A 72,089-nucleotide genomic window follows, 5' to 3' on the forward strand; every position below is an offset into this window, starting at 1 on the left:
AAGTCAACAATAATAGTGTTTCCACAATAAATAGCCCATGGCTAGACCACATTATGCACATGAGTCTCAACAATAGCAACCGAAGTGAATAACTCCACAAGAATGGTATTTTATCAATTTATAACTTTACTTCAATGTGAATTACGGCCTTTATAACTCAATACCTAATTCAACAATAAGATATTCCAAGAAATTGCAACTTCAAGTAAGGGACTCATTGGTTAACTAATGAATAAGGAATAGAGAGGACAAGAACTTCAACTAAACATGTAAAGACAATTAGCAAGTAGAGGTTAAGACAAGTATAAACGATGACAAGTAAAGCATATGAAGATAAACTAAAGATGCTGAATATAACATATTATGGAAACTCAATTAAAGGCCTGAAAGGAATCTACATAGCTAAAACCGGTCAATTACCACATTTACCCCATGTACACACTCGTCACCTTGCGTACACGACTTCCACATATCACAATTAACAAAAAACAACACCCATCCAATAGGGTAATTCCCCCACACAAAGTTAGGCAAGACACTTACCTCAAACCATGCTAACTCAACCCACTAGTAAGCCTTTCCCGGGATTATCCAACTTCGAACGGCTCGAATCTAGCCATAAAAACTTCATCCCATAAATTCAAACTATAGGAAGCTATTCCGAACAATAAATTTGCAATATACAAAAAGATACACAAAGTCAACTCAAAAAGTCAACCCCGCACTCGCATCTTGGAACCCGACCAAACTTAAAAAACCCAAACACAGATTCGATAATGAGTCCAACCATACAAGAATTACTCAAAAGGGGAAACAAGACTCAATTACACGAAATGACCAGTCGGGTCATTACATTCTCCCCCTCTTAAAACAAACGTTCATCCTCAAACATGCATAGAGACATACCTGAAGTGCCATAAAGCTGAGGATAACGGCTCTGCATGTTATGCTCGGTCACCTAAGTCACCTCCTCGATCGGTTGACGTCTCCATTGTACTTTCACTTAAGCAATGTTCTTTGACCTCAACTTCTTTCTGTCAAGGATAGCCACCGACTCCTCAACATAAGTCAAATCTTTGTCCAATTAGACTGAGCTAAAATCTAATAAATGTGATGGATCACCATATTACTTCCGGGGCATGGAAACATAGAACACAAGGTGAACTGCTGATAAGCTAAGTGGAACTGCATGTCTATAGGCCACCTCATCTACTCTCAACTCTCTCAAGGATCTCAAAAGGGCTGATACAGCAAGGGCTCAACTTGCCCTTCTTTCCGATCCTCATCACACCCTTCATGGGTGAAACTCTGAGTAAAGCCCTCTCACCCACCATTAATTCTACATTACGAGCCCTCTTATCAGAATAACTCTTCTGCTTGGACCGCGTCGTGCGAAGCCAATCCTGAATCATCTTCACCTTCTCCAAAGCATCTCAAATCAAATTCGTGCCTAACAACCTAGCCTTCCCAGGTTCAAACCATCCAATCGGAGAACGCCATTTCCTCCCATATAAGGCCTCATAAGGAGCCATCTAGGTGCTCGACTGATAACTATTGTTGCAGGCGAACTCTACGAGCGGTACAACTGATCACATGTACCCCCAAAATCAATAACATATGCACGTAGCATGTCCTCCAAGATTTGAATAGTGCGCATGGACCGCCCGTTCTTCTGGGGATGAAATGTCGTGCTCAACTTGATCCGTATGTCTAACTCACACTACACGGCTCTCCAGAAGTGCGATGTGAAATGTGTGTGTCGATCGGAGATAATAGACGTCACCACACCATGAAGATGAACAATCTTCCGAATATAAATTCGAACCAGCTGCTCTGAAAAGTAGGTAGTCATAACCGGAATGAGGTGTGCAAACTTGGACAGTTTGGCCACAATAACCCATACTGCATCATATTTCTTCATGGTCCGTGGAAAGCCTAGCCCAAAATTCATAGTAATGTGCTCCCACTTCCACTCCGGTATCTCTAATCTCTTAGTCAACCCTCCCGATTTCTGATGCTCATACTTTACCTTTTGACAATTCAAACACTGAGAGACATAAGCAACAATATCTTTCTATATTCTCCACCACCAATAGTGCTATTTCAAGTCCCGATACATCTTAGTGACGCTTGGGTGAATAGAATAGCACGAGATGTGACCCTCCTCAAGGATCAAATCTCTCAACCCATCAACATTTGAAACAAAAATCCAACCTTGAAGTCACATAACACCATCATTACCAATCTTAACCTCCTTAGAACCACCCTGATGCACCGTGTCCCTGAACACCATCAAGTGAGGGTCATTAAGCTGGCGAGCCTTGATACACTCTGACAATGATGATTGTGCCACAACACAAGCAAAAACTCGGCTAGGCTCCGAAACATCCAATCTCACAAACCGATTGACCAAAGCCTGAATATCCATGACTAGTAGCCTCTCTACTACATGTAAATATGCCAAATTGCCCATGCTCTTAGCCTTCCTACTCAATGCATCGGCCAGCATATTGGACTTCCCCGGTTGATAAAATATGGTAATATCATAGTCTTTCAGCAACTCTAACCATCTCTGTTGCCGCAAATTAAGGTCTTTCTACTTGAACAACTATTGGAGACTCCGATGGTCGGTATAAACCTCACATAGAACGTCGTATAGATAGTGCCTCCAAATCTTCAGTGCATGAACAGTGGCTGTCAACTCTAAATCATGCATATGGTAATTCTTCTCATGAACCTTCAGCTGCCTAAACGGGTAGGCAATCACCTGACTGTCTTCCATCAACATCGTGCGATGGCCAATACACGGTGTAAGATCCCGAACATATAGGCTACACCAACATTGGGGCTGTAACTAATGCAGTATAGAGCTTCTGAAAGCTCGCATCACACTCATTGGACCATATTAAAGGAGCACCCGTTTGGGTCAATCTTGTTAAAGGAGTTGCGAGGGATGAAAACCCCTCCACGAAACGGCGATAATAACCTGCCAAACCCAAGAAGCTCCGAATTTTTCTAGCTGAAGACGGTTTGGTCCAACTCTAAACTACCTCAATATTCTTTGGATCCACCTTGATCCTCTCACTAGATTACACGTGACCCGAGAATGCCAACTAATCAAGCCAAAACTCACACTAGGAAGAATTTAGCATATAGATTCTTCTCCCTCAAACTATGGAGCACGATCCTCAAGGGTTGCTCATGATCCTCATGACTGCGAGAATACACCAACATATCATTAATGAACACGATGATGAAAAAATCAAGATATGCTTGGAATACACAGTTCATCAAGTACATTAAAGCTGCTAGGGCATTAGTCAGCCCAAATGACATCACCAAAAACACATAGTGACCATATCGAGTTCCGAAAGTCGTCTTCAGAATGTCTGAATCCCGCATATTCAGCTGCTGATATCCCGACCTCAAGTCAATCTTCGAGAATACTCGAGCACCCTAAAACGGATCAAACAAATCATCAATGAGCGGTAGTTGCTACTTTTTCTTGACTGTAACTTTGTTCAGCTGCCTGTAATCAATACACATCCTCATAGAGTCGTCCTTCTTCTTCACAAATAGAACTCGAACACCCTAAGGCGAGACACTAGATTGGATGAAACCCATATCAAGCAACTCATGAAGTTATTCCTTTAATTCATTCAACTCTACTGGTGCCATGTGATATGGTAGAATAGAGATGGGATGAGCGCCCGACACCAAGTCAATACCAAAATCGATGCCCCTATCGGGTGGCATGCCTGACAGGTTTGCTGGAAACACATCTAGGAAATCTCTCACTATTTGAACTAACTCAACGGTAGGAGTATCAACACTAACATCCCTAACAAAGGCCAGATATGCGAAGCACCCCTTCTCAACCATCAGTTGTGCTTTCAGGAAAGATACCACCCTACTAAGAACATAATCCAATGTACATCTCCACTCTAACTATGGCAAACCCGACATAGCCAATATCACAGTCTTGGCATGACAATCCAGAATAACATGATAGGGAGACAACCAATCCATGCCGAATATCATGTCAAAGTCCATCATATTGAGTAGTGAAGGTCAGCCCTGGTCTTACAACCTCTGATAGTGACCAAAAACGATCGATACACACGATCTACCACAACAGAATCTCCCACATGCATAGACACTTAACCACGCGTACTAAAGGAATCACGAGATACATCCAAATATGAAGCAAAGTAACATGACACATACGAATACATGGAACTCGGATCAAATTAAATTGAAGTATCTCTATGATAGACTGGAATAATACCTGTAATGTTACATCCCGCATTTTCGTATGTTAAAGTTTCGTCCTACGTTAATCAACGTAAAGTTCGGAAATGAGATTATTTTGAGATTATAAGCATTATGCTATTTCAACAAGTGATCAGTAAATTCATGAAGGTAAGAGGTAAGAAAATCGAAGAAAAGGGATTTCGTCAAAGTTTGACATTTTGGGATAAAATACGGCCCGAGCTAAAATACCCGGTATTTATGGACTAGTACCATACAAGGTACCACATGACCATGATAGTAAGGTGTATAAAGTGTGTTAAAAGTGAGTAGTATTTTAAGTAATTTAAGATAATTCTTAATTATGCGGGTAATTGGTTAATTACCGGGTAACGGGACATTACCTAATTACTTAATAAGTGAATAAAGGTTAACATTTCCCACCCCACCCCCACGTGGCAGCAAGCCACTTATTAAGCAAATGACTCTTAGTAATTTCTTATTAGGTGGCATCCTAATACATTAATTACAAGACACCTCAAACTTTAAGACTTTCAAAACAAACCATACTACAATCAGATGCAAAACTCATTCCTAATATTTTCAATACCAAAACATTACAATCATAAGAGAGAAATGTTAGCAATTCTTCTTGCAACCAAACGATTCCAACAAGATTTAGCAACGTAAAATTTTGCGGTTCTAAAGGAGTACGATGCAACCTTTTCCAAGAACATCATACGGATTTTTTTCCCCTACTCCAGGTATGTTAAGGCTAAGCTCTTTCTTCATTTTGGTATGATCTCATAATTACACGAGTTTGATATAACGAGGCATAAAAAAAAATTCATAACCCAGAATTTACGTATATTTTCCTAGTCTTGTAAGTTACAGTATTCTCCTTATCGGGACTTCATATCCAATTGTGTATTTCCTTTTTTCCAGTCATGAGAGCAGAGAATCTATATATATAGTATTACAGTATTTTCATTACCATCTAGCTATAATCGATGGGCAGGCCCCTATTGGGCAACCTCTGATCAGATGGTAAGTTATATACCGAGCCTACTGTGGCCAAGCGCCTATGAGCGAGCCCAGTTGGCCGAGATACAGAGCCTAGTATGGCCGAGCGCCTATGAGCGAGCCTACTACGGCAGAGCAGTTATATATATACCGAGCCTTATAGGGCCGGACAACTATTTTACTTACTATTTTGAGAGAATTGAGTCACTATCAGCATGTAAGCATATCTTCAGATTATCTTTGACTCCCAGTTACTTTCAGTTATTATATTATCAGTTTAGTTTCAGTTTCAGTATATTGCCTTACATACTCAGTACATTATTTGTACTAACGTCCCTTTTGTTTGGGGACGCTGCATTTCATGCCCGCAGGTCTCGATAGACAGGTCGAGAGTCCTCCAAGTAGGCGATCAGCTCAGCGGAAGATATTGGTGCACTCCATTTGCTCCGGAGTTACTTGTTTGGTTAGTATGATTTAGATGTGTATTGTTTGGTATGGCGAGGCTTTGTCCCTACCTTTATGACAATTATGTATTCTTAGAGGCTTGTAGACAGATGTTATGTACGTAAAAGATTGTATGGCCTTGTCGGCCTATGTTCAGTATATGAGTGGTTATTTTGGTCTTATAGGCTCATATATCTTATGTATAAGTTGGTGTTACATGTTGTATTCTACCTAGCTCACGGCAGCCTCTCCGGCTCAGTTATCTATGATAGTATGATACAAAAAGATACATTATGTTGGTACTCGGTTGAGTAAGGTACCGGGTGCTCGTCACGGTCTATCGGTTTGGGTCGTCACAAAAGTGGTATCAGAGCAGTTCTATCCTAGGGAGTCTACAAGTCGTGTCTAGTAGAGTCTTGTTTATGGGTGTGTCGTTTAACACACTTATAGGCATGAGGCTACAGGGCATTTAGGACTGTCACTCTTTCTTCTTACTCTAGATCATGTGGTAGAGCTCATTTATAAGAATTGAAACTCCTAGATTTTATTTTATCCGTAATATGACGATACCTCCAGTTGGTAAGAGATTGAATGCGGATATGGAAGAGTTGAGTCAGAGGAACTCAATTTTTCATGATGCTTATGATGAGGAAATGTAAGGTCCTCTGTAGATCATGTGTGTACTAAGACATGTAAGCCTCTTGATAAGGAGCCTTAAGGCAAGGATATCTATCCACCCCTATGGTGAAAGGCAATCAGAGATTCAGAAGATAGTACAAGTCTCAACAAGTAAAAGAAGCAAGGTGAAGAAGGGTACGAGGCGCCCAGTTAATAAAGACTATCATTATTTACCATTCAGGACGGGAGATATAAGCATTTTGAGTTACCTTCAACGGTAGCAGGGGTATGTACAAATGGACACACCCATCTCATTTATGTCCTATGGAAGTTAACAAAAGTAGTATAACAGAAGGATGGATATCAGGATCTGGCTGGGGTTAGAGTGACCCAAAATGGGGGATGGAATGTTTGCATTAGTTGACATTTCCGAAGGATAGTGCAAATATGCTAATAGATCTCCTTGTAAGGCACCCATATGGTGCACTCTAAAATAGTACGGTTAGATGTGAGTATTACAAAGATAGGCACTGGAAGCCTTGAAAGGGATAAATATTATCTTAGTATGGCTCCCGTCCCTAGTAGAGAAAGAATGTTAAGTGTTACATAGTCTATAATTGAGGGAAGGAAAAGATGTGAGGTGCCAGGCCAGGAGACAACAAAAGAGTATAGACCATAAGGTTGTATCCTCATTTTGAGAAATAAGTTCGTGACTCCAACGCGGTTGTCAGGAGGAAAAGTTAGACCCCAAAGTAATAGAAATCCATATGGGCTGGCGAACAAGATAAACTAAACATGGATTATGGAGTCAGTGATTTGATAATGGTCGACATCATGAGAATTTCATATTTCGTTCCAACAATAATAGAATAGACAACATAAGAAGATTCATGAAAGATTCAGATAATGGTCATTCAGGAAGACACTTCCCTAAAGCAAGAAATGTGAGCAAAGTTAAGCTTAAGGGACTGTATGTACCAGTTATACTAAGTGCCACCTTCACGAGTAAGGGAAGTTGCTATCCTTGGTACAGAAGGATCACCGCAAAGTGAGTAAGGGTCATTAATGATGTAAGAAAATGCCAAAAATAAAGAGGTAAAACATCTATAGGTAGATCGTCGTAGCGCTAAATATTAGTACTCCTCTAAGGGGGGGAATATGGAGTGATATGGCGTTAAGTCAGAATTATATGGTTATAGTAATTATGGAATTGTAAAGGAAGAATGCGATAAAATGAAAAAGGGATGAGATTGCACTTATTCAAAGCCTACAGATATGCTACGATTCCAAAACATTATGCAAACACAGCGTCAAGGAGAGGAAGTGAGGGTTCTTGCCCATGATGTTATTGATGAATAAGGAGCCAGTGCGAGAGGTAAGTTAAGGCAAAGGAAATAACCCAAGAAAGATTACGCGGAATATTGATATGATAATGGGCCAACGACTAGTTAGCAGTTGATTCAGGAAGAGCCTAGTTATGGCTAGACAAGAGGTTACAGACAAATCATCAGATCGTGCAAGATAAACGTAGTGAACCCCAACATGGGAAATTCAGTCTCGTAGAAATGACATCGTGATCCTTGAGAAATATTCAGATAGAAGTTGGGGTAGTTAAAGGCACCGTATGAGTGCTACGGAAATAAAAGAGAGTCTCACTGGGAAGACAGTCAAAACTTCAATTCAGAAGTAACAATACGAGCATATAAGTGTGAAGGTAAGTAACCACGGATAATTATAGGCAAGGAAGGACATCAAAAAGAATTTCGTCGAGTATACGATATAATAAGCTCGCAGCTTTACAAGAGTCAGAGGGTCCTCCCTAAGTACGAAAACGAAAGACTAGCTGAGGAAATAAGGAAAAAGGCTTCAACATAAGCATAGTAACTTGAAGAAGAAATGGCCGTGTAATAGTAGTCTCACTACAACTTTGTATGCACTCCATACGAAAGTGGCACCTATCGGATCTAATGAGCGGGAAATGGAACCAAAAGTAATATTCGAGACCATGTGAGTTGCACAAAAATTCCGGCATGCGTGGGAACTAAGATAAGCTAAGTATACACGCAACAGAGGGGCAGAAAGACCAGGAAAAGTAATAGCTTACGTTTAATGAAGCTTGGAAGGAACAAAAGGGATTATGCACTTAAGACTTCAGAGTGATATCCATGCAGCATATATGTTGACATTCATACAGCCGTAGAAGATTCCGGTATAAGTTAAAAGAAAGAATTGAGCCTAGGGAATAGACAAAGGATTGAATTGTCAGAAGATTGTATGATGGATATTCCATAGCGCCCATGAAAGGCTAAAGTAATAACTAATACCAGGAGCCGTAAATCGGAAGATAGCTTAAGCCTACATAAAGGCTAATCAGAAGGAAGAGGAAACTAAAGAGTTACATCAACCAAGTAAATCAGGAGTCTGATTATTGGACCCAGAAAATTATGGACATCGTGATTGAGAACATTGCAGAATCACTCTTAATATTAGAGGAGCAAGAGAGATAGTACAACAACCATATTCTATAACGGCCTTACGATAAAGCCGGTTAGAAAAGTACTAGCCTCATAAGAAGTCAGTACGAAGCTCCAACCGGATTGTGTAAGCACCAGAGGTGCAAGTATTATAATATAGCTTCAAGTTATGGACGTGAGTTATACCTATGTGGAAGGGAGGTCATGAAAGAGATAGAAGATACGATGCGAGGTTTTAAGGTAGTAAGGTAAATGTGAACAACGTACGAGATACTCAAAGGCAGAAGATCATGAATAGTACATACTCCGGATAAAAGGTTAGAAGTGTTGGGATTCAGTATCCAGGAATGATAGCGGCGGCGTCAGTGGTGTACCTTCCAGCCTATGGTTTCTAAGTACCGAAAGATTTAGCCAAGAGAGTGAAGAGGAGTTATAGACTGTGTGATGTCTCACTTGATGTTACAGAATAACATAAGGAAATCTATGGTGCAAGCAAGTTGAAAGAAGGTTGCGAATAGTATAACCAGGTATAGGTCGCAAGCTAAAGTATGGTAGAGCGACAAGGTTTTAGGAAGACAGGGGTAAGGATAAGAAAAGGCGAGTGAGAAGGTGACGAGAATGGATAAGTCCTTGGGATTAAGCCCATGAAAACAAGAAGAACTGATGGTTTCTCTAAGTTATACAAAGCTCAGTATAGCCTGAATGAACTCAAAGGAGTCTAAGAGTAATGACATTTAGAAGAAATGGAATGCTGCCCTGGTAATAGAATGAAGGTGTAATTGTGATAGATAAAGGATGACGTTTGGGCCTTCGATTGAGTAATGACTTGAAGAGGATTTCACTAATTGTACGAGATTAAATTACCCATGTAAGGTGAATCACATTGGGATTCTATGAAATATGGTTATTGAAGTATACTATCGCCCCTAGGTGGATCAGTCTAATCACTTCATATGCTTCCCCAATGAGACGTGAGCCCTAGTGACAATATATTATGTAAAAAATTTCAAGTTATCAGTGGTAAATTGTAGATCAATATTGAGGTGAATCAACAATGGATGGAGAAAAGTCACAAATTATGAGATGAGATTAGGCCACCATTCTTAAGATGAACAGTAATGACGAAGCATTAAAGGACTTAGATTTATACATATAGGATAAGCACGAGAGTAACCTGGAGTTTGGTAGCAGACCTCAGTAATGATAAATCAAAGTAAGAGTTATGGCAGTAAATTCATACGGATGGATAAACGGACCTATGAAATAAGGTATAACGATATTCGTAAGTTCAACAAAGTCCGAGCAAAGAACTTCAGTATACTCTTAGATGCCCAGAGGGAGTATTTTCCTAATGCATCATGTGTTGCTAGTTTCTACATTCCTAATGTATTTCTTAATATTTTTTTGTGTTTGTCTTTCATATTTCTTATAATGTACTTTTTGATTTTTTTTATGAAGAATATGAAAATTTCCCAGCCTTCAGTAAGACTCAAGATTAATAAAGATGATATATATCTTCTGGATAGTGCTACAACACACACTATTTTAAGAGATAAGAAATATTTCTCTTATTTGGTAATAAAAGAATCCAATGTTAATACAATATCCGGTAGTACAAGATTAATTGAAGGTTCTGGAAGAGCCAATTTATTACTACCAGGAAGAACAAATTTGGCTATTGATAAAGCACTATATTGTAGTAAATCTCGAAGAAACTTATTAAGTTTCAAAGATATTCGCCAAAATAGCTACCATATTGAGACTACAAATGATGAAAAGATTGAATATCTTTATATTACTACAATAATGTCTGGTAAGAAATATGTGCTTGAAATGTTATCTGCGCTTTCCTCCGGCTTATACTACACAAGTATTAGTAGGATTGAAACGCATACCATAGTAAATGAAAAGTTTACTAATCAAGATAATTTTATTATTTGGCATGGCCGGTTGGGTCATCCTGATTCTACTATGATGCGTAAAATAATTGAGAATTCACATAGACATTCAATGAAGAACCAAAAGATTCTTCAATTTAAGGAATTCTCTTGTGCTCCATGTTCTCAAGGCAAATTAATTATTAGACCATCAGCTATTAAAGTTAGGATGTAATCCCCTACATTTCTGGAATGTATACAGGGTGATATATGTGGGTCCATTCACCCTCCATGTGGACCATTCAGATATTATATGGTTTTGGTAGATGCATCTACAAGATGGTCACATGTGTGCTTACTATCAACTCGCAATATGGCATTTGCGAGATTGTTGGCTCAAATAATAAAGCTAAGAGCACAATTTCCAGATTATGCAATTAAGACAATTCGTCTTGATAATGCTGGTAAGTTTACATCCCAAGCCTTTAATGATTATTGTATATCAACTGGGATAACAACTGAGCATCCGGTTGCTCATATTCATACATAAAATGGTTTAGCGGAATCATTGATCAAACGCCTCCAATTAATTGCTAGACCAATGTTTATTTTACATGCAGCAGCACTTGTGCGGATAAGGCCCACAAGTTATCATAAAGTCTCCCCATTGCAATTGGCTTTTGGTCAGGAACCAAATATTTCTCATCTTAGAATCTTTGGTTATGCGATATACGTTCCAATTGCTCCACCACAACACACAAAGATGGGTCCCCAAAGAAGGTTTGGAGTATATGTTGGGTATGAATCTCCTTCTATTATAAAATATTTGGAGCCTATGACTGGAGATTTATTTACGGCAAGATTTTCTGATTGTCATTTTGATGAATCAGTATGCCCAACATTAGGGGGAGAAAATAAGCAGCTGAGAAAGGAGATAGATTGGAATGTATTATCACTATCTCATTTAGATCCTCGAATAAATCAATGTGAACAAGAGGTTCAAAAGATAATTCATTTGCAAAATATTACAAATCAACTGCCAGATGCATTCACTGACCTACCAAGGGTGACTAAGTCACATATTCCAGCTGCTAATGCTCCAATTCGAGTGGATATCCCGGTAGGACAATTAATTAAAGCAAATGAGTTTAAATCGCACTTGAAACGTGGTAGACCAATCGGTTCTAAGGATAAGAATCCTTGAAAAATAAAAGGAGCAAATGATCAAAGTGGTTATAATACATAAGTAGTGACTCAAGAATAGCACAGAGACATAACAAATGATAAAACCTCAAGGGAGGTTCAGGTACCTAAAAATGATGAGAATGGAGAGATCTCAATAAGTTATGTCTTAACGGGAAAAAGATGGAACTGAAATAATATTGTTATCGATAACGTTTTTGCTTATAATGTCGCGGTTGAAATAATACAACAAGATGAGGATCTTGAACCAAAACCTGTTGATATATGTAGATAGAGAAATGATTGGCCAAAATGGGAAGATGCTATCCAGGCAGAATTAACTTCACTTGCGAAACATGAAGTTTTTGGGTCTGTAGTCCAAACACCAAATGGTGTTAAGCCTGTTGGCTATAAATGAGTTTTTGCACGTAAAAGAAATGAGAAAAATGAGGTACAAAAATATAAGGCATGCCTTGTTGCACAGGGATTTTCACAAAGGCCCGGTATCGATTATGAAGAGAAGTATTCTCCTGTTATGGATGCTATAATGTTCCTTTATCTCATTAGTTTTGATGTCTATGAAAAGCTTGACATGCATTTAATGGATGCGGTTACAGCCTACCTTTACAGCTCACTTGATAATGAGATATACATGAAAATTTCCTAGGGATTTAAAATGCCTGACGCACATAATTCGAAGTCCTGGGAAATGTTTTTAATCAAATTGCAAAGATCTTTGTATGGTCTAAAGCAATCAGGTAGAATGTGGTATAACCGCCTTAATGAGTATTTATTAAAGGAAGTTTATATAAATTATACCATTTGTCCATATGTTTTTATAAAGAAAACAACATCGGAGTTTGTTGTACTTGCTGTATATGTTGATGACATAAACCTTATTGGAATTCCTACAAAACTCCAAAATGCAATTGATTATTTAAAGAAGGAATTTGAGATGAAAGATCTCGGAAAGACAAAGTTATGTCTTGGTTTGCAAATTGAATATTTGGCAAACTAGACTTTTGTTCATCAATCTGCCTACATAGAAAAGGTATTGAAATGGTTTTACATGGATGGAGCACATCCATTAAGTACTCCGATGATTGTTCGATCACTTGATGCGAATAAGGACCCGTTCCGACCTCAAAAAAAGAATGAAGAGCTTCTTGGTCCTGAAGTACCATATCTTAGTGCAATTGGTGCACTTATGTATCTTGCTAACACTACAAGGCCTAACATAACTTTTCCAGTTAATGTCTTAGCAAGATATAGCTCTGCTCCTACAAGGAGACATTGGAATGGAATCAAACACATATTGCGGTATCTAAAAGGGACTACCGATATGGAATTATTTTATGGAAATAATTGCAGTCCCGATCTTGTTGGTTATGCCGATGCTGGGTATTTATCTGACCCACACAAGGCTCGATCTCAAACAGGCTATGTGTTTACATATGGAGGCACTGCCATATCTTGGCGATCGACTAAGCAATCAATCATGGCTAATTCATCTAATCATGCTGAGATAATTGCTATTCATGAAGCAAGTCGAGAATGTGTATGGTTGAGGTCTATAATACACCTTATTCGAGACAAATGTGGTTTGAAATGTGATAAACTACCCATAATTTTGTATGAAGACAATGCAGCATGCATAGCCCGATTGAAAGGAGGATTCATAAAAGGGGATAGGACAAATCACATTTCACCAATGTTATTTTTCACACATGATCTTTAAAAGAATAGTGATATTAATGTGCAAAAGATCCGTTCAAGTGATAATATGGCTGATTTGTTCACCAAATTTGTCACGACCCAAAATCTAACCATGGTCGTGATGGCGCCTATCGTGTTACAAGGCAAGCCTATTTCCCAAAATATTACTACTTAATCGATTATAAGAATTTAATAAAACATTTCCAATATTTGAATTTTTCATAAACTAAATCAACTCTAAATATAATTATAGAAAATACGGAAACGAGCCCCAAACATCGGGGTGTCACTAAGTCATGAGCGTCTAAATCTAGGAACTAAGAAATAAAACTGTCTAATGTCAATGCAGTCCAAAAGAAGAAATGATAAAAGGAGTAACAAGGTCCTGCAAATGCTAGCAGCTACCTTGCAGTCTCCAATGATAGCCGGCCCGAACTCAACGATCGCTGCGCTCTAACTCACCTGGATCTACACATAAAGTGCAGAGTGTAGTATGAGTACAACCGACTCAGTAGTAACAGAAATAACTAAGGAACTGAGTAGTAGTGACGAGCTAAGTAGAACAATTCAATTATTTCTTTATCACAATTTAAAATAAACATGAATTAACATGTAAATTCCATCAACTCAATAAATGCTACAAAGAAATTAATGGGTGAAATGCAGCAACAACAAAAGCAATGAATCCTCATAGCAATGTCACTCCATCACTCAGCACTCGGCTCTCGGCACTCGCACTCAGCACTTAACACTCAACACTCAATAGGTACCTGTGCTCACTGGGGGTGTGTACAGACTCCGGAGGGGCTCCCAAAGCCCAAGCGCTAAGCACGGACAACTCACGTGTTGCACGGACAACTCACGTGCCATAATATCAATCCATGGATCTGCACGGTCAACTCACGTGCTACGTGGACAACTCACGCGCTATGATATCAATACCTGGATCCGCATGGATAACTCACGTGCTGCACGGACAACTCACGTGTTGCACGGACAACTCACGTGCCTCAATCAAATACCTCACAACAGGCCTCAGCCTCACTCAGTCATGTACCTCTATAGCCTCACCATCATCAACAAATAAGGGAAACACAGCCCACGTCAAGTATCACAGCATATCAGCAAAATAATAGGGACTGAGGTAAACATGTACAATTATATCTATGACTGAATGCAAATAATGTGAGCATGAATAAAGCCCAAGCATGATCTCTAATATGAAGGCAAACAAGTTCAACAACAAATAAACACATAACCACAGATAATAGCCATTAGGCCTCACAGCCTCACGGGACGGACCAAGTCTCAATCCCTCGCGGTGCACACCCACACGCCCGTTACCTAGCGTGGGTATCACTTCCAAACAATCACGTGATGTCAAATCTCCGGGTTTATACCCTCAAAACCAGAGTTAAAACTGTTACTTACCTTAACAACGTAAAATCCTACTTCGGGATACCCTCGTCTCTGGACTCTGTCTCCAAAAGCTCTAAATCTAACCAAAATCAGAATACTACTATCAACATAGGCTAAAGAATCGAATTCCACAATAAGAACTACATAAATAGGCCAAAATCCAAAATCGTCCAAAAACCGGCCCTCGGGTCCACGTCTCAAAATCTGACGGAATTCACAAAACTAGGAAACTCATTCACTCACGAGTCCAACCATACTAGTTTCACTCGAATCCGACTCCAATTCGATGTTCAAATCCCAAAAAATTATTTTTTGAAGTTTCTACAATTTTCTCCAAATTTATACCTCAAAGTACTAATCAAATGATAAAATCATTGATATATTCATGAACATTAACCAAATTCGAGTTAGAATCACTTACCCAATAAATTTCTTGAAAAACCCTCGAAAAATCGCCACAAACCGAGCTCCCTAGGTCCAAAATGTGAAATAATGCCCTAAACCCCATTTATTTAGTGCACTCTCTGATCTCCACTATGCTGACCGTGAAAATCCAGGCGCGGCCGCGAAATCCAACCCCTGCGGTCGCGAAAAAGTAGCGATGTTTGCGCTTCTGGTGGTTGTAGTGATAGGCTTTAGTATTTTGGCCATAACTTTCTCTACAGTTGTCCAAATGATAATTTCTTAAGCTTTATGGAAACTAGACACGAAGGGCTATAATTTTCGTTTTTGAATCATCTCAAAATTCTTTGTAGATCAAAAGATATAGGCTTCCGAAGTCAGACCAACGAATCTACAGATCTGCCCTGGAGCGCCTCCGCGACCAAATTTATGCGGTCCACGCCCCCTCCTCCGCCCTTATCGTAATTTTGCCGCCGTCCGCGAAAATTAAGCACCAGAACCATGCATGAGTTCCGGTAATGCCCGAACTCGCTCAAAACTCATCCGAAATACACCCGAGGCCTTCGGAACCTCAACCAAATGTGCCATCAAGTCCTAAAATACCATACCAACTCAATCGAGCTCTCGAATCACCTCAAACAATAACAAAAACATGAATCGCACACCAATTCAAGCTTAATGGACTTGAAACCCCAAACTTTCACAACCGATGCCGAAACCTATCAAACCTCGTCCGAATGACCTCAAATTTTGCACACACTTCACAAATGACACTACGAACCTACTCCAACTCTCGGAATTCCATTCCGACTCCGATATCAAATTTTTCACTGCCGACCAAAATTGCCAAATTTCTAACTTTCGCCAATTCAAGCCTAATTCTACCACGGGCCTCCAAATTATATTTCGGACACACTCCTAAGTCTAAAATCACTCAACGAAGCTAACCAAATCATAAAAATTTAAGTCCGAACTCGTTTACTCATAAGTCAACTTCCGGTTGACTTTTCTAACTTAGCTTTCTAACTAAGAGACTAAGTGTCTCATTTCACTCCAAAACTACTCTGAACCCAAACCTATCAACTCGATACAACTCAACACAGTTGAACAACACATAAATAAGCAGAAATGGGAAAAACGGGACTACAACTCTCGGAACGACCGACCCGGTCGTTACAAAATCTCTACCAACGTCAACCTTCAAGAAACTAGTGTACAAGATTGGGATGCGAAGGCTCAAGGATGTGAATTGATACTCTCATCAAGGGGAGTTAATACACGTTGTACTCTTTCTCCCTTACAAGATTTTGTCCTACTAGGTTTTCCTTGCAAGATTTTTAACGAGGCAACCAAAATGCGTATTTCTAAACATGTGTACTCTTTTTCCTTCACTAGGATTTTTTTCCCGTAGTTTTTTTTCCTAATAAGGTTTTAACGAGGCACATTATCTATAGACATCCAAGGGGGAGCGTTATAAGAGAAAACAAATTATGGTGGATGTCTATTCTTCCTCCATGATCTTCTCAAATGCTTAATGATATATTCAATGACATATTTTTATTCATTTTTCATGCATATATAAAGGCCTTGTAATAGATAGAAAAATACACACAATTGAAGAAGAAATAAGAATCTCTCTTCCTCTCTTTCTCTCTATATCTCTTAGTTTGTTTTTCCTTGTTCGATATTGTTACTTTGGGTTATATTTCATAATAGAAACTTAATTATGATTTTATCAACCTTCCATATTCCTTATCAATATGTGTAATGTCGTCATATTGTAATGTTGCATGTATTGTATTGTATTTTATTGTATTTGAAAAGTTATAAATTGTAAACATTGTATATCCAACATAGGTACAAGAGTAAAATTAAAATTGATCTATCAAATAGTTGTGGATGTTCGTCATTTTTATTTAAAATGTCATTTCACCTTTTATGGCATTCTTAACTCGTAAAAATTCAGTATATTAGCTGAGTGATGTATTCAAATTAAACGGTGAAATGAATTAAGGAAATCATTTTATCCCAGGGAAAATCTTGGCTATGCTGCTACGCTGAATTATTAACCGTGTTTTGTCAAACACAAATGGAATAAAAGAAGACTAAACAAATAATTTTATTGGTAGACAATAAATCACTTCACAATAATAGTTGCTAGTAATTCAATTTTATGAATAGAAATTACAGAAACAAGAGTAACAACACGACAAAGGAGGGAAAAGGCCAAAGGAGCGTCTCAAACTCCAATAAACCAGCAGACTAATCAGTGATGAAGCTCAGCATAGATTCCCTACTGCCTGTTCAATCAGTTGCTCTCCTGAAAACCAGAGATTATTAGGTAAAAAAGAATATGTGGAGACAATTACGAAAATTTAGCAGCAGCTCCAGTGCGAAAGAGAAGAAATGGGATGCTCTGATAATCGGCGGTGGCCACAACGGCCTTACATCAGCCGCATATCTCGCTCGCTCCGGTCTCTCCGTTGCCGTTCTCGAGAGGCGCCACATCATAGGCGGTGCTGCTGTCACTGAAGAACTCATTCCTGGCTTCAAGTTTTCTCGTTGTAGTTACCTCCAAAGCCTCCTTAGACCCTGCGTTATTAAGTGAGACACCAAATTATTCAGTACTAAAATCATTTACTTATGATAGTCGTTTATTTATCGGGAATGCGTTATGATTAATAGAGAATTGGAGCTGAAGAGACATGGATTGAAGCTATTAAAGAGGAATCCTTCATCATTCACGCCTTGTCGTGACGGACGTTATCTTCTGCTTGGTCCTGATAAGGAGCTCAACTATTCTGAGATTTCAAAGTTTTCTAAATCTGATGCAGATGCTTACTCAAGGTTCTGTATCTTTTTATACTCATCAATTAAGGTGGTTTACTTTAACTTCAATGATAATTTCTTTAACAGCTTGTTTGGATCGTTGTTACCCATTGTATCGTATTGTATTGTTTTACCAAAACAATATTTGTTTTGATTATTTAGTTAAAATTGATTGTATTGTATTGTTAAATTCATTGTTCTTGAACAATGAAAAGTCCCATTTTTTGAAACAACTGATTTGGTGTGGTGGGATCGTTTACTATTTTTCTTTCTAATTATGTCCTAAGTTATTACTTTATAGTTCTATTTTACCCTTTACCTTTTTTTATTTTAAATAATAGCAAAGTCTCTTTCTCATATAATGTTATAATAGAATTCTACGTGAAGTCTAATAACCTATATAAATTCTCAAAGACAGCATCCCAAATATAAGCTATATACGTGAAGTCTAATAACGTAAAAATCTCGTTGCTTCTGCCGCTTCCAAACTCTTCAGGTATAGGTTTTCCCTAACTTTTGTTTTATTCTTTCTTCTACTTTGATTTGTAATTCCAATTCTAATTTCTTTATCTCCAATTAGCTTTATGATATTGGTTGTTAGGAAATATTACTTATGATCTAAATTCTAAATGGAGTCTACTTAACATTTTATTTTATTTTTTTATTATTATGATCTAATTATGAACATAGTGTACTTATTATTATTTTTAATATTATTAACTTGTTCCACTAATTTCGATAGGATTTGCATGAATTTAATTACTTAACTTATATATAAGACATAATTGATGATAAATTAGTAGAAAGTGATTTTCTTAAATAATTTGTATGTGTAATTCTTGATAAATTAAATATTTAAAATAATGGAGGGTATTTTAGTAAACTTATCAGTTACTGTACAGTACGATACAGTCAAACCAATCAGCAAAATGTTATTTAACAACAATAAACAATACAGTCTATCCAAACATTGTATTCATAAAACGATACGATACAATACAATACAGTACAATACGATACATTAGAAAACGATGGGTAACAATGATCCAAACAGAGTGTTAATTGTTTGCTGCAACAAAAAAAAAAAAAAGAGGCAGAGCTTGTGCCTTTTTAAGAGTTTGCTTGTTAAATAACCATGTTTACTACAATGGGGGTTAAACTTTAAGCTATTCATTCAGACGAAAAAGCAGTTAATTTAGGCGATTTAAATGCTACAGGGCTAGTGTGAATCTGACTATAAGATGGAGATAGATAGACGTACAACCATTTATGATCGATTAACTCATAATACATCACTGAGAATGCTTTGGTGAAGCTCGGATTATGACTATGATTGGAAAATGGATATCGGGGGTAGCTTAAGTCCAAGTAATTTGAATCAAGTTCACAGTTCTTTTATAATGAAGTTTGTGTACACGCATGGAACTAGAGGATAATTTAGGAATTTGATGATTGAGCTTGCTTAGCATTCTAAAGTTTTGTACAAGAATTTATATGTTAGTTTGTAGCTGCTTACCATTTTATCTATTATAATCATATTCTAAATTTTGAGTTACCAAGTGTCACCTAATTATAGGTATGAGAGTCAACTAGACAAGTTCTGCGAGTTTTTGGACCCACTTCTGGATTCATCTACACCGGAAACTTTACAAGGCTCTTCACATCTCAATACTCGTATGAAGCACAGATTACAAAATTCAGCCTTTTGGGCTAATTGTCTACGCCGAGCACTCCACTTGGGACAAAAGGACCTAGTGTAAGATGTTCTAGATGATCATGTTTGTGGAATTTCGCTAAACTTATAGTATCATCATTTAGACAGTCTAGGACAACATGTAGTGTAAAATAGTATGAAGTCTTGCCTTCATTTGTCATAGTCCATCCTTGTTAACTTGTTTCAGCTGAACTTTTCAGGGATTTGATGGACCTTTTACTCGCCCCAGCTTCGAAGGTTTTGAATAACTGGTTTGAGGTTGTTACATCTATAACTGGTTTGAGGTTGTTACAACTGTTTAGTTTTTTCTGTTATTTTTCTTTTACTCGTTCTATCAGCCTGCTTAAAATCTATTATGTTTGATATGTGAATTTGTCTATCGGAAACGGCCTCTCTGCCCTTCCCAGGGTAGGGGTAAGGTCTTTGTACACACTAGTCTCCTTAGACCCCACTTGTGGGAATTCACTGGGTTTGTTGTTGTTGTTATTGTTGATATGTGCATTTGTCCAGTCCTGGACAGCTAAATGTAACATTTAGCTATGGTTTGTAATTATTTACTTTGGTGATTAATAAAGTTGTTTAATTACCAAAAACAACTATGTAAATTTGTCTAAAGGTTCAAGATTGTGACCCAATCTATGCTTTCTATCATTAATTTTGTCGAGTATTCTTTTGTCCTTAAATAGTGTAGGAACCTTTGATGAGTGTTTTCCAAATTCGGATTCTAATTTTAAAGGCTAGTTGTTATTGTAGTATAACCTTTTCTCTTGGTTTCTCCAAGCTTTTCCATTTCAATTGTATCCTTTATCATTTTGGCTTTTGGCACACTTGTCTTACACTAGATCAGAAGTAGCGCAATTTGTCCTTAATGGAGTTGGAGAGGATGTTTGTTATTTTGTCCAGGGCAATAAATTTTCTTAATGGTAATGACTGGGCCAGCTTGCACGGACTTCGACTATTCCACCAGGAACCCCATACCTGTTGTCTTCCACCAGCACAATTAACGGATAACTCTACTTACTAATGTTTAGACAGATAAAAAGAAATTACCTAGTATTTTTTGTCTCGGCTGAAATTTGAACACTGGTCTCCTAGGTTTACACCCACTTCATTGACCATTAGATGACACTCTTGGGTGCTTGCTGCAATATCTTGTTACTCTTGTCTCTTTGTCCACCGATATTCATTTATTCTTTCCTCAGTCCATTATAAATGCCTTCTTCAACTAGGTCAAATGTGTTGTAGAGGGCTCGGGCATAGGAGCATGCATGATATGTCTCATTAAAATTTGATGTAAAATTCTCCAAGTTCGGGATAAACAAAATCTTTGGAATGAACAAGATTTTTCAATGGATAAGAATCACTTTCTTCTGGTGTATGTAGTAATTAATTGTCTTGATGTACTGGAAGCTGCTACTGCATGAGATTGTGCTGTGTGATTCTTGTTATGAAGTGTGTTCTTTTAAAGAGTGAAAAGTTGTCACATTCCTCAAAATATTTTTCGAAGAATTCTCTTACCTCTTACTCTTCTCTCCTTCTGGTATCACTAGTTTACTAATTCCTTGACTGAAATATCACAGACTGATGTTCTGAAAGCAACTCTTGCAACTGATGCAGTAATAGGGACTACGGTAAGCTTTTTTGGCCTGTATTGTTCTCAGAATGTATCCAATTAAGCATGGAGGTGCAGTCAATTGCTGTGTGCATGCTTTGCATATATAAGGAGTAGTAATGTGTATCTAGGATCTAAGTTGCGAGAACTATATGATTGGGCATTTCTGAAAAGTAAAAGTTTAGCTATTATGCATTACCATCTATTTAGTGACAACGATGGAGTGACTTAAGTGAAATATGTGTTTAGTCATTGGATTATGTAAATTCATGTCTTTGCAGCAAATATTGGAGGTTTCACGTGGCCATGGTTTCAGATTTTTTTTCCAGCTATGCTTATATGCATATATGACCATATCTTTTACAAGTTTTTTTCCATCTGCATGAAGTAGGAGGCTTGAGTATCTCTTGGCCCAATCTGCAACGTTTACTGAGAACACTGTAGGATTAAGGTTCTTTTATCTCTAGTCAGTAAGGAAAAAAAAACAGATTACCTTAATCTTCCTCAGGTTTGTCATTCTTCACGTTCTCATCAATTTAGTGTATGCCAGCTGTGTCATTAACAAATGCCAATCCAAGGAAATTCTGATTAATATTCTTTATCTTGTTAGCATCAGTCTGCTTCCTACTTACTCCTCTCTCTCTTTTTCTTTTTCGTCTGTTAACTAAAAAACTCATAGGCAAGTGTCCATACACCTGGAAGTGGATATGTGTTGCTACATCACGTGATGGGAGAATCTGATGGTGATCGTGGTATTTGGTCGTACGTATACAACATATATGCTGGATTAGCCTTCTGCAAAGCTTTAAATACTTCTGCATTTTTCGAGAATCATTTGTTCCATTTATCTGAAGGATTCTGCTTCTGAATAGTTGCTTTAAATGTTCCAATTATGTAATGAAATATTCATCGAATTAACATAGAGTTCTGTTTCGTTTTCTTTCTTGGGAAGAATGGATCTTTCTTTGTTTTCATTCTTTTTAAATCTAAGACCCTTTACTTTCAGATTTTTCAGTGTTCTACTTTAGTCATACTAGCAAATGATTACATCTAATGACTTAGCTGCTTGTTGTAGCTTAAGCAAAAGCAGTAGACTGTTCTTTATCTTTTCTTTTTGTGGTGCCCATTTAGTGCACTATGCTTGGTATCCCTCTTTTCCATCAACTTCCTTATATTCCCAGATGAAGGTTTTATCTGAGCACACATATATTTGAACTAATGTTCCATGCATTTTGACTATTTAGAGAGATAGGACTTGTTCTCTTCTTCCTTCAAAAGCTTAATTAACTTGCACACTCAAAATATTTTATGTGATGCTGTTTGATTTCAAATCCTGAATTGCCTTCCTTAGATAAACTGGGTGATTTTATCATGTCCTCTCTTAGTAAGTAAAATAAAAGCTTGACTGCTGCTGTGACATGTAGGTATGTTGAAGGGGGAATGGGCTCGGTGTCATTGGCTATAGCTGCTGCTGCAAAGGAGGCTGGTGCATCCATATTGACCGTAGTCGAAGTATGCTTATGCACTGTTATCCGTTCAATGATAAGAGTTGTTGGCTTTTGAGTATCTGACATGCATCAAGAGCTTTAGATGCTCTCTTAGTAAATTTGCTTTATTTATTATTTTTGGGGTTTTATTAGTGAAAGTTCAGTATGTTTGAAGGCATGTGGCAGATTGTGTCAGCCATATGCCTTCAAACAAAATGCTGTGAAATTGAAATAAACCTGAAAAAATGTAGATACATCTTGCAGCTGCTAAAGGCCTTTATATGAGAGACTTGTGATTCCGATGTTATGGTAAACCTTCATCAACCCACTTTGTCAGTAACTCCTTCTTCTAACCCAGTAATTTTTTATTCGATATTGTGACTTCCGATTCCATCAACTCTTTACTTTGCTGTTAATTTCTGGGTGTAATACATCGGATTTTAATAACTTAACTTCTATCTTCTAATAGCCTTAGAAAGATTAAAAAGATGTTTATCTATTAATTATTTAACGTTTAATAACATTGATTATTTATCTTGAATATTAAGAGAATATGTATGATCACACATATCTAGATTCATTGAACTTGAGTGAGGAAACTATTATAGAATTTTGTATGACATGTTCAGGAATTCTGTATTCAATTGTAGAATATTCACTTTATTAGCACAGAGAATGATTACCTGCCATATTCTTTGTAGCCTAAGACTCATATATAAGGAGCACAACTTGTACATTATTGATTTATCAAGTTATTATTTAGGTTTCTCTTATTTTCACAATTTACATATACCATCTCCTTGGTCTTTGCCTTGATTGTATTTGAAGTTGTTTCTTTTGAAGAAAATTGACTGTTGTCCATGTAGGTCTCAAAATTGATGATTGAAGACAGTGGCAGAGTTCATGGGGTTAGTTTCACTAAGTTGTGTTTCCAATTTTTTTACTTTTTTTCTAGGTCAAAGCTAATTTTGATGTTGCAAAATTGGATGGAATTTCTCTAGGTGATGCTGGCAGACGGAACCATATTGCATTCTTCTGTTGTTTTATCCAATGCAACGCCATTCAAAACTTTCATGGTAAAAATGTTGTTCCTCTTCTTTAATTTCAAGGAATTAGGCTAACAGTGGATATTATTATGAAAACATCAGAGAAAAGACATCCTATTTTATCTCTGATTATGCTTCTCCCACGACCCAGGATCTTGTGCCAGATGATGTGCTTCCTCACGATTTTCATAATGCTATCAAGTGCTCTGATTATCGCTCTGTAAGCTTGCATATGAAGTATTATTATTCAGTGATTATTCTAAGATTCAGTTATGTTTTCTTTCTTATCAATGTGATATTTGAGCAATTGAAGTGTCATAGCATTTATCATCTACCTTGTAAAACGGTTCATCCTATGCCAACTTTCTTGTTAAATATAGTACTTATATTTATCGAACAAATCTTGAAAATTGAATTCAGCGTGGACATAACAAGTTCTGACCATGTCGATAAGAGTGTAGTTATACCGTGCTTACGTGTTGAAATGATGGTGTCAAACCGTTCTTCTTTCCTGTTCTTTTTTCTTTTCATTTTATTTTCATTTTATTTTCATTGATATTGGCTTCACAACTACTTCAATCTAAGGGATTCCTGATTGAAGGATCTCAGAGTTGGCAGTTTGGACTTTATGGTTGTATCTCATGTTTTTTAGTCACTATTCATTTCTTTCTCTTACAAGTTTTTGGTAATGAATCCTACTATAGTGTTCAGAGTTTTAGTTCACAGGCATCAGATTCCTTGTGCATATCTGCGTTCTTTTCTTTCTCTTCTATAAGTTTTTTATACTCCAAGGGTAGTGAATTCTTTGTACCACATTTTGTCTTCTGAAACTTCCATTCGAGATTGTGATTCATGTGATTTTTGGCACCTGGATTCATCAGGAGCCTCCCATCGTCCTTCACTTTTTGAACAGAGCTAGAACGCTAACAGTGCATGACATATTTCATGGCCGTTTCTTTTTGCAACTTTACTTCATGGCCATCTTCATCAAAGCAGTAGTTTATTACTTTTGATCTGTTCTTTTTCGATCGCTTATTACTTTTGATCTGTTGCTTCACCTTTTTTCCCTCTGTGGCTTCCCTTGATAGCTATCTTCATCAATATGGATAATTTAACCTTCAGTTTCCTTTTTTTCTCCAAACCACAAGTTCTTTCAGTAGTTAGTCCTACTACGGCTCTTCAGCTTTCTGTGCTGGCACATCTTTGGCCTGCACTCTAAACTGACAGTGACTTAGCTTTCAAAGATTTCATGATTTAGGGACCAACTAGCAACAACAACATACCCAGTATTATCCCACACCGTGGGGTCTGGAGAGGGTAGTGTGTACGCAGACCTTACCCCTACCTTGTGAGGATAGAAAGGTTGTTTCCAATAGACCCTCAGCTCAGGTTAGGGACCAACTAGGAATTTGCATTTATTTTTATGGCATAACAGGAATATGTTATTTCCAGTTTGATATGACCTTAAGCGAAGCATTGTTAGAGAGATGCTTGTTGGTATTATACGTGTAGTAGAAGTTTCTAACTTAAAACTCTATTTCCTCGTAACTCGTAAGGTTCATGTCCGAGTCTCTTTACTCCTGTTGCATATATGTGGCTCAATCGTGAAAGTCTTAGGTTGATTTCATTTGTAATATTCCACTTGCTCTACAAGAAAACATTATGTCATGAAGTTTCATCTCTTGTTCAGGGGCGTATCTAGGTTAATGCATATGGGTTCACGTGAACCCATACTCCTCTCTCTAAATCATGTATAACAATATTATATTTCTTTAAAACTACTTAAACATATGTGCGTGCACCCATGTATAAAGACTCTTACGGTGCAATAATTACTTGGTGCACCTCTACAAGTGAAATTGGCGGTTCAAATCCCACTCTAAATGGTCTTATTTTCGGTACGAAGTTTAGATATATAAGTGAAAATCACTAAAATTTCAAAAAGAATATAATTTTGAACCTATAATTTCAAAAGTGTAGTGGGTTCATGGTGAGACACTATAGTTAAACCCGTCAAATATAAATTCTAGATTCACCTCTTCATAAATAGTGCACCCATCCTTTTGAAATCCTGGATCCGCCTCTGCTCTTGTTATGGTCATTATATTGGAAAACATTGCATGTTTTAGTTGTTAATATTTTGTACAGAAATTTTAGGAGATCATTGATTTCTGGAACCAGACTACTACTAGAATCAAATTCGCTGCTAACTGGTTGTTAATCAAATTGGTTGTTAATATTCAAAGCTGCAATTTAGGCTAAACATTGCAGGTTTTGGTTGTTAATCTTTTTTACCTGGAATTTTAAGGGATCATTGTTTACTGCAACAGGCTACTACTAAAATCAATTTGGCCGTTGACAGATTACCACAGTTCCAGTGCTGCAATTTAAGTCATCCAGATGCTGGTCCGCAGCATAGTGGTACCATTCACATAGGACCAGAGAGGTATTCACTTTGATGTCAAATAGGGAAAAAATATCCTTAGAAACAACAGACTGTAACATGCAGGACATACAAGAAGAAATTACACTTGTTCATTAAATGAGCAAAAGCTGCAAAGCTTACTTCCATGTCAAATAGGGGGAAAATTATCTTACTCTGAACGGTTTAATCTGATACCAATGATCTTTGAGTTTGTTAAACACATAATAAGAAGGTTTGCCCACAACCCTCTGGCATTGATCAGATTATTATTGGTATCATCATTCTTGCAATTCCTGTATTTTGTAAAATTGACCTTTCAACTGTGATTTTAATTGGAAGATAACTGTATGGTTCTGATGTTTTTTAGTATGGAAGAGATGCACATTGCTGCTCAGGATGCTGAAAATGGCTTACCATCTCGCCGGCCCATAATTGAGATGACAATTCCTACTGTCTTTGACAAGACAATCTCTCCATCAGGTACTCAAATTTGCTTCCTCAGCACGGCCTTTTGGAAGGAAATGAGCTAACACGGTTTGAGGGGTTAAAATGCACGGTTCTAGAACCACATAGGGGTGTTAGGCTATTTCCTCAGTACGGGGAGGCAGAATATTAAATGTGCAAATGTGAAGGAGTAAAACGCAATAAACCCATATAATTATGATATTCTCATTCAACAGAATGAGAGAAGTCTTGTTTCTTTTATATCCTTGTGGTTTTCGATCCATACTAGAACTTACAGATATTCATTCATTATTTTACCTAGGAAAACATGTGATTGGTTTATTCATCCAGTACACACCTTATAAACCATCCGATGGCAGCTGGGAAAATCCTGGATATAGAGTTAAGTATCTCTGAAGAGTTATTATAGTATCTTTCTTGATAGTTTTTAATCCTCTTCACTTATAATTCTGATACCTTTCATAATCGCTCTTGAACTTCTAGATCCAACCTGATTGCGTTTTTGTGCATCACATATTTCATGTGTGTGATATTAAAAGAATTTTTTTTCTCTAGGAATCATTCGCCCAGAGATGCTTTAGCATGATAGATGAATATGCTCCTGGATTTAGCTCATCAATTATTGGGTATGATATGTTGACTCCTCCAGATCTTGAAAGAGAAATTGGTTTGACAGGTGCGCCACTGCTATCCCTTCAGTTATACCTTTTCTACTCCTTCCCCCTAGAGAAAGAACCATAGCAAAATGTGATGTCCTTCATTAATGGCTGTTTGATAAGTTTAGAGATTGACACGTGTCAATGAACGATGAAAGGCGTATTCAGTTAGTATCACGTTCTCTGAATCATATGCAAATTCAAGTTATCCTCATGTCGTAGCTTGAAATTTTTGGGTTCCCTATATGTTTATTAAGCTTGCTGAAATTGTACCATCGAGTACTAATATTCTATGCTAAAATTTTAAAATTATCGAAATTGTACATTTATTTTGTTGAACATCAAAATGGTTAAATAGATAAATTGAACATTCTTGCCAATGCACTATAGAAGGATGGACTGTTAAAAGTTTCTTATTAAACAGCTAATTGTTGAGTGTTTCCAATTCTCAGCGCTAAGTGAAGTTTGAATGACTTAATATTTTTATAGCATTAATGGCACTTTATTGAGTAGGATTTTTTGTAAGCGGTGTCAACATTTGAGTACTTTTTCAAACTTAGGGTTTTAAGGCTGCATCAGTACCAGCATTCCAGTATGGTTTCAAACAGACAGTTTCTTTAACAAAAGCATTAGATGAAAGACACCTAAAACCGATAAAAGACAGAATATAATACAAAGAAAAAACTTCACATGTATTGATGTTAAAGATGTTTATTTACATCAATTTGAATTAGGAACAGATTCTAACTCAATTGGTTTTGTTGCTCCTTATTTGGTAGTTACGCAAACTAAATCAGTGAGGCTCTAACCCTCACCTCCAAGAGGGAGATGAGACATTTCACCAATGAACCAATGAACCCTTCTGTTAAAAGTGGTGTCATTTTTTATGTTTATACCTAATATTTTCAATTTGCTTATTATCTAGCAAAATATTTTGACGAAGTTGTGTCCCGTGACACCGCTTGGGGCAAGGAAAATCTGCCCCACCGTCCACATTATTTAATGTGTTCAATATGTATTATTTTTAAACTTCTGCGCTGCAGGCCTTAAATAGGTTTGGGTGTGAGTGCACAATCTGTTTGCTGAATAACAGTGGCAGAAATAAAAATCTCCACAAACAAGGCAATTATGTCCTGTTGCGTTTAAGCTGCAGCAATGTTATGTTGCGAACTTTATTGTAGTTCAGCAACTGTACCAGAGATCATATCTGGCATTTAGGATCTCAATCATGTACATAGTTTTAACTTTTATCTTCCAACCAACTAACGTTATAAGTACTACCATGCTACAAGATCTAGGAAGATAATACGAAAACCTGATGTTTTGTTTTATCTGAGTCTATTTTAAGAATTCTTTTGGATTCGTCTAGTTATGAGAATGAAAAACTATAGGCTGGAGCATGCTTTGTGGTGCCTGCAAACTAATATAGGAAATGCTGATGGGTTCTGTTATATTACAGGAGGCAATATATTCCACGGATCCATGGGATTAGATTCTTTGTTTTTAATGCGGCCGGTGAAAGGATGGTAACGGTTTTGAACAGCTTTTGACATTAGTCCTTGAAGGGCTCAAGTCCATAAAATGATGATTTTTGCTATTATCTGAACGTTGAAATGCAGGTCAAATTATCGGACTCCAATTGAAGGTCTATACCTATGTGGCAGCGGGGCACATCCCGGTGGTGGAGTAATGGGCGCCCCAGGACGCAATGCTGCGCATGTTGTCATTACAGACTTAAAGAAATCATGAAGCTGCTCTTCCGGCAGGAACATTTTTTCCTGTTGTGATTTTTTGGCGAGTTGCATCAGTTTTATATTATTGACAAATTTTCAGCGAAGCCAACTCTCAAGCCAAAAGTGAACTGATAGTCATCCTATTGTCCATCAGATATTTCACTTATACTTTGACTACTTTGAGTTCCCGTGTGTTTAGAACCAAATGGGAACTACACAGAGAATTTGCTCTCACTGTCTAACCACAATTGCTTAATTTAATCATGTTCTCAGAAATAACTGTCTTTTCTTTAAAGAGGGAAGATGTGTTCCTTTTAGTCGTCATTATCCGAGCTTCTTTTGCTTGCTACATATTTCATGGTAAAAAAAAATTACTAAATGAAGTTGAATTAATTTTGCTCACAGCAAGATCAGCAAATTATCGCGTGAATTTGTAATTCTTACAAGAGCTTTTAGTATTATTAGATTTTGCTTTTGCTTTCGATTTAATTTCATCACTGAAATTCTCATCATTAGTTCAGGGGAAACGCTATTTCCCTTCCTACATCGCTTGTCCAGCAAATATAGTCAAAAGGTACAACTTTCCCCTTGTACCACCATTAACCCTTAATTACGTTTTGGTGATATGTTGCCCCTGCTCCCTAGTTTTTTACCTTCCTTCTATCTCCTGAGATAACTATGAGTGACCCATCCCTGACTAAAACTTTGCATGCCCTTTTTTTTTTTTTTTTTCCTTACAAAGAACCCAATGGCACACGTTAGTTTTCTTCCCAATTTTCACGACACCATCAATAAGGATATCTAGTCTAACAAAAAGTTAGTTCTTTTAGCCAAATAGAGGTTCACTTCGTTATATTGCAAATACTTTACTCGAGAGTCTATCAAATGTCTATAGCAAATTGAAGTCGGTTTGACGGATCACTAGTGCAAATCTCGTCGATTGAAGAATCTTCAGAATGAGTGAATCCCCTCGATGTAAACTGCAAAGAAAACAATGCTGGGAACAGGAAAATAACAGAAAATAATTGAAAGGGAAGACAAATGTTGAAAACTAACAGAGAGCAACGACGAACTTTCTGCTGCGTTCTTTCTTTTTGTTTGTTCTCTCCCCATGTTGACTAAATTGAAAAGTTTACTTTTTGCACCTTTAAGAAATTGGTAACTTTGACAAATTGGCAATGAAGCTCAGGATTCAAATCCCAAGGTATAAAATTGTATTATTTTTTCTCATCTAACTCTGGTGGACATATATACCAAATACCTTTGCTAGTAGAAGATAGCACGTACTTAGTGGATTAGTCAAGTAGCGCATAAATTGAACCAAACACCACCATTATCCACAGAAAAAAAGGAGAGAAGGATAACACTGTCAACTTAAGCCCATACAGTTATGAGGTGGGCAAGAGGGTTTTAAGAATCAACCCAAATAGCTGTACACCTTAAACTAAAAATAGCCGGTGGAGGTATAATGCATGCATAATTTAAGTATTATATGTGTATAATCTATGAATATGGCTAGAAAAAATAAACAATGAATATGACCGGCTATTTGTGTAAAGATTCCGGAGCAATAGCTGTTCCGTTAGTTCGGTAAAAGGATTGCTCACATTAGCTTATCAAGGTTCAACATATAAGGCAGGTTTGTGTAGAATATAGCACTCTAACGGAATTTCAGCTTGGCTTTTGCGTCGTAGTTGTTTTAGAACTCGGTATAACTAACATGCTAAAAAAGGACCCTATAAAAAAACTCTATAATTCATAGAAATGATTACGAATTGAGAAGTCAGTTAATTTGCCACACTAAAAAAGTACAAACGTCATATTCAATAGAGTTCATTTTCAACACAATAAGAAAGGTAATGTACAGAGCAAACCATATGCTATCTAGCCCACCAAGAAGGAATAGAATTGTTGATCAATGTGCTAGCACTTGTGGTTGACTCTAATCTGCAATTAAACAGGAATTATTCTCTAAAACAATTTACAAGTTTTGCATATAAAGCTGGAAGTAAAAAAAGATTATGACAAATGCAAGTGACAGTGAAGTGACACACGTGTTCCATTCATGTGTGTGTGTGTGTGAGAGAGAGAGAGAGAGAGAAGAACAAACTTTGTAATCTCCTCAACTGCTTTCATAACTTCAACAGAATCTGTTTCTAGCACTTGACCACCTAAAATTATTTCATCTAAAATGGTATGCATCTGCAGAAGACAATCATTCATTAGACAGAAAAAAAGTGCAGACTACTGACTGATACCCCAAAAAACAAGAGAAACAACATTTGAAAATTGAAACGTATTGCACTGGATGAAGCTTACATAAAATTGTGAATATGGCCAAGCTTTTATTACTAGAAGCATTATGCATGTCAAAGAGGTGACCATATGCTGGTTATAAGTTATAACAGAGAAAAGCCACAATGGTGCCCAATATTGGGAAAAAGGGTATTGTCTGGATTTGGAATATAGGAGTCCATCTAAACATATCAGGCAATTGTAATGAACAGAGTTCGTTATTGAGGGAGCATAAGAGTTCCGCAACTAATCAGAACATAGAAAAAGGGAAGTTGATTTGTGAGACTTATTAATGATGTATTCCATCAATGCATCCAATTGATTTTCTAGATAAGAAAGAATATTTATGTTTCAAAGATAAGTATATAAATACAACAAAAAGGTTAGTGCAATACTCTACCTTGCTATAATTGAATACTACATCAAGTTCGCATACACTTCTGAAGCATTTGTCCAGTGTTTCCACAAAAACTGATGTAAAGAGAACCACATCATCAACAAGCGCTCACATGAACAAACCATTAAAGTAATATCATTCAAATATCAGCAGCAGCCACTAGACATGAATGGTTCTATCAACATAAGTAGCATCTTACAAGTGGAGAAAAGTATACCAGAAGATGATCAAGAGGAAGACGGTAAAAGAATCATAGCGAGGAATACAGGGCAAAATCTTTAGAAAAACAGATTATGACATGCAGGATATACAGGGAGAGAATACGCTTGTAACAATATATCGTGAAGTGAAATCATTCTTCCCCGAACTTTATTTTTAATATTAAATAGAAACATTGAAGAAGCATATCCACTTATCTATGAATTAAGCCCATCCCAGAAAATCGAGACTCATTTGCTTTTGGTTCATGCAATGTCAACAAATTGTGCAATATCATTGCAAGTTTAATAATATGTAAACCACCCCAAGCTTGGTACTTTTAAATTTTAATATGAATGTCCATTATTTTTCTCCCCATTGCTTGGAGAAAATAATTCCTTCCAAGAATAAAGAAACAGCTCTATTGAACTATATCATTGCACATCCCATATTTTGAGTTGTTTTCACCTGTTATTTAATTGGTCTTGGTTCGCCACCTTGAGTTCCATCTTTCTCTTCCTATTATCAATCATTAAAATCTTACCATACATAGAAGTCTTGCAACATAGTTAAGGACACTAGCTTAAACATGAACTTAAAAATGTGATTTCCCCACAACAAAACAAAGGTAAAGAAGGGAAACAAGTACCTTGTATTAGATCGAGCATGGCCAACTCATTCTCAGAGTTATCAAATAGAAACACGAAATATAAGGTAGCATAGTGCTTATACACGAGCCTTGTATCCTGGAAAAGATATAGCAATGGCTTTTAAAATAATTTACTCTTTATACTTGAGAGTATAAAATACTCTTCCTAATTTGTACGATATCACAAAGAGGAGTTCACAACACTTTAAAGCAGTGTAGCATGTAAGTTGTTGCCTACGTGATAGTATCCTGGAACTGCACTTATCCCATTTTGGTCCATCATTTATCCGGTTTTAATCAATATTAACTAGCTAAAATCTTACTAGTCAATTGGAGAGTAGGTTTTCTGAATGTATGTAACTACCCACTTGATGAAAGAGGATAACTAACCTAAAACTATTGAGAAACCGGTTTTCTCTCTACCTAACAAAGAAACCAATGCTTTCCAAAAGGGTGAGGGTAGATAATCAAGTTTTCTAAAGTTCCATGTCCATCTTTTCAAGAATTTGCATAGGATCAAAGTACATTTTCTAGATAAAATGTTCTTATTATATATTGTGAAAAATATTGAAGTTCTAAGATCATACAATTATGTATATCTGCTAATGATAGATTGTTGAATACTTGAAATCTAAAGGATATTGCTAGGACCAAAAGAATAAACAAGGAGACAATGAAGTAATTTACCGGACCGAAAATTGAACCCAAGCTCCGAATAAAATTGCTCACATTGTCAGGCCTGTTGCTTAACACTGAAAGAAAAAACAAATTAAAAACTCATCTAACAGTCAACATTCAACTGAACGAAACCTCAGCTTCATCAAATTGTGTCTTTACCTGCGTATACATGACGTATGAGCTCTTGTTGCTTCTCCGCTGGCTAATTTCAATCCCGACAACAAAATTCAAAAACTTTATTGAGAAATTCAGTAGAAATTAAACAAAGATTGAACCAAAGATGGATCTTAGAAATAGCAAAAGATAATATGAGGGGACAAACCTGAAATTCGTAGAATTTGGAAAGGCGAGGCTTGCCGAGGGTGTTAATAACCATTACCGCCTTTATCATTTCTTCCTGTTGAATCTCAGGACAAACTGGCAAAAGCTACTCTTTCGTCTCGCTTTGTCTGTATTCTTTCTCCATCAATAATTGTAATATTGCATAAAGGAAATTACAATTTGGTCCATTATTTATTGCTAAATTTTATATATTTTGGTAATCATAATATCCTAATAGGCACATTTCACTTTGATTTGATAGAATTATGTACATTTTATTCCTACTAGTCAACGTAAATTTTAAGCATTAAACGCATTCTAACTAAAAATAAGAATTTGAATGTATGTACTAAAATAAGAGATGTTCAACAATTGACGTCTTGAAGATTCGTTGCATTTATGAACGTGAAGGGATCAAAATGTAGACGTTTAAACATAAAAAATATGATGTTTAAAAAAAGTAATATTTAAAGTTAAGTAGAAAAATAATATTTGGATATGTTGATTTTTTTCTTTGAGAAAATATAAAATAAATATATTCCTAACCATAACCAATAATGACAACAAAAGGAAAAAAATTGCAATGTATAACCTTTTTCAGGCTACTCTCCAATCTCTATTTGCACTAGCAAGTATTTTTACAAATTAAAATTTTCTATTTTTAACAGTAGTAAGGGATTTTTTTTTCTTACAAAATAAAATTAAACCGGAGATAAAGTTTAAATAATGGCCTCCAACTCTCTAATTAGTAACCGTTCATATTGGGTACCTAAGACTCCTCACCCGTGGACATAAATGGATCAAGTGCACTGCTATTTAGAAATTTTCTAGTTTGAATACGTACAGGCTAATTTTTAAATAGCAGTCCTTTAGAGTAACTACATGGCCGTTATTTCTAGACATAAATAGGTTCACATTGGATGGGCCAATTTTAAACTACTTTTGTGCTTACAAAGCGAACCCAACTAAAAAAGGCCCATTATCTGTTTCTTCGTCGAGGTTTTAGACATTTTACGTGCAGCAGCGCAGGGTTTTAGGCGAAAAAGCACTCCACTCTTCTCCTCCTCCTCCTCCTCCTTTCTTCTCTTGTGCAAGTATACCAAAATTATTGTCAATTCTCCGCCTTTTCCTATTTCAAGCAATCAAAGTGTCAAATTCTTGCTTATTGCAGCGGCTTCTTTGTCATTTTTTTATTTTTTTTTTTGTAAATTTGCAGCACCTGGGTATTAACTTTAATTAAATTTATCTTATCAGTTTATGTACTAGTTTGAGTTTTGTAAGAGTTAATTTCTCTATATGGCTAATTATAAAAGATTTTTATGCAGCGGCGGAAGGCAGTGGATTCACGAGGGCGGAAAAAAATAATCAATAGCTTGTTCTTACACAATTTTGAGCTGGAAATTGCAGAGCAATGGCGTCGGATACATTAACTTACACGGACTCGATGAACTTGAAGGTGAGGGAGCTGTTGAAGGAGGTCCAGCTCGAATACTCCCCTGAAACTACTGCAACTGTGGACAAGGTCGTCTCCGCCATAAAAGAAGCAATTGATAAAATCCCTGAAGACCAGGTCAATTTCTTTCTAAAACCTTTAAGTCATTCGTAGGACAAAAATATAAGATATGTTGGAGAAACTAGTAATGTTGTCTGCAGGGATCTTTATTTGAATTCTCTCTGTATACACACATAGACACACAAACATATATACATGTATAGTTGAACACTTTAAAAGATATATCGCACACTAAGTCACACTCACTGACACAAAATAGTAATGGGTGCAACTAGAAGTTTAAATCTTGGATCAGCCTTTGGTTGTGAGCTTCTTTTCTTATTAGCACAAGTCAGTTTTAGTTATGCTGAGTTTGTTGACTCTGCTTCTCCACTCCCCTCTTTTAATAGTGAAGCATTTTTTGGCAGGTTACGGCTGACTTGGCACCAGGGTTTGTTAGAGACATCAAAGCTGATAAGGTGGAATTCACGTTTAAGAAGCCAAAATCTCTAGAAATTAGCGGGAGTTATTCCATACAATGCGTTACCAAACCAGATTTAAATGTGGATCTTTTTCTTCACTTGCCAAAGGTGTGCCGTCTATTTTCCTTTAGAAAGTCATAATCTCGGAGTGTCTTAGAGCGCTACTTGATGTATTGTATTGTGTTGTAACTTATTTACTTTTCAGTTTGATGCTAAGTTCAAATGTTTTGCTTGATTATTACATGATAATGTAAGAAGCTTGGTATGTAAAATGGATAATTTCACATTGTTTCAAATGGTCAGAGCTTTAAATTGTTGCTTTTAGCTATTTCTTCGTCTATGTAATGGTGCAGGATTTATAAGCTTTGAAAATGTGAGAAAGTTTTAATTGCAAAACAATCAATCGCTTGAAATCAGAAACTGATCTACTTGGTCTGAGTCCATCCAACAGCTAGTTTAACAGCAAGGCAGTGGACATGATGCAAAGTATCTGTTTTCCATCGTCCCGTTATAGCTTTTAGTTTTTTTTTACCACAATATATGCCTTCTATATTCCAAACTATGAATGTGGAGAAATGGAACGAAGTTGTAAAAAATGAATCCTGGTCAAAGGTTTATCTTACTGGAAAAATAGTAGCCTGAATTAACAGGCATGGAATGATTGGTTCTATCGCTCAAATAGAATTATAAGTTCATATTTATCAAAAAGAAAGAATTGTAAGTTCATGTGATATATCATGGGTGAAAGCTCATTCTTTGGAATGCTGAGTGAGTGGTGTGCAGGATAAGTATGAAATGCTTCCAGTGCACATAATTGGAACCAAATTGACTAAGGCAAAATGGTCATGCCGGTCTCATAGTGAATAACACGGCAAAATGGTCATACCGGTCTCATAGCGAATAACCACATTCATGATATATTGCTCTTCTTATTTTCTTGTTGTGACATGTCTTGTTTTTTTTTGCCTTCTAATCTTTTCCTTTTGGCAGGAGTGTTTTTACGAAAAAGATTACCTAAATTATCGATACCATGCCAAAAGATTCCTTTATCTCTGCAAAATCAAGGAGCAGCTGAAAGAATCTCCGTTAATCAGAGCTGTGCGATGGTCTAGTTTCCAAAATGAGGCTCGGAAACCTATATTACTTATCTATCCAGGTTGAGTCAGACTATCTGCCCTACCTTCTCTTGCTTCTTAGTGGATGAAGTTTTCCGGCGTCTAGTGCAAGTTTCAGTTTATTTAACTGACTTGATGTTCTTTTGTTATTGTAGCAGTTAAGCTTATTGGAAATGCTGAATTTGTTGTGAGAATAATTCCTACCGCGACATCTTTGTTAAGTGCAACAAAACTTCGCTTGGAGCGAAACAATATCCGTACTGTCAAACAAGGTTTATATATTTAGATATTTTGTCAAGCTCCTTTGCTCATATTGAGTTGCTTCTTAACAATGATTGCACTTACTTCCACTTGTAGGAGATGCTTTACAAGCAACTCCAAGGTACAATAATAGTATATTGGAGGACTTGTTTCTTGAGGATAATGCAGAATTTGTCAAAAGAACTTTCTCTGGGTGGAAAGAATTGGGGGAAGCCTTGATACTGCTAAAAGTATGCCAATTTTGTTTTAAGGAACTAATATAGTCCAATAGCTTACTTTCTTAGACGGAATATTACATCAGTTGCATTTCTATAGGTGTGGGCTCGGCAGAGGAGTTCAATCTATGCCCATGATTGCTTAAATGGGTTTCTAATTTCTGTCTTATTGGCCTTCCTTGCAACAAGGCCTGGAAGGCATCATATAAACAGTTCCATGAATACAATGCAGATATTTCGCATCACAGTGGACTTCATCGGTATGTATTCTGTCCTCTGTCCTGATTTTCCTCCTTGTACTATGATTACGTGCACAAGCAGAAGACAAAACATGTTCTAGATTGAGACATAGATATGTTAGGCTTCAGTTGGAAAGAGTGAGATATCACAGAGGATTAAGTACTTCTTAGTTGGTTGGAGTTGGTCAGAAAAAAAAGAAGTTGATCAAGTCACCTAAACTTAAGAAATTTATGAAACCCTTGAGTATGCTAAGAATTCCCCAGCCGAGCTCTCCTAAGGCATCCCTCCTTTATCTACTCAGCTTAATGGGGGCAATCTTCATTGTGACATTTGTGTTATGCATTGAACAAGATGAGAATAAAATTTCTAGATGCAGTGTTTGCATCAAACACTTAGGGGTTGTTTGGTACATAAGAAAAATTATACTAGGATTTGCATGGATTGTAATACTGTATTAATAATCCCTAGATTTTAAGTGCATACACTTTCTTTGACGAAGTTTAATTCATTGCATTGAAAATGGACCGTGATACTGGTATAAAATTATACCGGTATGGCTTAGACCGGAAGAAAATAATCCAACCAAACACGGATAAAATAATCCCTGCCCGAATTTTCCCAGGATTTTTTTTCTTCTAATCCTGGCAACCATACGGCCCCTTAAGTCATGGTGATAAGCATGATATATTTACCTAAACTAGGAAACTTATTTAAAAGGTCCGATAACTTGGTTATATGCTTAAACACGCTGATCCTTAGAATTTGGGGCAACCTGCATTTGGCTTTTCCTGAACAGGAAAAAAGAGGAGTTATCCGCTGGGTAACTCCTGCACCTGACTTGCAAAACCAATTACCCAACACTTAATAGTCTCTGAAACATTTGTTAATAATGTTAACATGAATATGAACTGAACTTATGGGCTTATTTAAACTCAACTTATAAGATTCTCAACAAAGTAGTCCTGGTAAATAGTGTTATAAAGAGTTGCTCTAGAACTGATAACATTATTTAATATGTATATTTACGAGCATTTAGTGCTATGGTAATTTTGTTTCTCTCTATCTTTTATCTTTTCATTTCTTGGAGTTAGCTAATCATGGCAAGAGAAATATCTTAATTGGTATGATCTTCATACTTATCTTTTATTTGGTTGAGTTAGGGAACAACTGAAGTACTAATCATTTTTGTGTTTGCAGCCACCTCTAAGACATGGGATAAGGGGCTTTTTATTCAGCCCCAGCCTGAAAAAGCTTCAAACAAGGTTTATTACTTTGCTATATTTGGTGATTACAAGTTACTTGAAGAAGATACACTTACCAAAAAGAAGTGTGGGAGAGGCTATAAAAAGATGCATCTATGTTTCATGATTAACTCCATTCAAAAGAGTTTCAAGGATTTAATTAAGATGTAAAAATCCAAAATCTTTTTGGTAAGAAAGAAATTAACAATCAACAAGTTGATAAAAGCTACTAAATCATCTGGCACAGAGAATGAAGCTTCACCTTTCCAAGCAATGTTCATGGAAGAATGTCAGACCTGTTCCCACCTTACATTGCATTAGTGCATGTACTTATTTGGTTGTTGTCTAAGCTAAGACTATTATAACTCGCTTTTCTGTCTCTGGTTATTATGCTTACAAAATCTATTTTCTGGCTCGATAACGAACAGTTAGTGATCCCTTTTTTATTAGTTGTCTAAATAGGTGACATAATCAAAACAAAATAGGCTTTTAATTAGTTCATTCCTCCATTTTCATGTATTTTAGGTGTCAGCATCTAAAAGCCTTGTTAGAAATGCCATTGTTCGGTCTTGGAGAACTCCCATCTCACTACCTAATTGTAGCGGTACCACTTCATGAGATGCATGAGTTCCATTTGTGAATTGCTTCAACATCTTATTTTCTCTTTCTCGTCTCCAAGGTATTGAGACAGGTATAATAATTTAAAGTGCTGTTGTACCGTTACTCATTTTAAGTTTGAAATTGCAGGATATGCAGTTGTTTCCTGTGGTCATTTGCAATTCATTTGAGGACTTCAATTTGGCATTCCGTCTGTCGCACAATGGTTTCAAAGAGGTGATTTATGAGAATTTAAAGTGCACCTTCAGTTGATTTAATCTAAATAATAAGAGTATTGTCATTTTCATCATAATGATCTAATAGCTAATGAAAATGGAGAAATAATAACACTGCCTTCCTCCATAGTTTGTTCCTCAAATGCTCCAACAAAGTAAATAGGAGAAAGAATTTGGTTGATTTTTTATTTCTTTTTCTGTCTATTTCAAGTCTGATTCATGTTCCAGTAATAAAATGTTTTGATTGTTTTTTTTTTTTTTAAAACTTACAGCTGCGCAATGAGGCTGCATTGGCAGTTAATAGCATCAATAAATGTGAAGATGGTGGCTTTGATGAGCTTTTTATCACAAAGATTGACTTTCCCGCTAGATATGACTACTGCATGAGGTGCATCAAAGGAAACTGTTTGTATTTGCTCTCCTATTAATGTATTCGAAGTGAATTTCCTTTTGTTATTATCAGACTTGTTAATTCGTGGTGGCAATTATGAATGATGCTCTTTGGAGCTAGTCATCCTATAAAATGATTAGTATGTTTAAATATCTTCTGAAAGATTTGTAATACACTATGTCCCGCTGGTCCTCAGTAAGGGGATGCAACAGAATAATGTTGGGGGAAAAACACTAACAAGCATGAGCTTAATATTAAGTGATTATTTCTACGTTCTCGAACACGATTATTCATGGGAGTATAAATATATTATATTAGCCTTTCTGGTTTAGTCAATTAGCAAGATCACTTATATCATACGGTGATCCTATAGGTTGAACTTGAGGGGAAACTGTGAAGTTTCTAGCTTAGGATTCTGCTTAGATGATGAACTTTGGAGATCTCAGGAGCAGAAGATACTCTCCCTCATGGACCAAGGGTTGAGCGACAGATCTAAGTCCATTCGTGTTATTTGGAGAAACACTGCATCTGAATGCAACTTTGAAGAGGTATATATTATCGGCTGTTCTTCGACTAAGATATGATGGTGCATAACTGATCTTATTCTGGTAACAAACTATTCTAGGGACTGTCGGAGCTAGACAATGAGCCGTTGCTTATTGGGATTTCTGTCAAATCAGCAGAATCAGCCTTTAAAATGACTGTCATAGGTCCTAGCCCTGAGGAAAGAGATAAGGTGCAAGTCTATCTCATTGATTATCTGGTTAACTTTTGGTTCAGTCTTCTTTACTCATACATACTTCGTCACATTCCACCAGGCTTTAGAATTTCGGAAGTTTTGGGGAGAAAAGGCGACTCTTCGACAGTTTCGCGATAGTAGAATAGCTGAAGTTGCAGGTTTGGTCATATATATACTTCTGTTTCTGCTTCTGCCAGACTCGGAGACTGTTGAAATTGATGTTTTTTTAATTGTATTCTGTATAATCCTCAATTGCCAGTATGGGAACACGAGGAATGGGAAAGGCATCTCATCATAAAAGATATTGCCGAGCATGTTTTGTCTAGGCATCTTTCCATCACCAAAGAAAAAATCGTTCCTGTTGTGGATCAACTTGATTTTTGTCTCCTCCACAGGGATGTAGGTATGGTTAAAATTGCTGGTTACTTTCAGCCTTATGTCTTCTCAAGCTTGAAGAATGTACTTTGTGAATAATGAAGTTGATTTTCAGATCCTATATCATTCTCAAAAAGTTTGCTGGTGGCACTTGAAGAGCTGTCAAAGCGTTTGCTTCAACTTAATGACATTCCACTAAAGGTGTCGACTGTGCAACCTCTGGACTCAGGTTTCCTTTCTCTACTCAAATGTTGTTCATACATATATGCTTCACGCTTCTATTACTGCAAAAGTGGTTTGTGCTTACCATTAGTCACAGCTTTCAGGATGACATCTGTCTTCCCGCCCATCCCTCATCCTTTGGCACAGGAGAAGGGTGTTGACATAAAACTAAGGAAGCCTGTTTCAACCTGTATAAATCCAGTTGAAGTTATGATTCAGGCATGCAGAGCTATCCCTGCATGGATTTTGTTGTATATTCTGCACTAAATTCCAACAATTCCTAAGAATCCCCCCTCCCCCTCCCCCTCCTCCCTCCCTTTTTCTTTTAATAGCTTGAAGGATCTGGAAATTGGCCAATGGACGAAATTGCAATAGAGAAGACAAAAATGGCGTTTCTTCTCAGAATTGCTGAGAGGTTTGTCTTTCTTGAGCTTATTTTTCAGGAACGATATTCTTATGTAAGCCTACATTAAAGTCATTTGAGTGCACTATTATGGCAGTCTGCAGAACAATTGGGGGATGATGTTTACTGCTACAGAAGATGATGTAGATGTTCTGATGTCTGGCTATGCATTCCGCCTTAAAATTTCTCATGAAAGGGCTCTAAGTTTGGTGACTGGGCAAAGTAAGATAGTTTGTGCCTGTATTCTCTACTTTTTGCTATCCTTCTTGTATATAGGAAATTTCCCTTTTCTAATGGAAGCTTTTAAAAAAGACACGTGTGCCTGTAGTGACCTACTGTTCTTTCTGCAAGAACGTATTTTTGTATACTGATAAAGAATGATTCTTTCTATAGGTAATAATTGTCGACATCAATGGAGCCTCTCTGCTGACAGAAAACTTCTTCTACGACACCAACATGCAAGCAAGATTAATGCTTTAAGGGGTCGTTATCCCGTATATGGACCAATTGTTCGGTAAGAACCTGAGTTTGTGCTACATCCCCTCTTTGCTCCTCCTTATAGCTCATTACCTCTTTGCTTTGCAGGCTGGCTAAAAGATGGGTTTCTGCACACCTATTTTCCACGGTGCTGACAGAGGAGGCAGTTGAACTATTGGTTTCATATCTTTTCTTGAGACCTTTGCCATTTGAACCTACTTTCTCCCGAATAACAGGATTTTTGAGGTTTGATATTTGTCACTCAGAATTCGTTTTGCTTGATCATTTTACCATTTACTTTCTCCCTCTTCCCCAGTTCTCCGCAGTCAAAGACTTTTAACTATTTTATTCTAAGTTGACTCTCAAGAACGAAAGAATTACAATTTGGTTGCTTGGAACATAATTGTGCTTTTCCTAGAACCTTCGTAATTTCCTGCAAAATTGTGGGTGACTGTCATACGTGTATCAACTAGTGTTCACTTTCTGTAGTTGTTTCTAAACTATGTTTGCTCTTTCTCATTTCCAATGGACTTCTTTTTTCTTTTCCATTGTGTAAGTTTGCATGTGTCACCTGCAACTTATTTTTCTTTCACAACACAATAGGATGTTATAACCTTGAATGAAACAGCTAACTTTCTGTGCATTCCGATACTATCTGGTAGAGGGTAACTTGAGTTATTTGCTTTTGGCAATTTGCTTCAAGCCCCAAGATCATCTTGAGAATGTGGTGGATGCTTAATCTCTGCATGACAATTTGTGCATTGTATTGGAGCTGCAGCGGATTCCTCAAAAGAATAGGAAAAATAGGGTGGAAGTACAGTACGTTTGCTAATAGATTGAACCCTGTAGGCTAGAAGATCTACATAAGACAAAAGTTACTGACATAACAGTAATCACGGTAAAACATACTCTCGCGAGCAGTTAGTTGGTGGAGTGTCTTGCAAACCAAGGTTTGAGCTCTGATAGCTGTATTCTTTTTTCCTTGCTTGTTTTTCCCCTTTTAATACTCCTTTCCTTTTTTCTCTTTGTTGTTTTGAGGTAAGAAGTGGACAAAATGAATCTAGAATGGTGCTTTCAGTTTCTTATTTTATTCGATAGACTTTATAAGTTGGTCTCTTTTTCTTATAATCTGTTTCTTAAACAGGTTCTTACGATTATTGTCAAAATATGATTGGGCCTTTTCACCCTTAATCGTTGATTTCGATGGCGACTTTTCGACTGAGGAGAAACATAAGATTATTGTAAGTACCAAGTCAAGTAATCAACCTTTGGAGGGCATTTTTCTTGGTAAAATTTTTCCATTATCTTTTCTTGTTTTTCTATGTAATAATTTTTTAATCCAAAATGCTATTCCCATATGAATTTGGCAGGAGAATTTCATGAGGAGTAGAGAAGAGCATGAAAAGGATACTCAAAATTTAAGTCCTGCAATGTTCTTAGTTACTAAATATGACATCACATCTGAAGCATGGACAAGATCTTCACCAACTACAGCAGTAAGTGGTTCTCAACTTTCAAGCGCTTGTATTAAATCATTATCCGTGCTTCATGGAATCCTGTTCACTGAAACAGAAACGTGTGAAGATACTATATTATTTTACATCCTAGTATTGATATTTTGCACCCAATAGTTTATACTTCATACATCTTTAGAAAACCCTGTAGATTAGATGTCATCTTAAGACACAGGAGTAGAGAAGAGCATGAAAAGGATACTCAAAATTTAAGTCCTGCAATGTTCTTAGTTACTAAATATGACTTCACATCTGAAGCATGGACAAGATCCTCACCAACTACAGCAGTAAGTGGTTCTCAACTTTCAAGCTCTTGTATTAAATCATTGTCCGTGCTTCATGGAATCCTGTTCACTGAAACAGAAACGTGTGAAGATACTATATTGTTTTATATCCTAGTATTGATATTTTGCACCCAATAGTTTATACTTTATTCATCTTTAGAAAACCCTGTAGATTAGATGTCATCTTAAGACAATTGATCCTTGAATGTATGACCAAAGTTTCAACTGTAGGAAAGTGGCTGCTGGAGAGGCTCATGGAAATTTTAGTTTCCATCTGCAACCTATCTTTTGCTGCTGCCTTACAACCATATACATGCTCACAAAAGGCGTAATTCTGAATTACTATATACAAACCACATGCTTTATCAATGTTATTCTTTGTGATAGCATCATATAGGAGAAAGGAGAAGTATTTCATATGTTTGCAATCATGATTTCTACTGTGTACTATATTTGGACCATTGAGGTTAAAACTTAAAACTTCACTTTCAAACTGAACATTTGCTTTATTCAATAGGAAGCTTATCAAACATATATAAAACACAAAATTACACCAGATCTACGTTTCTACTTCTCGGGCAGCTTTTACTCTTCTATTCTCCTAGATAATGAAGAAGTAACTAGAAGTATTATTTTTTTTCTCAATTCTATGGTTGGAGGTTTAGGGTCCTTACTATTAGGCTATTCCTCTCTCGTGAAGTAACTAAAAGTAACTTTTTTTATTGTTCAAGTAACTAAAAGCAACTTATTGTCTTATGTTCACCCAAAAAACTATATTAAGCAATCCCTTTCATAAAATAATTTTTTTTTTAAAAGATTAAGCAATGTCTTTCTCAGTCAACTCTCATCTTAATAATTTCATAAAGTCAATCATGGACGTTTATTTTGGGACATAGGACTACTACTTAATAATAAATATTATTACCATTATGGATCGTGAGAAATCACAAGATCAAGCAACCAAACAATAAATAAAGCTTTTAAGCCTTCTATGGAACCAGGACAAAATAATGCCTTTAGTTTTACACAATCTGAGCATGTAGGTGTGGCACGATGACTAAGTTTTAGGAAATATTGTCGTTCGGTGGTCTTGTGGGCACAAACTCCTCTCATGATCGTTGTGTGTTTTGATAAGCTTTCATGATTGTTATGCTTTTCCTCTAGCGTTAATTTGGGTACTTTCGTCTATAGGAGCTAAGAAGATTGGTGACTTATTCAACTAGCAGTGTGAATTTGTTGACCAAACTGATTTTGCAAGATGGATATGATTCTTATGGATGGAAAGTATGTAAAAACATCAACTTTTCCCATCCCTGTGAATTGTTTTGCTATAACGTGTCATTCATAGTGCTGTTGATTTTCCATCCTGCAGTGTCTTCTCCGCACGCCTCTGAACAACTACGATGCTGTTGTTCTTCTCCACAGGGATAAATTGCCCTACCCCCAGCATCTTCTCTTTCCATCCGAGCTCAAACAAGGTTCTTTTTCTCATCTTGCTTTGTGCTTGTATTTGTTTCCTCATGATATGCACCTCTATTTCCTCCTCCCTTCTCATCCATTAAGCATTGATACTCCTATACTAGTTAGAGTCTAAAACACTTGCAATTTCTTTCCAGAGCGGTGTGTGGTGCGGGGGCATGCAACCAAGATTTTCCATCCTTTCTTTTTGCCTGGAGACTTCAAAGTGAACTATGGGGAACTGAAAAGTAAGCTGATGGTGAATTTTGATCCAGTAAGGTGCTTTGTTACCGATATCCAGGCAAGTACTTACATTTTGCTGACATTTTTATCCATTGACGTGCAAGTCAGCTATTCAATCCCTTGATCCCCTTGTTCCTGTGATGCTGAAGATTTCCCCCTATCTTCCTGCCCCCATCTGATGCAGAGAGGATTTCCCGATGGGGTGAAGGTGTGGCACGATGCTTTGGGTGGTGATGCTCTTGGTCTTACATTAGCAAAAGCAAGTTCAAAGGTATGCTTTCTGGTTGTACTGAAGTAACAAATGATGTTTGGATGTTTAATAACAAGATGGTAATTGTGTCCTGTTTTCCAGAAACGAAAGCATGATGACTCGACAGAGGAGAGCAAGGATCTTCTGATTACGCTAAAAACCATAGGCGAGGTCGGCAAAGGCCTTGTGAGAAGTATCCATGTTGTCAAGACCCGAAAAAGTAATAATTAAAATGTTTAAAAAGAATTTTGCCAGCGTTGGTTTAACAACTACATGTACACTATGCGTATGTTATAAAGGTTACTGTTGGCTGGTTGGAAGCTCTTCAAATTTTGCAGCACAACTTTTGTATATGTGGAGTTCTCTAGTCGAGGACCAACAATCACCTGTAATTGTAATGAGAAAATCATTTTATTATTTGAGGAAAAGAAAGAGGAAAGAAGAAAACAAAAAACAAAAGGAAAAAAATGTTAGTGCGAGGCATTATCTTCTATTTTGTCTACTCAATTATTTTCATTTCTATTCTAACCAGTTGAGCCCCTACAAAATGTTTCACGTCGTCCACACGCCAGATGCATACATCGCAAGAGGGAGATCGTGGATATAGAATGGATTGTTTTGAACTTCATCAAAGCAGATTTTATCTATGCTAATTAAGATGAAAATGAATTTTTATCTATGCTAATTTTTACTTGTCGATTTCTATTTATGTTGTTGTATTTGATATATTGGTTATGTTATTTCAAGATATTCAAGTTATCTCTAGGTCCTAGGAGAACTTTTAATATTTACGTCAACTAATACTAATTATATAACGATGATGCTTAATTAATTTGTGCACAAAACAACCAAGTACAATAATTGGTATTCCTGACAGAAAACATGATAGTGTTATGGAAAAATAAAGTAAAGAAAAGTACGCAGAGAAACTGATATATTATTCAAATTTCAAACGTACATAATGAACTGCAATCTCTTCTATTTATAGAAGAAAGGAATATGTTGTGTAACCTGCTTGTAAGTTACTACTATACCAGATATAGATAATCTTCTACCGGGGGTGATGTTTATTCATAACGGGGCACCGAAAGGATAAGCTTATTGTACCAGATATAGATAATCTTTTACCGGGGATGATGTTTATCCATAACGGGGTACCGAAAGGATAAGCTCATTGGCCTAGATATAGAAAATCTTCAACCGGTGGTGATGTTTATCCATAACGGGGTACCGAGAGGATAAGCTCATTGGCCTAGATATAGAAAATCTTCAACCGGTGGTAATGTTTATCCATAACGGGGTACCGAGAGGATAAGCTCATTGTACCAGATATAGAAAATCTTCTACCGGTGGTGATGTTTATCCATAACGGGGTACCGAAAGGATAAACTCATTGTACCAGATATAGAAAATCTTCTACCGGTGGTGATATTTATCCATAATGGGGTACCGAAAGGATAAGCTTCTTCAGGAGGCTTATTTCCAATATAGCACTAAATAGATAAACATATTTACGGTGGAGTCCCATATAGATAAGCTTCTTCAGGAAGCTTATTTACAACGGAGTACTAAATGAACACCTATAATATAATATATTTATAGCACTCCCCCTTGGATGTCCATTAAAAGATAATGTGCCTTATTAAAACCTTACTAGAAAAAACTACGTGGGAAAAAAACTTAGTGAAGGAAAAAGAGTACACATATTTAGTAATACGCATAAGTCGCATAACTAGTTGTCTCATTAAAAACCTTATAAGGAAAACCGTGTGGGAAAAACCTTTAGTAAGGGAAAAAGAGTATAACGCGTATTTTACTCCCCCTGATAAAAACTTTGTTTCAAATATTTGAGTCTCCGCATTCCAATCTTGTATACCATTTTTTCAAAAGTTGAAGTTGGCAAAGATTTAGTGAATAAATCTGCCGGATTTTTACTTGAACGGATTTGTTGCACATCAATGTCACCATTATTCTGAAGATCGTGTGTGTAGAATAATTTTGGTGAAATGTGCTTCGTTCTATCTCCTTTTATAAATCCTCCATTTAATTGGGCTATGCATGTAGCATTGTCTTCATATAAAATTGTGGATCTTTTATCACATTCCAAACCACATTTTCCTTGAATAAAATGAATCACTAATCTCAACCATACGCATTCCCTACTTGCTTCGTGAATAGCCATTATCTCAGCATGATTTGAAAAAATAGCAACAATAGATTGCTTTGTGGAGCGCCATGATATGACAGTACCTTCACATGTAAACATGTACCCGGTTTGAGATCGAGCTTTATGTAGATTAGATAAATAACCTCCATTTGTATAACCAACAAGATCTGCACTACCTTTGTTAGAATAAAATAAACCTATATCAAGTGTTCCCTTTAAATATCGCAATATATGCTTAATCATGTTCCAATGTCTCCGTGTAGGAGAAGAGTTATATCTTGTTACTAGATTAACAAAAAATGCTATGTCATGCCTTGTAGCTAGGGGTGGGCGTTCGGTCGGTTCGGTTCGGTTTGAAAAAATTCGGTTCGGTTATTTGATTTTCGGTTTTGTAAAAGTAGTAACCAAAATCGAACTAAAATAAGTTCGGTTCAGTTCGGTTTTCTAATTTCGGATTGGTTTATTTCTAATCGGTTTTCGGTTTGAACATTATCATATTGAGCTCTTTTTATGTAATAATTGGACTGACGAATTTGTTGGTTTTCTTTTAAAATTTCGGTAAGTTAAAATAAAATGGTAAGTTTTGTTAGAGTTAAAAGTCTTAAGGAATGGGTAATTAGGAATAGCCGATTGGGTTACTTATTTGGATTGGGTCTTTGATGGACTTCAAAATTGGGCCTATATTATTACCTATGGGCTTAACCTATATATAACTCTATATGCTAATAATTCAGTTTTTCGGTTAACCGAACCAAATAAATTAATAACTGACAACCGATCCGAAAAACTGAAATTTTAAAATTTTAAACTGAAACCGACCGAAAAAATCGAATAACCGAAACCGAAATATAAATATTTTCGGTTCGGTCGGTTTCTTCGGTTCAGACTAAAATATGCCCACCCCTACTTGTAGCATTATCAAGATACATAAGTGCACTAATTGTACTAAGATAAGGTATTTCGGGACCAAGGAGTTCCTCATCCTCTTCTGGAGGTCGAAACAAATCTTTATTCACTTCAAGTGATCGAACAACCATTGGTGTACTCAATGGGTGCGCTTTGTCCATGTAAAAGCATTTTAAGACTCTTTCTGTATAAGTATATTGATGGATAAAGATCTCGTCTGCTAAATGTTCAATTTGCAGACCAAGACAAAGTTTTGTCTTTCCAAGATCTTTCATCTCAAATTCTTTCTTAAGATATTCAATTGCCTTTTGAAGCTCTTCTGGAGTTCCAACAAGATTTATGTCATCAACATAAACAACAAGTATAACAAATTCTGATGCCATTTTCTTTAAAAAAAAATACATGGACAAATAACATCATTTATGTAACCTTCTTTCAGCAAATATTCACTAAGGCGATTATACCACATGCGCCTAGATTGATTTAAACCGTACAAAGATATTTGTAATCTGATTGAGTATATTTCACGATACTTTGAACTATATGCTTCAGGTATTTTAAATCCTTCAGTGATCTTCATATAGACTTAATCAAATGAGTCATATAGGTTATGACTTGTATTTAGATGGCATGACATCTTCAGGTGTCTGGACTACATGTCTGATCCTCACAATCTTTTACAATATTATGTACTATATTGTATCAAATATATCGTCGACAATCATTTTGTATCGGTTCGCAATCGACATAACTTGTTGAGATTTCATCGCTTTCGTACCTGAACTTCTTCTGGAGTTTCATGAAATGTTATGCCATGGGCTCCTCTAGAGCTTATTTCCTCCTTATTATGATTATTTTGATCATTTGCTCCTATCATTTTTCAATGATTGTTACCTTTGGAACCGATCGGTTTACTACGCTTCATGCGTGCAGTAAATTTTATCCTTCAGGGACTTTAATTTTAATAGGAGCATTTGCAGCTGAAATATGATAATTAATTTTGGATCAACAAATGTTTCTGGCATTTGACTTGAATTGTCTCCTGAATGAGGATCACACTAATGATAATTTGATTCATATAACATATTTTTCAACTGCTTATTCCATCCCCCTAATGTTAGAAAAACTAACATATATCCCAAATCTTTTTTGGGAAACCTATCTTTGTGCTTTGTGGTAGAGAAATTAATCATATACCACGCATCAAAAGTTATTAGACAGTAAAAATATTTGGTTTCAGATCTTAAACCAATTGTGAGGGGATGACTTATCATATATATATGCAATTTAGAAAATCTTAGACTAACACATGAAGCTTTGTTCTCATAAGCAATAGTTTAGCCATTAATATGAGGTATTAAATGCTAAACCAGCTTGGATATAAACTAGCGTTATCAAGATGAACTGTTTTAATTTCATAATCTGAAAATTATGCTCTTAATTGAGAAAAGCAATTCAAATGCCAAACTGCAGGTTGACAATAATCGCACATGTAACCATCTCATATATGCATCTATAAGCGGTTCACATGATAGGTGAATAGGCACATTTTAACCTTTTATATATTTCAGAATTAGGGGTCTTAGTCCCAACTTTGGCTAGTATAATCATATTATTATGAGAACAAGCAACATAACAAAATTCTTGAAGAATCTTCTAGTTCTTCAATATATGTTTATCGGAATTCTTAATTTGCTCATCATATTTAAACCAGATGGCAAATAAAAACTTCTAGTTTATTATGGCATGTGCTATCTTTTAGTAAACTTTTGGTTTACTATGGCACAAACTTTTATATCAGTAAACTTCTGATTTACTGTGGCTACTTTTGTATCAGCGAATTTCTGATTTACTGTAGCTACTTTTGCCTCAGTAAAACTTCTGATTAACTGTGACTGCTTTTGCATTAGTAAACTTCTGGTTTACTGTGATACATGATATAGTACAAATTAAAAAATAAGACGGGTCACATACATATTATTTTACCCCCTATGATTGTGGAAACATGAAGATTTTCAATCTTCCAATCATTTGTAGTCTCAATATGATAGTCATTTGTATTAGTAAACTTCGGGTTTATCATAACATATATTTTAACCATAATCATATAATATGAATGACATATTTGTATATAAGCTCTTCGAGAGCCTTCATTTATTATCCACAATCTAATATTATTCGGACACTACTTGTGTCATGTTTTTTCTAGACAAATAGTTAGCTCTTCAGGAGTTTTTGATACATTTTGTACTATCAAATATTGCTCATACACTTCTGGTATCATGAGAGAAAATCATAATCAAATGAACAATATAAAGACAATTCTAAACTTATAAATATCATAAATTAAGAATTTTAGTATTTTTACCAACTTTGTGACAAATGTCTCTTTCAGGGAGAAATGCCATTAACATCTGAATATTTTATATTAAAGCCGCAACCACATAGTCATTACATCCTTCAGGGAAAGATACACGAGTTGTTATTTATAGTTAATAACAACTAACCATAAGATATCGATGTGATTATAATAGAAAGTATTCTACAAGAATCCTTTTGTCTTAGAATGAAAAAATTTCAAAGATGTTTGAGGTACAACAGCTACGTGCGGCAATGATCTTTATTCCACAAAAATAATATTTATATCCTTTATTATTCTACCTCTTCAGGAAGTGAGTTGTAATATTTCTTCATTCACTCCAGGGAATGAAAATGTGCTTCAAAAATAACTTTGAATAACTCATGATTTTGTTTAAGTACATAAAGACACTGCTTTAAAATATTTTCTTACTTTAGGAGAAAATTTCAATTGTTTTACTACTTCAGGAGCAAATTTAAAATACAAAATATTGAGTATATATTTTCTCAATCATATTACCTCTTCTGTAGGTGAATTGTAATATATTTACATCAAGAGCGTGTTCATATTTACGGCTTTATTAATATTATCACATTCACTTCAGAGAATTGATTAATATTTATAAAAAATTCTCATCCTTCAGGAAATCGAACATAATTATCTGAACGCGCATTAATCACATCAAATTGTGATGCTTCAACCTCTTTTAAAATATTTACTACTTTATGAGAAAATCGAGGCGTGCATGTAATATAGAGAATATTTCTCTAGCTTATCTTTAATTGTAACAATAGAAAGCCTAAATTATCACTTCTGGTGGTCATAGGCATATACCACTTCTGGTGGTTAACAAAATTTAGTTACAATGAGATATATGAAACATAACCACTTCTGGTGGTTGTATACTTCTTGTAAACTTTGCTGGAGTTAAGTGGATCTAACAATGTTATCCACTTTGTAATCCTTTATTAAGAAAATAAGGATGAAAACAAATACCAAAAGGTACTGTATGCGTAGCATATAACCAAACAAGCGATGATAAAGATTTTAAACTAAATATAAGCAAAATACTCAAATTACTTTACACAAATTTGCTCACTCCAGGCGTAAGTGATATCCACATTACTACTGCCAAGAAGAAAAGCTCACCACCTCATGGATATAATCTGCCTTATGATTATCGGAATGAACAAGATCTAACCACGGACGTAAGAGCGTCGCCTTACATCGGAAATGAACACTGAAATAGAAATTAAATTCGAAGTAAGCGCTCAAAATGGCAGAGTCTCGTGCTTATAACGTGTTATGAAATAAAGAATGTAAAGAAAGACAAGTATAGAGAGAAACTAATATATTATTCAAATTCCAAACTTATGTACATAATGAACTGAAATCTCCTCTATTTATAGAAGAAAGGAAGTTGTTGTGTAAGCTGCTTGTAAGCTGTTACTATACCAGATATAGATAATCTTCTATCGGGAGTGATGTTTATCCATAACGGGGTACCGAAAGGATAAGCTCATTGTACTAGATATAGATAATTTTCTATTGGGGGTGATGTTTATCCATAACTGAGTACTGAAAGGATAAGGTCATTGTACTAAATATAGATAATCTTCTACCCGGGGGTGATGTTTATCCATAACGGGGTACCAAAAGGATAAGCTCGTTGTACCAGATATAGATAATCTTCTACCAGTGGCGATATTTATCCATAACGGGGTATCGAAAGGATAAGCTGCTTCATGAGGCTTATTTCTAATATAGTACTAAATAGATAAATATATTTATGACGGAGTCCCATATAGATAAGCTTCTTCAGGAAGCTTATTTACAACGGAGTACTAAATGAACATCCATAATATAATATATTTATAATATATAGTACTATATTGTAAAGGCTCGGGCAAAATATAAAACCATATTCAGCAAAAATATCGAAATACAATCACCTTTCTGTATCAACAGCAGAATATGAGTTCAACTAAAGTCATATTAAAGCATCTTTTTTCTTATATTTTTCTTCGTGTATGAGAAAAACTTACTCTCCTAGTTATGCTATTGTAAATTTGTGGACTACTCAACTAACCAGATCTAGCGACATGCAAATTAGTCGACTATCATTTTTCTAGAGCATGAATTCTATATGAGAGAATGAGAGAAGAAGAAAAAATGAGGAAGAAGGAGAACTCTGTATTTCGTTAGAATAACAATCACTTTACAATTAAGTGCTTAACAGTGCATTTATAACAAACACTGCCTTGTTAAGTAACCGCCCTAACTGACTAACCCTTCTAGTTTCTTTAATTGCTAAATGACCCCATAACTACTCAAGTCATCATTTCTGCACTTCAATACTCCCCCTCAAGCTGGAGAGTGGAAGACATCTAACACTCCCAGCTTGGACAGTAATAGATGATATTGTGCAGCTCCCAAACCTTTGGTCATTAAATCTGCTAGATATTGCTTGGTGGATACATACTCAGTGGTTATCAGTCCTGTCTTGATCGTTTCCCTCACAAAATGACAATCAATTTCTATATGCTTGGTTCACTCATGAAATATGGGATTAGCTGCTATTTGCAAAGCAGCTTTGCTATCACAGTGCAAGTGCACTAGTTTGATCATACTATTTCCCAGTTCTTCTAGTAAGCCAACCATCCAAACTGTCTCTGCAACTGCTGTAGCCATGCTCCTATATTCTGCTTCTGCTGAGCTTCTACTGATTGTTTGTTACTTCTTAGACTTCCAGGACAACAGAGAGTCTCCTAGTTTGACAATGTATCCCGTAGTTGATCTCCTAGTATTTGGATATGCTGCCCAGTCTGAGTCATAAAACACTGTCAGATTGTTTGCTTCTCTTTTCTTCAGCAGTAAAACCAAGCCTGTGGATCCCTTGATATACCTCACCACTCTTAAGATTGCATCTAAGTGTGATTATTTAGGATTCTGCATAAATTGACTCAATACTTGCACAACAAAGCTTAAATTTAGCCTTGTAATGGTCAAATAAAGCAGCTTTCCTATCAGTTTTTGGTATTTTCCTGCATCCTCCAATTGCTTATCTTCTGTATTCCCAACATGGTTGTCATAGTCCACAGTAGTTAGCTTATGATTGAGCTCCATTGGAGTTGCCACTGGCCTGCATCCACTCAAGCCTGCCTCTGAAATGAGTTCCATTGTATATTTCCTCTGGTTCAATACAATTCCTCCCTGTGATCTTAGAACCTCTATTCCAAGAAAGTATCTCAACTCCTCTAAGTCTTTCATTTTGAAATTGTGATGAAGAGTCTTCTTTACTTATGTAATCATATCGAGAGAATTCCCAGTGATCAACAAATCATCCACATACACCAAGATGATCACAATGTTCTTGCCACATTTCTTGGTAAAAAGTGAATGGTCATATGAGCTTTGAAAATAGCCAGCTTGCAGTAAAGCATTTGAAAGCTTAATATTCCATTGCCTTGAGGCTTGTTTCAAATCATAGAGGGATTTCAACAATCTACATACCTTGTACTCCCCCTGTTTGTGAAATCCCAGAGGTCGATCCATATAGACCTCTTTTGTGAGATCACCTTGTACGAAGGCATTATTGACATCCATTTGAAACAATGGCCAATATTTGGAAGCAGCAACACTAATAACTGTTCTCACTATAACCATTTTTGGCTACATGTGAGATAGTCTCATAGTAATCCAATCCAGCTTGTTGCTTGTAGCCTTTAGCCACTAACCTTGCTTTGAACCTGTCCACCTTTCCATTTGCCTTGTATTTTATTTTGTATACCCATTTTGAGCCTATATCTTGCTTCCCAATAGGAAGGTCTATAATCTCCCAAGTCTGATTATCTTCTAGTGCCTGTATCTCTTGCTTCATTGCCTCTATCCATTGTGGATCCTATGCTGCCTCTTTGAAGGATTTAGGTTCCACAAGAACTGAGAAAGCTTGTAAATAAGCTTGATATGCTGTGGTAAGATGATCGTACCAAACATGATTGGAAATTGGAAACTTGCAGTTTCTAGACAGCTTTGTAGTAGTCACATAATCCTTCATCCATATGGGAGGAGTTGTCTTTCTAGGTTCTCTTTGAACAGGTTGTGTAGGTAAGTTTGTTGTTGCTGGGGCATGCTCTTGCTCAGCAACAGATTCTACAGGAAGAACTTCTTCTGATCCCTCTCTTAATGCTGAATTTGGAGTATCCATTTGCTCTAGTGGTGCAAGGATTGGGGCTATTTCTTCTTGTTCCAAGTCTGTAGAGGCATCATCACTTTCATGAGAGCTAATGGCATCCTGATTCATAAATGAACCAGTGTTTTCTTGAGCTATAGATTGTATGGGTGTTGGATCAGAAATGGGCTCTTCCGGTGAGATAGGCACCTGGTGAAACATATCATCAGCTTCAACACCTATATCCTTGAAAAGAAATCTTATTTCTTGAAAAACCACATCCCTGCTTACAAAAAATGAATTATGTTCAAGGTCATACACTCTGTAGCCCTTTTGTGTTTCTGAATACCCAATGAATACTGCCTTCCTAGCCCTGGGGGCAAACTTATCTCCCCTAGGCAAGGCTGCTGCATGACAATGGCAACCAAACACCCTTAGATGATCAACCTTAGGTTCCTAGCCATATAACAGTTTATAGGGAGTTCTTCCCTTTAAAACTGGTGTAGGCAGTCTATTGATTACATATACTGCAGTCTTAACACAATCTCCCCAAAACCTTATAGGAACTCCACTTTGAAATTTCAATGCTCTAGCCACCTCTAAAATGTGCCTGTGCTTTCTTTCCACAGTTCCATTTTGTTGTGGTGTATAGGGGCAACTAGTTTGATGAATAATACCATAAGAAGACAACAAGATATCACACTGTGCATTACAAAATTCTGTCCCATTTTCAGATCTTAAATACTTGACATTAGCACCAAAATGATTGTTTATTATCAGCAGAAAGATTTTCAGAACTACACACACTTCACACTTTGATTGTATCAAACATGCCCAAGTGTATCTACTGTAATCATCTACTATTGTAACAAAATATTATTTCTTGTCATAAGTTGGAACCATGTATAGTCCCCAAACATCCAAATAAAGAAGTTGGAAGATATTAGTCGAATTTGAAACACTAGTTGGAAATTTCATCCTACATTGTTTTGCAAGAGGACATACATCACAAGATCTTGTTTCTACAATATTGATTTTATTCTTCAAAGCTGATAAGTGTTGTAGATTTTATTGAGGCATGTCCCAATCTGTAGTTCCACAAGACTGTTTCTGCTCCTTCCTTTGCAATTGTGCCTGCCACCAGTGCTTTATTTTTTGTATCTCTTTACTTTATTATGTACAATCCTTCATGTTCTCTACCAATCCCTAATACCTTGCCACTGTAGAGTCCCTGCAACACACAGAAGTCAGGGTAGAAGGCAGCCAAACAACTGAGGTCTTTGGTGAGCTTTGACACTGATAGCAAGTTAAATTTAAAATCTGGTACATAAAGCACATCTTTCACTTTCTGATTTCCTAGAATCTGTGCATTTCATGTATGTGTAATGTTTGAAGTCTTCCCTATTGGCAATTGTACACTCCTATATCCATCAATGATCTTAAGTGTATCTAGTAAGTCCATATTACAGGTTATGTGATGAGTGGCACCTATATTCACTATCCAATCTTTTTCTGTGGCATTGGACATTAATGAAACAATACATGCCATATTTGTGGAACATTCTGCACCTATAGGTTTGTTCAGCAATCCTACTAGTTGCTTGTATTGTTCCTGTGTCAGGTAATGCCCTTGTGGTTGACCTTCAGAGTTGCTGGTTTCTTCTGCACTTGCATTATTGGCAAATGTCTTGCTTCCTCCTACAACATGAGTCTTTTTCTTGCTTTTAAAATATGCTGGATATCCTACTATCTTGTAGAAATTTTCCTTTAAATGTCCCTTATATCCACAGTGTTCACATATTCCTATCTTTTTAGGTTTGTTATATTGAGGCCAACCTGCCATCACAGTCAATGGGTCCTTGTTCATATCAGCCCACTCTTAAAGCCCTTTGACTTTCTTCCTGAGTCACTATGGCATAAGCTTCATTCATACTAACTACATGCCTTTTCATCAACACATTGCTTCTCACATTACTATAGCTTTCATTTAGCCCCATAAGAAACTGCAACAAATGTTATTGCAATAGGTGTTCAAGTGATGGTCTAGATTCCTCACAGTCACAACCTGGTTTTGGTGCTAGTATGTCTAATTCATTCCACATATCATTCATATTCGAATAATAAGTGGTTATAGAATCCGTACCTTGCCTTAGTGATGCAATTTCTGCCCACAAGTGATAGATCCTAGTGAGATTGCACATGTCAAACATTTCCTTAAAATCACTCCATACCTTCTTTGCACTAGACGCGAACATGATACTCGGTATCAATTTACTCGCAACCGTACTACCTATCCATGACAATACAATCGCATTGCATTTCTCCCATTGCTCTGCTAACTCACCTCTGTACATGCCTTTTACACAGCTTCCGTCTACAAAACCAAGCTTGCTCTTTCCCCTAAGTGCTAGCTTCATCGTCCTACTCCACAGTGCATAATTCTCTGGCCCTGTAAGCTTAATTGGCACTAAAACTAGTCCTGGAGCATCTGATGCTTGGAGAAATGACGGATGATTGTGCTCTAGCTGTGTTACTTCATTTCCTGTCATTTTTATAGGTTTCAAGCTTCGTCAATGTCGATCTACCAGAAACTCAGTCGATCCGCTGGAATTTCACCACGAACTTGTCGGAGAACACTCTGATTTCAAGGAACTTGCTCTGATACCATGTAAATTTGTAGACTACTCAGCTAATCAGATCTAGCGACATGAAAATTAGTTGACTATCATTTTTCTAGGGCATGAATTCTATATGAGAGAATGAAAGAAGAAGAAGAAATGAGGAAGAAGGAGAACTCTGTATTTCGTTAGAATAGCAATCACTTTACAATTAGGTACTTAACAGTGCATTTATAACAAACACTGCATTGTTAAGTAACCGCCCTAACTGACTAACCCTTCTAGTTTCTTTAATTGCTAAATGACCCCCCCAACTACTCAAGTCATCATTTCTGCACTTCAATAGCAAGGAAAAAATAAAATGTATTAAGAAATAAGAGCAAAATAGAACAATATAGTAATGGAGACAAGATATATAAGAGGAGAATGTAAAAATTATCTTATAGTGTATTTTTTGTGTTTACTTCCATGGACAAAGAATGTCCTATTTATAGTATACAAGATAACACCTAAAGTTCACCAGATACATCTTAAGAATTAATAGGTACATCTATCTAAGTAGTACATTGAATAATATGTATGGATGGATTAAATGAACATCCATATACATTCACTTTATTTCATAACACTCCCCCTTGGATGTTCATTTGAAAAAGCCTAGTGAAGGAAAAAGAGTACACATATCTTGTAATACGCATTAAGTGCTACCTCATTAAGAACCTTACCAGGAAAACCCAATTGGGACAAAACCTTGGTTAAGGAAAAAAGAGTACAGCGCGTATTATACTCCCCCTGATAAAAGATTTATTTGATATCTCGGAGACGACGCATTCCAATCTTATATCTTAGCTTCTTAAATGTTGATGTTGGCAATGTCTTAGTGAATAAATCTGCTAGATTGTCACTTGAACGGATTTGTTGAACATCTATCTTACCATTTTGCTAAAGATCGTGTGTGAAAAAGAACTTTGGTGAGATGTGCTTTGTTCTTCTCCTTTGATATATCCTCCTTTAAGTTGAGCTATGCAAGCAGCATTGTCTTCATACAATATCGTTGGAATCTTCGTTTTTAAAGAAAGACCACACAATTGTTGAATATGTTGAGTCACTAATCTCAACCATACACATTCTCGACTAGCTTCATGAATAACTATTATCTCTGCATGATTGGAAGATGTAGCAGCTAAAGTTTGTTTTGTTGAACGCCATGAAATAGTTGTACCCCCACAAGTAAATAGATAGCATGTTTGAGATCGGGCTTTATGTGGGTCAGACAAATAACCTGCATCTGCATAACCAATCAACTGTGAATCAGATTCATAAGAATAAAATAATCCCATATCAATAGTCCCTCGGAGGTATCTAAAAATATGCTTAACACCATTCCAGTGTCTTGTTGTTGGAAAGGAACTAAATCTTTCTAATAAACTTAGTGCAAAAGTTATATATGGTCGAGTATTATTTGCAAGATACATTAGTGCCCCAATTGCACTAAGATATGGAGTTTCATCACCAAGAAGCTCTCCATCATTTTCATGAGGTCGAAATGGATCTTTATTTATATCAAGTGATCTCACAACCATCAGGGTACTCAATGGATGTGCTTTATCCATATACAAACGCTCTAGGATCTTTTCGGTATAAGTTGATTGATGGACAAAAATTCCATCTTTCATATGCTCAATTTGTAGACCAAGACAAAATTTTGTCTTTCCAAGATCTTTCATTCCAAACTCTTTCTTCAAACAGTCTACTATTTTTGGAAGTTCCCCAGGAGTTCCAATAATATTTAGATCATCAACATACACAACGATTATAACAAATTCAGATCCAGACCTTCTTATAAATACACAAGAATAAATTGGATCATTCTTATACCCTTCTTTCAGCAAATACTCACTCAGGCGATTATATCACATTCGCCCTGATTGTTTCAATCCATATAAGGATTTTTGAAGCTTTATTGAACAAGTTTCCCGAAAACTTTTATTAGTTTCAGGAACTTTGAGCCCTTTAGGGATTTTCATATAAATTTAGTTGTCTAATGTGCCATACAAATAGGCTGTGACAACATCCATTAGACGCATGTCAAGTTTTTCATGGACTGCCAAATTTATAAGATACCTGAATGTGATTGCATCCACCACGGGAGAATATGTCTCCATATAATCAATGCCATATCTTTGCGAAAATCCTTGTGCCACAAGTCGTGCTTTATATCTAATGACTTCATTTTTATCATTTCATTTTCGCACAAAAATTCATTTGTATTCCACTGGCTTTATTCCTTCAGGTGTTCGGACTATACGTCTGAATACTTCACGTTTTTCAAGTGACGCTAATTCTGCATGGATAGCGTCTTTCCATTTTTGCCAATCATTTCTCTGTCTACATTCATTGACAGATCTTGGTTCAAGATCCTCATCTTGTTGCATTATTTCAACAACAACATTAGAAGCAAAAATATTGTCGACAATAATTTCGGTTTCACCTTTTTGCCGTAGAGACATAACTTATTGAGATCTTTTCGTTCTTATTATTTTCAGGTACCTGGACCTCCTCTGAGGTCTTATCATTTGTTATGTCACAAAGCTCTTATCATTTGTTATGTTACCTCCATATTATGATCTCCTAGATCAATTGCTCCTTTTCACTTTCAAGGATTTTTATCTTTGGAGCCAATTGGTCTACCACGTTTCAAGCGTGGCTTAGACTCATTTGCATTTATAGATTGTCCAACCGGGATATCAAACCGGGACATCAATTCGAATAGCAGCTGGAATATGTGGCTTAGTCACCCTGGGTAGGTTAGCGAATGCATCAGGTAGTTGATTTGTAATATTTTACAAATAAATTATCTTTTGAACTTCGTGTTCACATTGATTTATTCGAGGATCTAAATGAGATAGTGATAATGCATTCCAATCTATCTCCTTTTGCAACAGCTTATTTTCTCCCCCTAATATTGGGTATACTGATTCATCAAAATGACAATTAGCAAATCTTGCCGTAAATAAATCTCCAGTTATAGGTTCCAAATATTTTATAATAGAAGGAGATTCATACCCAACATATATCCCCAATCTTCTTTGGGGTCCCATCTTTGTACGTTGTGGTGGAGCAATTGGAATATATACTGCACATCTAAATATTCTAAGATAAAAAATATTTGGCTCCTGACCAAAAGCCAATTGTATTGGGGAGACTTTATGATAACTTGTGGGTCTGATCCGCACAAGAGCTGCTGTATGCAAAATAGCATGGCCCCATGCCGAAATGAAAAGCTTTGTCTTCATAAGCATTGGTCTAGCAATTAATTGGAGGTGTTTGATCAATGTTTCCTCTAGACCATTTAGAGTATGAACATGAGCAACTGGATGCTCAAATATTATCCCAGTTGATATGCAATAATCATTAAAGGCATGGGACGTAAATTCACCAGCATTATCAAGACGAAATATCTTAATTACATAATCTGGAAACTGTGCTCTTAATCTTATTAATTGAGCTAGTAATCTCGCAAAGGCCAAATTGTGGGTTGATAACAAGCACACGTGTGACTATCTTGTAGATGCATCTATCAAAACCATATAATATCTGAATGGTCCACATGGAGGGTATATGGGCCCACATATCACCCTGTATACATTCAAAAAATACAGGAGATTCAACTTCAACTTTAATTACCGATGGTCTAATAATCAGCTTTCCTTGAGAACATGCAGCACAAGAGAATTCTTTAGTTTGAAGAATCTTCTGGTACTTCAATGAATGACCATGTGAATTCTCAATTATTTTGCGCATCATATTATTACCGGGATGGCCCAACCGGTCATGACAAATAATAAAATCATTAGTAAACTCCTTGTTTACTATGGCATGTGATTCAACTACACTAATATTAGTGTAGTATAATCCGGAAGAAAATGCGAAAAGCTTTTCAAGTACATACTTCTTTTCCGCTTTTATTGTAGTAATATAAAGGCATTCAACCTTCCTTCATCGGTGGTCTCAATATGATAGTCATTTTGGTGAATATCTTTGAAACTCAACAAGTTTCTTTGAGACCTACTACAATATAATGCATCATTAACAGCCAATATAGTTCCTCCTGGTAGTAATACAGTCGCTCTTCCAGAGCCCTCAATTAATTTTGTACTACCAGATATTGTTATTATATTGGCTTCTTTCATAATTAAATAAGAGAAATATCTCTTATCTTTTAATATGGTGTGCGTCGTAGCACTATCCAGAAGACATATTTCTTCTTTATTATTCATACGGATAACTGAAGACTGGGAAGTTTTCATATTCTTCAAGAAGAAAAAAAAAATACATCATAAGTAATATTGAAAAATTTAAGAACAAAAGAAACTGCATTTATGAAATTAAATACTGACAACATAAAAAGTTTTATTCAAAATATGAACTTCATTAAAAGAAATACATTTATTCTTATAATTTTTTTCAATAATAAATCTTCAGTTATGATGCTCAAAGAAGTCTTCAGCTTCTAAATGAGTAATATCTACAAGGCCTTCAAAACTATTATATTTATAGGCAAGGTTTGCTTCAACTTTATCATGATTATTCATAGGACCCCGCCTCAACATCATTTTGAAAAGTCAAGTGAGTCTCAATTTTATTTTGTTTCCCTTTTATAGATGCTTGATAAAGTTTGACAAAATGTTCAGGTGTACGATAATTCGTGCCCAATGATTTTTCATACCACATCGGTGGCAAACATTACCTTTGCCTTTTGAAGGATTATTCTGAGAACCCTTATTGTTCTCTTGTTTATAACGACCACCACCATGGCGATTATTATTTCGCCCTTTGTCACGCCCACGTATATTTATACGGGCACGATAATTATTTTGTCTTTTTTCAGACTTTGGATCTATCGTTCCCAGATTCGCTTCTGGAAATGGAGCTGATCCAGTGGAGCGGGCTTCATGATTTTTCATTAAAAGGGCATTATGTTGTTCAGCCACCAAAAGGCATGAAATTAACTCAGAATATTTCTTAAAGCCCTTTTCACGGTATTGCTGCTGTAACACCATATTTGAGGCATGAAAAGTGGAAAGAGTCTTTTCCAGCATGTCCTCATCATTCATAGGTTCCCCACATAATTTTAGTTAGGAAATTATTCTATATACAACAGAATTATATTCACTTATGGTCTTATAATCTTGTAGCCATAAGTGCATCCACTCACAACGAGCTCTTGACAGTACCGTGGCCTTTAGGTGGTCATATCGTTTCTTCAAACTAGTCCATAATTGAAATGGATCTTTCAAGGTTAAATATTCACTTTTTAACCCTTCATCGAGATGATGGCGAAGGAAAATCATGGCTTTTGCCTTATCCTGACTTGATGCTTCATTTTCTTCTTTAATAGTGTCACCAAGACCTTTTAGCGTCAAAGTGAATTTCAGCATCAAGTACCCATGGCAAATAGTTATTCCTAGAGATGTCAAGTGGCATAAATTCAAGCTTTGACAAATTCGACATAGTGAAAACTATCATAGAAATAAGTGAATTAGAATGACAAGAATTATTATCAATTCAGTGCAGTACATAATCTTGTATTAATATTCTATATGTAAAATTATCAAACAAATAATTATGTGCAGTGCGATGATAAATTAGTTTGTACACTTAGGTGATAAATTTATTGAAGACACATTTAAACCTTTTAAAAATTTTGCAAGAATTCCTTCTAAATGCATATTCTGTTAGAATATTTGGATGTGGGCTTAATTAGTCTAATTATTGTAATTCAATCTTAATACTTATTTATTTATGTGTAGGATTAAACTTCTTCGTAATTTATATAATGAAATAACAATTTAACCGAAACTTATTATTTTCATACCAATGCAATTATTATGATCATATTCAAAACAAGTTATGCGTATGGTAATTAAATTGCAGGTTAAAGAAGATCCTAATAGAAACGTTATAAACATAGGAATGTATACCTGAATCAGAAAAGAAACTGACTACCTTTTTTAGGAAGAAGATAAAATTCGGATGAAGCAGATAACCTCAGTTGGTTAGAACCTCGTACTGATAACATGTTAAGAAATGGGAGCAAAATAGAACAATATAGTAATGGAGACAAGATATATAAGAGAAAAATGTAGAAATTATCTTATAGTGTGTTTCTTGTGTCTACTTTCATGGACAAAGAATATCCTATTTATAGTATACAAGATAACACCTAAAGTTCACCAGATATATCTTAAAAATTAATATGTACATCTATCTAAGTAGTACATTGAATAATATGTACGTATGGATTAAATGAACATACATATACATTCATTTTATTTCATAACAAAGTGTAGTAATACATTTGGCTGGTCAACCTTCCTGTAAATATATCCCTGTTATATTTGTTTGATGTCATTTTTTAATCTTTTATTAATATGACGAAACTAATAAAAAATTCCAGACCCTTGAATATTTATTGGACAGATGGCATGTAGTGGACCGTTTATCACTGGAGCAGAGCCGCTCCCGGTAATTTGGGTCTAGAAATAGTAAAGGGTTTATGACAAAATCCAAAAAGAGCGGGACAAAGCATAACAGTAACAACCCCTCCGGTTGTAAGTGTCTGAACGCTAAGACGACGTCGTTGCATGTGGACTGCGAATTGAAATCGTAGACAAATCAATCAGAAGAAAGACAGAAGCAAAAAAAGAATGGTGCACAGTGCCTACGATTCCTTCGAACTCCTCAATAATTGTCCCACAAAAATCGATGCCATCGAATCATACGGCTCAAATTTACTCATCGCCTGTTCCGATGGATCGCTCCGCGTTTACGGTCCGGAATCCGCTGTTTCCGATCAATCTCCGCCGTCCGATTTCCACTCCCAAACCTTAGGGCTTCATCAAGAGCGATACGTGCTTGAAAGAAGTGTGAATGGATTCTCCAGAAGACAAATGCTGGCTATGGAAGTTCTCGTATCGCGAGAACTTCTGCTTTCTCTCTCGGAGTCCATAGCGTTCCATCGGTTGCCCAATTTGGAGACTTTGGCTGTGATAACTAAGGCTAAAGGTGCAAATGTATACTCATGGGATGATAAAAGAGGGTTTCTTTGCTTCGGCAGGCAAAAGAGAGTTTGTATTTTCAGACATGACGGTAATGACTTGAATTGAAGCTTAATTGCGATATTTGTCAATTGAATATTTTACATTGTTGTCATGGTAATGCATTTTCTGGTGATTCTAGATGAGTGAATGCGTACTTCTTCAGTGTCTGCTAGATGTGAAAGGAAGTGCTTTTCCTTCCGAGTGATTTTCAGGGGTCCGAATTAGCTGCTTTACTTGTTCTTGCTACTAAAGAAATCTACTGTATTTTTTTGTCTATATGACAATATTTGATTGGACATAGAGATATCAACTTGATTTATATGTTATAATAGTGAAAGTAGAAAAACAATTATTATAAGGGCTGACATGATAGTTTGATATAGAAAACATCAGATACCTTTGAAAAAGTTAAATAGTTTAATAATTTGAATGTTTAAAAGTTGTACAGAAATGGAATGGTACAAACATTTTTTGACGTCCAAAAATAGGAGTATTACATAAGTTCTTTACTACTTTTACTTTAACACAAGTTCATCAATGCCCGTAATTTCTTTCTCCTTGCAGTTGGTGACTTTCAGGTTACTTGATCAAAGCAGTTTGGCTATTGATGACTAGTATTTTTCTCATGCTATAAGAATTCTGTTACTGTAATGTGATTCTTATCTGAATCTTCTATAGGGGGAAGGGGATTTGTGGAGGTGAAAGAATTCGGGGTCCCTGACACAGTCAAGTCGATGTCATGGTGTGGTGAGAATATTTGCTTGGGGATTAGAAGAGAGTACATGATATTGAATACCACCAATGGTGCATTGTCTGAGGTGTTTCCTTCAGGGAGGATCGCCCCACCTCTTGTGGTGTCTCTTCCCTCCGGAGAACTTCTTTTGGGAAAGGTAATGTTGTCACTGTCATTATTACATTGAGTTGATTAGCCTTATAGTTCTTTGTCACACTCATGCACACAACACTATGACTTGATGGACCAAGGTGGGCCATCGAGTGTTGTTACTTTCAAATTCTTCTTACCAGAGCCTCAATGAATCCATGGAGCAGGGAAAATCTGCTTTTACTTCTTATACTAATTCATTAGTATGATGTACCCTCTATCCTTATTCCCTGGATACAGTTGTTTCTGTAGAATCTATAGTCTACTCTATGACTTAGTTGATGAAGCCCTTGTGGATGATCTCTTTCTTTTCTCTAGTCAAGTCCTGATCTTTGAAAACTATCTGTACTCCCATATGATATTAAGTGTTGTTTCAGGATAATATTGGTGTCTTAGTTGACCAAAATGGCAAGTTGATTCAAGAGGGGAGGGTTTGTTGGTCCGAGGCTCCTGCAGCTGTTGTTATTCAGAATCCCTATGCAATAGGTCTCTTACCACGGCATGTTGAGGTAGCTTGAGTGTTTAGCTTGTTAAGCTGTTCTTTTTGTTCTTTATTAGGTATAAATAATCTGGAAAGATAATGCAGTTTGATCTTTTGGAATATTGCAGATACGTTCTCTTCGTGTTCCTTATCCTTTAATTCAAACAGTTGTCCTTCGGAATGTTCGCCGTGTTGTTCGAAGCAACAATGCTGTTATTGTTGCTCTTGATTATTCTGTTTTTGGCTTTTTTCCTGTTCCTCTGGGTGCACAGGTAATTATCACTCTGAAAGCTTTAGTTTAATATCATGTTGAAGTTATCTTGCTTATGCTTCTAATCCAGTATTGGAACTGTAGCACATTCATGTCTCCTTGTAACTGAACATTTTATTTTGGAGCGACTGAGGCTTGTCATTATACTGAGCTGAGAATGCCTTAGGCACTCATATGGATGCCTAAGTCTTGCAAAATAAATCAATATTGCAAGTTGTACCTGATCTTGATTAATGTTGTTGAGACCCGCATGAGCCACAATAATATTTTTTAAACTTTTACTTATCAAAAATGATGAGTTTAGCTTACTGTTTTATGAAAAAAGTTCGCGAAAATATATGTTGGCTGAGAATATTGTCCAATTTAGATAAAAGAGAAAAATGCAGCATATTGTCCAAATACTTATGCTCCCCATCCCTTTGTATATTATATTGTTTGACTTGGAGTATTAACTGCGAAGTTTGTTTGACTCGTATATAACATTCATGTGGTCGAAGAAAAAATCAAATTAAACGTTGGATTTCGTTTGCACAGCTGATTTAATTGAGAAAACATCAGAATGTGATTTAATTTAGTTTTCAATGTTAAATACTTAAATTTGGGAAGTTTCCCAAAGTGAAAACTCTGTAATATTTATACCTCAGAGATGGGGCTTTAGTTATTACCGTTGTATTTTATCTTCATGATTTACCATCACTGAAGTGCCTAAGTCAATTACTATTAGTATCTTGCTGAGGGAATGGAGATTGGAGGATGTTAGTGTTAGAAGCAGTATGGATGTTGGAAAATACTGTGAGAGTCTGATCCCACTGGATCCAGGGTATTTCTCGGTCATAGAAAAAACTGCTTCTTCTTTCAGAGAATTGTGAGTGTGATTCCAACTTGTCTCTATAATGCAGATTGTGCAACTAACAGCATCTGGAAACTTTGAGGAAGCCTTGGCTTTGTGCAAATTGCTACCACCAGAAGATTCAAGTCTTAGAACTGCAAAGGAGCAATCAATTCATATAAGGTCATTCCCCCGGCCCTGCGTTTAAGGAAATTTTGAGCTAAATTTCTGGTCAATGGCAATAGTATCTCATCTAGATCATTTTCAGAACCTTCTTGGTGTTTATATTAATGAAAGTTTTACTTAATCTGAACCAAAAAAAAAAAGTATTCCATTTAGGTCATGGTCACACTTAACCCCCCCGGGCGCCCGCGCCAGTGCATTTAACCATTTTTTATGTTAACATTGCAGTTCAATGGTGATAGTTTCTTGTATGATGTGATAGCGTATACATGTTTACATTTAGCACAAATTACAAATAAGTAAGCTCTAGTGAGGGAAGCTGAATGTCTAAACTGAAAGTTCAAAGTATGCTTTGAAGTCTTGATTGTAAAGCTTCTAAATCAAAACATCTGTAGAAACTAGAAAGTTCTATGAGAATCACTGAGGCCAAAATTTTCAAAGGTTAGGAGATGTTAACCATCTGTTATTCCGTTGTGGTGTGGCATATTGATTATCGTGTGTAGCATGGAACATGTTTGGGGTTGATCGTGTGATGCTTGGTTGTGTTAAAGACATTCTGTTTAGGTGGAAGTTCAGAAGAAAGAGGTAAAGAAGTAGAGCATGGAAATCACTTTTGGAGCTTATGCGGACCATATTGGAAGAAACAAAGGAGCATTTGAGGGAGTTAAGAGTCTTTTGTACTAAATAGTGGAATTTTCTTTTGGACACATGTTTGGTGCATTAATGGTATTCCACTTAGTATTAGTGATTGGGTGCTTTTAGTAGAAAGTCATGTTTCATATGAAGACTCTTGACTTCTGTACACTTCCCTCTTCAATCAATAAATTATTTTGTTTTTGATAAAGGAAAATATTAATTAATTTATCACAATAAGATCACTGGTGCCAGAAGAAAGAGAAATTTTAGTTAACCTTTACTTGGTTCTGGTGTGTTGGCAATGTATGTGTAAGAGTTTTGACATATGACTACAGTTGGTTCTGGTGTATTGGCAAATTAGGTGATCTTTGATGAAAAAAAATACATCAGGTGATGGTGGGCAGAGTTACTCGATATTTGTGCTGGTAGGAGGTAGAAGGTAACTTAGAATAGTCAAGGTGAGTACCAGCTGGCACGGTACCACCGTGTTGAAAAAAGAAATTGAAATATGAACATTGATTGGCAAGAAGTTTCTTAATAAAACTTGTATCTTATTAACACCTTTACCTTGTCAAAAAAAAAAAAATCTTGTGTCTTATCTATTTTCTTTTTCCTTTCATTTTTTGTAGCTTCATAAGTTATTTTCTTTGAAAAAAGGAAAGAAAAAGAAAGTGCTGAAACTAATTACATGAAGAATGATAACAAGTCTTTGATACAGATATGCGCACTTTCTATTTGAAAATGGGAGCTATGAAGAAGCAATGGAACATTTTCTGGCATCTCAAGTTGAAATCACTTATGTGCTCGCCTTATATCCATCAATTATTGTTCCGAAATCATCTTTCATACCTGAACCACAGAAATTTGTTGATGTCGCGGATGCACCATATCTCTCCCGAGGTTCCTCTGGTCTATCAGATGATCTGGACTCGACGCCTTCGATTGTCTTAGAATCTGATGAATTGGATATAGAATCCAAGAAAATGAGTCATAACACTTTGATGGGTCTGATTAAGTATTTGCAGAAGAAGAGATATAGTGTCATTGAGAAAGCCACAGCTGAGGGAACTGAGGAGGTGGTTTCAGATGCTGTAGGAGATAATTTCATTTCCTATGGAACTAGCCGGTCCAAAAAACCAACCAAGGTAACTTTTCTGGTTTCTATCTTATGCCCCATCTACAGTGTTTTGGAGAAATTATTTTTAAGGTCACAATTAAAAGGCAAAGTTTTGACATTAAGCAGATCTCTTCTTGGTAAATGTGACTAGCAGTGTATTTCAGTATTTTTGAGCAAAGCTTTCTAGAAATTCCAAAGACTCCACAAGGGGAATTTTATCCAGGTGGTTATCTTGTTTAACAAGCAGCCCAAATTATATTGAGCTGTTTAACATAGACCTTTCTTTGCATCCAAGTGTAAGTACCTTTCTGGCTGTTTGTGTGTTTGACGTATTTAAATACTGAAAACCATATCAGAAAGAAAAACTTCAGTTAGTCCAAAATACTCTGATTGATTATTCAAGCTAGATCATTTATATCCTTCCGAAAAATACTGTTTCTTTTGTATCTTCCAAAATTCTGAATGTCAGGGAGGTAAGTTCTGATCTGCTATTTGCAAAAGTACTGGCTTATTGTAGTTGAGGTCTACTGAATGGAGAAATCACTTAAAAGGGAAAAATACTAATGTGTCTCAAAGAGCCGTTGGTACCGGGTTAATTCTTTGTAGCTGTATTAATTCTTACCTAATTTACATCTAAAATGTAGCTTCTTTGATCCATTTAGGGAAGAACCCATGCTCCAATCACTTCCGTCGCTAGGGATATGGCTGCTATTCTGGACACTGCACTTCTTCAAGCTCTACTTTTAACTGGACAGTCCTCAGCTGCTACAGATTTTCTGAAAGCCCTCAACTATTGTGATGTGAAAATATGCCAGGAGTTCCTGCAGAAAAGAATGCAGTATGCTTGTCTGCTAGAACTTTATAGAAGCAACTCAATGCATCGTGAAGCACTGAAACTTCTCCATCAATTGGTAGAAGAGTCGAAGTCAGAGCAAATTCCTTTAGAGCTTTCAACGAAATTCAAGCCTGATATGATCATTGAATATCTCAAAGTATGCATCTTTATCTACTTTTATTTCTTTCCTTTTGGATTTTAACTTCTCGTAAAGTGTTTGGATCAGCTATGTTGAAGTTTGGCGGGCAGTATGAGTTATGGGTCCATGTCGAGGCAGAATTCAAGCATAATCATGAGTTTCCAACTTCACCTTTGCGGAAAGGATTGTCAAGATTTCAGACTGATATTAGGAGTCTATTTAAGGCTTTTTTTTATAAATTAAAAAAATATCTTTGTACATGTACATTTCTGGAAACTCCTGGGTTCTTTTCTTTTGTAAACTGCATTTGTGCTCACCACAAAGTAAAGCAAATCTCTCTGCAAGGAATTTTATGGAACAAAGCTTCGTCAATGCTGTTATTATGTCAATTCAGTAAATATACACCTGATTATATTGTCTTTCTGTTTTGGCAGCCCCTTTGTGCAACAGACCCCATGCTTGTCCTGGAGTTCTCACTGCCTGTTCTTGAAAGCTGTCCTATGCAAACCATTGAGCTATTCTTGTCTGGTAACATTCCAGCAGACTTGGTGAACTCTTACTTAAAACAGCATGCTCCAAACATGCAGGCGACATATCTGGAACTCATGCTTGCCATGAATGAAAATAGCATCTCCAGGAATCTGCAGAATGAAATGGTAGGGCACTTGTTCATCAGTCTGGTTTTTCTGTAGCTTCACTCTTTCTTTCCAAGGATCCTTTCAACTCAAAGCTGGATTGAGAAAATTGAGAACAATTTTCTTGACTCCAAAACTGTTTATCGGTGGATAAATTTGTGCTTCAATTCCATCCTTCTGACGTAAATGTTGAGTGTCTGTGACTATGATAAATACGCTTAGTAACTTGTGGCAGGTGCAAATTTATCTCTCGGAAGTGCTTGATTTGTATGCTGAACTTAACACCCAGCAAAAGTGGGATGAGAAAACATATTCTCCGACAAGGAAAAAGCTATTGTCTGCTTTGGAGAGTATCTCTGGATATAACCCAGAGGTGCTGCTGAAGAGACTTCCACCAGATGCTTTGTATGAAGAACGAGCAGTTCTGTTGGGGAAAATGAATCAACATGAACTTGCGTTGTCTATTTATGTGCACAAGGTATTTTTTTCCACCTCAACTGCACATAACATTCTTTTTGGAGTCTTTTATTTAATGCATTGGTGCTTTCGAAGGGACTTAAGATGTCGCGAAATCTAAACTGTACAATTTCTTCTTCATAAGTACTATTAA

The 72,089-nt window shown here is 36.3% G+C and overlaps 5 protein-coding genes across 20 annotated transcripts in view; 3 read left to right on the forward strand and 2 right to left on the reverse strand.

Moving 5' to 3' along the window:
- Positions 1-17,530: 17,530 nt before the first annotated feature.
- LOC107769873 (uncharacterized) lies at positions 17,531-29,696 on the forward strand. Its single transcript, XM_016589126.2, has 16 exons — positions 17,531-18,010; positions 18,092-18,253; positions 19,812-19,991; positions 20,150-20,207; positions 21,530-21,580; positions 22,241-22,323; positions 22,986-23,073; positions 23,915-23,956; positions 24,050-24,124; positions 24,246-24,314; positions 26,425-26,540; positions 26,887-26,999; positions 27,286-27,365; positions 27,540-27,660; positions 29,100-29,166; positions 29,260-29,696. The coding sequence occupies exons 1-16, from the start codon at positions 17,760-17,762 to the stop codon at positions 29,387-29,389; spliced, it is 1,686 nt and encodes a 561-aa protein (XP_016444612.2). The 5' UTR covers positions 17,531-17,759; the 3' UTR covers positions 29,390-29,696.
- A 1,450-nt stretch (positions 29,697-31,146) lies between these two features.
- On the reverse strand, positions 31,147-34,072 carry LOC107769874 (AP-3 complex subunit sigma). The gene is made up of 7 exons (XM_016589127.2): positions 33,913-34,072; positions 33,750-33,792; positions 33,600-33,664; positions 32,913-33,009; positions 32,069-32,139; positions 31,484-31,575; positions 31,147-31,320 (listed from the first exon to the last, which is right to left on the reverse strand). The coding sequence occupies exons 1-7, from the start codon at positions 33,979-33,981 to the stop codon at positions 31,254-31,256; spliced, it is 504 nt and encodes a 167-aa protein (XP_016444613.1). The 5' UTR covers positions 33,982-34,072; the 3' UTR covers positions 31,147-31,253.
- An 806-nt stretch (positions 34,073-34,878) lies between these two features.
- Positions 34,879-46,637, forward strand: LOC107769877 (uncharacterized). Of its 16 annotated transcripts, none has more exons than XM_075235252.1 (28): positions 34,879-35,005; positions 35,237-35,481; positions 35,832-35,993; positions 36,876-37,041; positions 37,156-37,272; positions 37,358-37,491; positions 37,577-37,736; positions 38,808-38,837; positions 38,914-38,978; positions 39,705-39,791; positions 40,063-40,178; positions 40,555-40,729; positions 40,807-40,917; positions 41,000-41,078; positions 41,180-41,323; positions 41,411-41,524; positions 41,615-41,736; positions 41,850-41,932; positions 42,018-42,142; positions 42,314-42,434; positions 42,506-42,643; positions 43,542-43,638; positions 43,768-43,893; positions 45,387-45,479; positions 45,568-45,673; positions 45,812-45,958; positions 46,085-46,167; positions 46,249-46,637. In XM_075235252.1, the coding sequence occupies exons 2-28, from the start codon at positions 35,323-35,325 to the stop codon at positions 46,375-46,377; spliced, it is 3,189 nt and encodes a 1,062-aa protein (XP_075091353.1). In that variant the 5' UTR covers positions 34,879-35,005; positions 35,237-35,322; the 3' UTR covers positions 46,378-46,637. The 16 variants fall into 16 exon arrangements, 14 of the variants coding, with proteins under 14 accessions (XP_075091353.1, XP_075091358.1, XP_075091360.1 ...); XM_075235253.1 differs by having other exon boundaries at positions 34,880-35,001; XM_075235255.1 differs by having other exon boundaries at positions 34,880-35,001; positions 37,159-37,272.
- An 8,842-nt stretch (positions 46,638-55,479) lies between these two features.
- LOC142172161 (uncharacterized) lies at positions 55,480-57,592 on the reverse strand. Its single transcript, XM_075235944.1, has 4 exons — positions 57,248-57,592; positions 56,963-57,112; positions 56,272-56,451; positions 55,480-56,205 (listed from the first exon to the last, which is right to left on the reverse strand). Exons 1-4 carry the CDS (start codon positions 57,590-57,592, stop codon positions 55,480-55,482), a joined length of 1,401 nt encoding a protein of 466 aa, XP_075092045.1.
- A 7,344-nt stretch (positions 57,593-64,936) lies between these two features.
- LOC107769880 (vacuolar sorting protein 39) overlaps positions 64,937-72,089 on the forward strand; it is a 9,863-nt gene continuing 2,710 nt past the window's right edge. The window contains exons 1-9 of the mRNA XM_075235265.1: positions 64,937-65,519; positions 66,149-66,360; positions 66,731-66,862; positions 66,963-67,106; positions 68,005-68,117; positions 69,472-69,898; positions 70,533-70,862; positions 71,279-71,500; positions 71,715-71,957. Of these exons, the coding sequence (XP_075091366.1) occupies positions 65,078-65,519; positions 66,149-66,360; positions 66,731-66,862; positions 66,963-67,106; positions 68,005-68,117; positions 69,472-69,898; positions 70,533-70,862; positions 71,279-71,500; positions 71,715-71,957 (2,265 nt within the window). The 5' untranslated portion in view covers positions 64,937-65,077. The remainder of the gene's footprint in view (positions 65,520-66,148; positions 66,361-66,730; positions 66,863-66,962; positions 67,107-68,004; positions 68,118-69,471; positions 69,899-70,532; positions 70,863-71,278; positions 71,501-71,714; positions 71,958-72,089) is intronic.

The sequence above is a fragment of the Nicotiana tabacum genome, chromosome 17, assembly GCF_000715075.1.
Source record: "Nicotiana tabacum cultivar K326 chromosome 17, ASM71507v2, whole genome shotgun sequence".
Taxonomy (NCBI): domain Eukaryota; kingdom Viridiplantae; phylum Streptophyta; class Magnoliopsida; order Solanales; family Solanaceae; genus Nicotiana; species Nicotiana tabacum.

Coding starts and splice junctions, on each gene's coding strand:
- LOC142172161 (XM_075235944.1), bottom strand. CDS start 57,592: ATGGCAGGTTGGCCTCAATATAACAAACCTAAAAAGATAGGAATATGT. Junction 57,113..57,247: donor CCACAGAAAAAGATTGGATA/GTGAATATAGGT, acceptor TGAAATGCACAG/ATTCTAGGAAATCAGAAAGT. Junction 56,452..56,962: donor AGGGACTCTACAGTGGCAAG/GTATTAGGGATT, acceptor TGTAATGCACAG/TGTGATATCTTGTTGTCTTC.
- LOC107769873 (XM_016589126.2), top strand. CDS start 17,760: ATGTGGAGACAATTACGAAAATTTAGCAGCAGCTCCAGTGCGAAAGAG. Junction 23,957..24,049: donor ACAGTGGCAGAGTTCATGGG/GTTAGTTTCACT, acceptor GAATTTCTCTAG/GTGATGCTGGCAGACGGAAC. Junction 24,315..26,424: donor AGTGCTCTGATTATCGCTCT/GTAAGCTTGCAT, acceptor TTACTGCAACAG/GCTACTACTAAAATCAATTT.
- LOC107769877 (XM_075235252.1), top strand. CDS start 35,323: ATGGCGTCGGATACATTAACTTACACGGACTCGATGAACTTGAAGGTG. Junction 35,482..35,831: donor ATAAAATCCCTGAAGACCAG/GTCAATTTCTTT, acceptor ATTTTTTGGCAG/GTTACGGCTGACTTGGCACC. Junction 41,324..41,410: donor TCTCCTCCACAGGGATGTAG/GTATGGTTAAAA, acceptor GTTGATTTTCAG/ATCCTATATCATTCTCAAAA.
- LOC107769874 (XM_016589127.2), bottom strand. CDS start 33,981: ATGATAAAGGCGGTAATGGTTATTAACACCCTCGGCAAGCCTCGCCTT. Junction 33,010..33,599: donor TGGGTTCAATTTTCGGTCCG/GTAAATTACTTC, acceptor TATCTTTTCCAG/GATACAAGGCTCGTGTATAA. Junction 32,140..32,912: donor CATGCTCGATCTAATACAAG/GTACTTGTTTCC, acceptor TCTTTACATCAG/TTTTTGTGGAAACACTGGAC.